At 44.1% G+C, this 72089-nt stretch overlaps 2 protein-coding genes across 4 annotated transcripts; both read left to right on the forward strand.

The window, feature by feature from the left end:
- Nucleotides 1-870: 870 nt before the first annotated feature.
- LOC139387945 (ubiquitin-conjugating enzyme E2 D2) lies at nt 871-9716 on the forward strand. Its single transcript, XM_071134342.1, has 7 exons — nt 871-1304; nt 6147-6210; nt 6509-6540; nt 6629-6706; nt 6916-7021; nt 8165-8258; nt 8354-9716. The coding sequence occupies exons 1-7, from the start codon at nt 1281-1283 to the stop codon at nt 8397-8399; spliced, it is 444 nt and encodes a 147-aa protein (XP_070990443.1). The 5' UTR covers nt 871-1280; the 3' UTR covers nt 8400-9716.
- A 7796-nt stretch (nt 9717-17512) lies between these two features.
- LOC139388291 (CXXC finger protein 5a) lies at nt 17513-41821 on the forward strand. 3 transcript variants are annotated; one of them, XM_071134875.1, is made up of 4 exons: nt 17513-17643; nt 17765-17822; nt 29814-30817; nt 40415-41821. In XM_071134875.1, the coding sequence occupies exons 3-4, from the start codon at nt 30011-30013 to the stop codon at nt 40457-40459; spliced, it is 852 nt and encodes a 283-aa protein (XP_070990976.1). In that variant the 5' UTR covers nt 17513-17643; nt 17765-17822; nt 29814-30010; the 3' UTR covers nt 40460-41821. The 3 variants fall into 3 exon arrangements, with proteins under 3 accessions (XP_070990976.1, XP_070990977.1, XP_070990978.1); XM_071134876.1 differs by lacking the exon at nt 17765-17822 and having other exon boundaries at nt 17588-17643; XM_071134877.1 differs by lacking the exons at nt 17513-17643; nt 17765-17822 and adding an exon at nt 18007-18064.
- The last annotated feature ends 30268 nt before the right edge of the window (nt 41822-72089 follow it).

Raw genomic sequence — 72089 nt, forward strand, 5'->3', positions numbered from 1 at the left:
ATCTTTTTTAGCCGGCCAGGTACCCTATGGTGCGTGGAACCAGCTACCCCATGAAGCTAGGATAACAAAGACCCTGCCCATCTTCCGAAAACCTACCTTTTCGAACAGTATCTTAAATAATCTGCCTCCTTACCTCGACCCCCCCACCCTGAACCAGCAGTTGCACTTGCCCCTTTCTAGCTCTGACTCTACTGTTAGCAACTTTATTGAGGAAAATGTACTTTCTTTGCCTGTGATATGTGGTTGTCCCAACTTACTATTTTAAGATGAATGCACAAACTGTAAGTCGCTCTGGATAAGAGCGACAGCTAAATGACTAAAATGGAAATGCTATCATGAAGTCTACCCGTGTCTTGAATACCTGTCTATTGCATACACACGTTACAATTGACTATGGGTGCGTTCGTAAATTCACTCTGGAGTGCCAGAGAATGCTCAGAGTGTGCTCTGGGCGTTCGTAAATTCAGAGCGTTTCGTTCTCGGAGCGTTCAGAGTGTACACTGGACGCCCTGGCCAGGGAGTAAGGTTGGTCCAAGCGTTCTGACCTCACAATGTCAGTCAAGCGCCCAAGCTAACTGGCTAACGGTGGCTAGCTTACCAGACACCAATACGAGAACACCTCACTGACAATTTTCTCGCCCTAGAGGAGCTGGTTAGACTGTTTTCATGTTACCCAGAGCGTGACTGTAACTGTGCTGCTGGCAAAAATGCAATTACGGTTCTTTTTGCCGACGTTTACTGACACGGGTCATATTCAACAGGTGTTGTGCGTTCGTAAATTCATCAGTTATTTTGCGGTCTGGCACACTCAGACGAGAACGCTCTGAAATCCGAGTAGATAACCAGAGGGAATTTACGAACGCGCTTTTCATTACATGCAGCTATGGTAGACCACAGTGCAGCCTAAACTGTGGCCACACAGTATAGGTTGCTCTGAAACTTCGAGTTTTTATGATTTGCTTCAATTTGGATGCCTTCTTTATTCCCATGTGAGTCAGAAATTATGTCAATTGCATAGCTCTAACCTGTCTCACGGCTTCCAGCGGATGTAGCGTGGGCGGACGTTTGCAATGCATCACAGCTCTTCGGAGAAGTGATGCGGTGCCCAGTTCTCTCAGCTGCTAGTATGAGCCGTAGTGTATTTCAGTTTCGCTAGACTACTCCGCTACCCAGTCGTTGCAGTGTATTGTAGAAGAACAATTTAAAAACGTAGCTAGCAGTAAAATCTTAATTTCACATAGGTAAACCGAGGTTACATTGACAGCCGCACAAGCACAGCAATGGCCCTGAAAAGAATTCACAAGGTAAGGAAGTAACGTTAGCTTGCTTACCTACCTAGCTAGCAGGCTATCAAACGTTAATCGTTAGCCGCTTTTGGCCTTCTCTTTTTCGGCACGCTTTCGAACTACTGGTAGGCTACAGCAAGAAAACTTGCTAGCCCAAATTGCTTAGCTATTTCATACCACTTTCGTCGTCTGCCGCCTGGTCAGTGGCTACCAAAGCCATATATTGGTGATGGCTACTTGTGATCACTGATTAATTTGCTTTTGAATGCTAGCTAGCTGGCTAGTAGCCCAAGTAAAGTTAGCTCACACAGTTTAGCGGCATATGACAACATCGATAACTGGTGAATGTAGCTTGCTAACAAGCTAGTTAACTAGAAATGATTGTCTACTAGCTAAACTTGGTAGCTAGATAACAGTTAGCTAGATTAACACGCTAGTTAGATAAAAATAAAATGCAATTAACGGTAACGTTAGCTACTAGCCTCCTAACTAGCTAGTTACTGATACTGTATGTAGCTAACGTTAGGTAGGCAATATACTAATTAACGTTAGCTCGCTAGTTTGGCTGACTAGTTTTAATCCTAACTTGACAAGTGTAACGTTAGCTGACGTTAGTTTTCAGGGAAGTCCTCAGTCCGTCATAGGCCTGTTATTCCGCGTTCCTTGCTAGTATCGTTACTGTCCTACTTAGCTACTTCCTACTGTAGTAGTAGTAAACAGATGCACATTAGCTGGCATCGTTCACTTTAGTCCAAGGCAATTCACGTTTGGCATAATGTTAGCTAAATTCGTTACAAATCGGTAAGCGCAGACTTTGTTCTACCATTGTCTTCAGTATCAAAAGTAAATTATGCTCTGCTGTTTTCATCTGACACTGACTGATTAATGATCCATGAAAATGATTGATGTTGACAGATTGCTGAAGTATACTTATTTGAATTTAAAATAGAAAAAATATCCATCAATGTCATTCTGAATCCAGTACTTTTCCTGTGTTTCAATTTGGAGAATTCACTGACTTGCTGCAGAAACGATGCTCGCTCAGGTCTAACCTCAATGTTGTTGGTAGACCTTGAGTGACATTAGTTTAATCTTGAAAGATTTGTTGTCAGATGATGTAGGCCCGTTGCCCACTATTAGACCTCGGATTAATTATTTAATTAATAAGACAAGGTCTAAGGGCATTCCATAGCGTCTACATTCGAGAACTCATGGTCCAATGACTGTACCTGCTAACAGCACAGCCTGGTCTCATAGACTAGATGTAACATAGTAAAAGTAAATCAGAGACACTCAAATTTGTATGATACTTTTGTATATTTAGTGTATGTGGACACCCCTTCAAGTTAGTGGATTTGGCTATTTCAGCCACACCCATTGATGACGGGTGTATAAAATCGAGCACACAGACATGCAATCTCAATAGACAAACATTGGCAGTAGAATGGCCTTACTGAAGAGGTCAGTGACTTTTAAAGTGGCACCGTCATAGGATGCCACCTTTCCAACAAGTCTAGCTGCTCCGGTCAACTGTAAGTGCTGTTATTGTGAAGTGGAAATGTCTAGGAGCAACAAGGGCTCAGCCACGAAGTGATAGGCCACAAAAGCTCACAGAACAGGACCACCAAGTGCTGAAGAGCATAACAATAGTCTGTCCTCAGTTGCAACACTCACTTATGAGTTCCAAACTGCCTCTGGAAGCAACGTCAGCACAATAACTGTTTGTCGGGAGCTTCATGAAATGGGTTTCCATGGCCGAGCAGCCGCACACAAGCCTAAGATCACCATGCGCAATGCCAAGTGTCGGCTAGAGTGGTGTAAAGCTCGCAATTGGACTGGAGCAGTGGAAACCCGTTCACTGGAGTGATGAATCACTCTTCACCATCTAGCAGTCCGACTGACTAATCTGGGTTTGGCGGATGCCAGGAGAACGCTACTTGCCCCAATGCATATAGTGCCAAGTGTGGTGGAGGAGGAATAATGGTCTGGGGCTGTTTTTCATGGTTTGGGCCAGGCCGCTTAGCGCCAGTGAAGGGACATCTTAATGCTACAGCATACAATGATATTCTAGACGATTCTGTGCATCCAACTTTGTTGTAACATTTTGGGGAAGGCCCTTTCCTGTTTCAGCATGACAATGCCCCCGCGCACAAATCAAGGTCCATACAGAAATGGTTTGACAAAATCGTTGTGGAAGAACTTGACTGGCCTGCACAGAGCCCTGACCTCAACCCCATCAAATACCTTTGGGATTAATTGGAACTCCAACTGCGAGCCAGGCCTAATCGTCCAACGTTAGTGCCCGACCTCACTTATCCTCTTGTGGCTAAATGGAAGCAAGTCCACCCAGCAATGTTCCAACATCTAGTGGAAAGCCTTCCCAGAAGAGTGGGGTCTTTTATAGCAACAAATGTGGGGGACCAACTGCATATTAATGCCCATGATTTTGGAATGAGATGTTTGACGAGCAGGTGTTAACCTCTCTGGGATATGGGGGACGGTAGCGTCCCACCTTGCCAACAGCCAGTGAAAGTGCAGGGCGCCAAATTCAAAACAACAAAAATCTCAATTAAAAATCCTTAAGCATACAAGTATTTTACACCATTTTAAAGATACAATTCTTGTTAATCCAGCCACAGTGTCTGATTTCAAAAAGGCTTTACAGCGAAAGCACCACAATCAATTGTTAGGTCACCACCAAGTCACAGAAAAACACAGCCATTTTTCCAGCCAAAGAGAGGAGTCACAAAAAGCACAAATATAGAGAAAATTAATCACTAACCTTTGATAATCTTCATCAGATTACACTCATAGGACTTCATGTTACAATACATGTATGTTTTGTTCGCTAAAGTGCATATTTATATAAAAAAAACTAATTTTTCATTGGTGCGTTACGTTCAGTAGTTCTAAAACATGCGGTGATCCACATCAATTTACAGAAATACTCATCATAAATGTTGTGTCATACATGGAATTAGAGATATACTTCTCCTTAATGCAACCGCTGTGTCAGATTTTAAAAAAACTTTATGGAAAAAGCAAACCATTCAATAATCTGATTACAGCGTTCAGACAACAAAGCAGCCAAAATATTGTGTAGTCAACATTAGTCAGAAATAGCATTATAAATATTCACTTACCTTTGATGATCTTAATCAGAATGCACTCCCAGGAATCCCAGTTCCACAAATGTTTGATTTGTTCGATAAAGTTCATAATTTATGTCCAAATAGCTTCTTTTGTTAGGGCATTTGGAAAACAAATACAAACGCGCGATCAGGTCCAGCTGAACGTCTGACAAAAAGTTCAAAAGTTATATTAAAGGTCGTAGAAACATGTCAAACTAAGTATTGAATCAATCTTTAGGATGTTTTTATCAGAAATCTTCAATAATGTTCTTACCGGAGAATTCCATTCTGTAGAAAAGCAATGGAACGAGAGCTAACTCTCTCGTGACCGCGCGTCACGAGCCTGTGGCACTCCTCCAGACACCTGGCTCAATCCCCTCATTCTCTCCCCCCTTCATAGTAGAAGCCTCAAACAAAGTTCTAAAGACTGTTGACATCTAGTGGAAGCCTTAAGAAGTGCAATATGACCCATTTACACTGTATATTGGAATGGCAAAGAGTTGAAAAACTACAAACCTCAGATTTCCCACTTCCTGGTTGGATTTTTGTCAGGTTTTCGCCTGCCATATGAGTTCTGTTATACTCACAGACATCATTCAAACACTTTTAGATACTTGTGTTTTCTATCCAATAGTACTAATAATATGCATATATTAGCATTTGGGACAGAGTAGCAGGCGGTTTACTCTGGGCACCTTATTCATCCAAGCTACTCAATACTGTCCCCCTGTCACCAAGAAGTTAACATACTTTTGGTCTTGTAGTGTAAGTTTTGTTTGGTATGGTTACATAAGACAGATGGTTGTAGGGTGGTTGGTCGGATGAATGGGTGCACTACTTTTTGTTAGCTATTTTGCAACTACTTAGCGTGTTAGCTAACCATTTTAGATAACCTTTCCCCTAGCCCTTTTAGCTAACCCTTCCACCAAACTCCTAACCCCTAGCCTAGCTAAAGTTAGCCAGCTAGCTAGATAGAATTCGTAACATACCATACGTTTTGCAATTTCGTAACATTATACAGACTTTAATTCATAACATATCTTATTGAAATTGGTGATGGACGTCCACAATTATTATTATACCATACGAATTTATGTCCATACTAAATGGAGTGTATCGGATTTACGTATGGAATAATACGAAATGCACTGAGACCAGGTTGAGCAGCATCTGTCCCATGTCTGAAGCGACATCCATTATTGGCTTTTTGCATCGTAAACAAGGAACTATTAAATCTAGTTTAAATGATTTACCCCCCTCCTCCCCCCCCACACACACACCACCAAATCCACTACTTAGCGTGTGACGCTAGAACAAAACATTGAGATCCATATTAGATTTTGATTTTAGGGTATCTAAATGGGATTTCATTTTCTTTTCACTGCCCGGCGACGCAAACGGCGATTCTCCAATCAGAACCAATTTTTATGGATGTATCTTCAAACACGGGACAATTGCTGCTATCAGGTACAGTCATTGGACCATGAGTTATCTTCAATGTAGTCGCTATGGAATGGCCAAAGATACCTCATCTTATTAATTAATGAAATAATAAACTAATATTGGGATAGTCTAGGCCTACAAGCTTAGGTCTACTACTTCCAGCCCACATTCAGCATTAGAGACATGGTATGCAGTTTGGCTGAACTACTGAAACCACTGAAACAATACATAATGATAAAGTATTATACTTTTCTGAGGAAATTAAAGCTCTTGTCTTTGTCCCTAGGAGTTAAATGATTTGGCTCGTGACCCTCCAGCACAGTGCTCCGCAGGACCTGTTGGAGATGACAGTAAGTATCCTCAACCACACAACACCATCACCCGCAGTTTACGTTCACCATCCAAAGCACATCACTTACCACCCATTTCATTCAATATTCTTAATGGATTAAATCTTTGTTTATCATAGAATACAGGATTTGACTCCAAAAGAAAACTGTTGGCAATGAAATCTAGCCTGTAGATACAAGCCAATAAAGATGAATGACCAGTGTTCTTCTGCATCATGGCACGAAAATCTAATTCAAACAATGTACTTTATAAAGGTGCTTATAGTGTATTAAAAGTGTTTTCTCCTCTCTTACCTAGTGTTTCACTGGCAGGCTACCATAATGGGACCAGTAAGTATATCCTCCTGTCCTGTTGTTTGGTGGTTCACAGCTTTGCTCTGGGTCATGTAATAGTAACCATCTATTTTGCTTTTTACAGAATGACAGTCCGTATCAGGGTGGTGTGTTCTTCTTGACCATTCACTTCCCCACGGACTATCCCTTCAAACCACCAAAGGTAAGGGATGTGTCCTGGAACTCAGCTATACGTTAGAAAAGTGGTGACAGATTTATTTTAATGGAGCTATGAAGTAGACCTACATTGATGGGAAATAATAATTCACAACGGTTTGTTTTCAGTACATGAGATGTAACCGACAACCATTTCTGTCCCGTCAGTGTGCTAAAGGAGATGCTGTAAATGCAATACATTTGTGTCCTCTAAAGGTTGCATTCACCACAAGAATCTATCACCCAAACATCAACAGCAATGGCAGCATCTGCTTGGACATCCTGAGGTCGCAGTGGTCGCCAGCACTCACCATCTCCAAAGGTAATTCCGGAATGGGGCTCTTGGTTGATGTTTTGTATGTGGGCTAGATCACTTGTTATGGCTAGTTTTTAACCAGTATGGTTTTGAATTTTTAACTGCAGATTCTGGTAAGTACACTACATAACCAAACGTATGTGGATGCCTGCTCGTTGAACATCTCATTCCAAAATCATGGGCATTAATATGGAGTTGGCCCCCCCTTTACTGCAATAACACTCTTCTGGGAAGGCTTTACATTAGATGTTGGAACATTGCATCTGGGGACTTGCTTCCATTCAGCCATGAGCATTAGTGAGGTCGGTCACCAATGTTGGGCGATTAGGCCTGTCTCGCGATTGGCGTTCCAATTCATCCCCAATGTGTTTGATGGAGGTCAGGGCTCTGCAGGCCAGTCAAGTTCTTCCACACTGATCTCGACAAATAATTTCTGTATGGACCTCGCTTTGTGCACAGGGGTATTGTCCTGCTGAAACAGGAAAGGGTCTTCCCTAAACTGTTGCCACAAAGTTGGAAGCACTATGATTGATGCAGGTACCCAGATTCGTCCGTCAGACTGTCAGATGGTGAAGCATGATTCATCACTCCAGAGAATGCGTTTCCACTACCCCAGAGTCCAGTTCTTGTGCTGACGTTGCTTCCAGAGGCAGTTTGTAACCCGGTAGGTAGTGAGTGTTGTAATGGAGGACATGTTTGCCCTGCTAGAGCTGCCTCTGTCAACTGTAAGTGCTGTTATTGTGAAGTGGAAACTTCTAAGAGCAACAACGGCTCAGCTGTGAAGTGGTAGGCCACACAGAACAGGTCCGCCGAGTGCCGAAGTGCGTAAAAATCGCATGTCCTCGGTTACAACACTCCAAACTGCAGTGGAAGAGCTCAGTGACTTTCAACATGTCAGCGTGATAGGACGCCACCTTTCCAACAAGTCAGTTTGTCAAATTTAATTAGTGCAAATGTTTGTCTATGGAGATTGCATGTCTGTGTTCTCAATTTTATACACCAGTCAGCAACGGGTGTGACTGAGCCGATTCTATTCATTTTAAGGGGTGTCCACATACTTTTGTATATAAAGTGGTCGGAGATTTACATTGATTTTCACAGTAATTTGTCAGAACTGTGTTGACTCTGTTGTTGTCGGTCATCCTACAGTCCTCTTGTCCATCTGCTCACTTCTCTGTGACCCAAACCCAGACGATCCACTAGTGCCTGAGATCGCACGCATCTACAAGACAGACAGGGAAAAGTAGGTCTTACAGTTTCAACATTCCATTTTTTTTTTTGTACAACCTGTCTGCTACAAGGATAGTTATTTATTTATTTATTTTCCTGTCATTCCAGATACAACAGAATAGCCCGGGAATGGACCCAGAAATATGCTATGTAGTCTCAAGGCAATACAGTGGAAAATCTGCCTTTATATTCAAAGGCTTGGGGGAGCTTTGAATGAAAAGAGGAAAAAAGTATTGTTGGTTTCCTTTGGAGTGATTTCTTTGAGCCACACCCTCCCTCTCCCTACGCACTTGACCTCCTTCCCCCTGCCTCACCCCCTTCAACCTGTCCAGCTGCCATGATGTACATATTTGAGACAGCAAATTGTATACTCCACAATGTCCACCAGGACCCATGTAGGACCACTCTTATTTGATTCCAGGAAGCATTCCTTATCATTTTTATGAACCCAAGGTTTGCTTTTTCCAAGATTAAGGGATTTTATGTATGTGCTTTGTTTCTCTGGTTGTTTTTCTCCCTCTGTGCTTCCAGCTGTCCTGTGAGCGGATGGGAGGGGTGGGAAGAGAAGGGGCTTGGAGAATGTTTTTGTCTTCTATTTGGCTATAATAAGAAATAGCCTTCAATCTGTCAATCGTTCTGCAAACCTCGAGGGGACTTTCTCTGTTTGGCAATGGGATGCCCAGGATTCTGCCTCATAGCCCCTCCACAATGTGAATCACTCATTTAAGATCGTAGTTACCCATGGAACCCTCCACACTGTATGACGTGGGACAATAAAGTAATGAGACTGATATCTATATATCTACTGAATATTACATCCAAAATAACTTCTCCCTCACCCTAGTCAAATGAAATACTCTTGTGATGTTGATTTTGCTAAAGGAAAAAATAGTACCCTTTTAGATCGCCCTTTGCGCCTTCATCAAATTATTTTAGTTCTCTCAATTGTGGCAAGTCTTTGTCTTCTGGGTGATGGTCTGATTTTTAAAACGGCCAAAGTTAGTTTGGATCCAAGTTTGGCAGCTAAATTGGGTGGTACTAGTACACTGAAATGGTATTAATCTATCTGGATCTTCTATTTTTATCTACATTCTTTCTCTGGTTTCAAGTCCAGCCTGAAAGGACAACGATTTGGCATTAGTAATAAAGCATGTTGTTCGAAGGCAACGCCGAATGACAAGATCTAAAATCTAATATGATGAACTTAAAGTCTTACCTCAAGTGGGCTAAATGGAAGGAAATCAGTCTGATTGGGGTGTATTTTCATAAAATAGAACAGTGACCTCATTCTGTAATCACACTTTGTATATTTGAGCTGCCATCGTTGACATTGAAGCTCCAACTACTCCCTGTCTGGATCAGAACCCTGGATTTGAGTTCCAGACAAACAAACTTCTGTATATTTAATTACCTGAGAGCTCATTGAGCTTGTGTCTTAATTAAACTGTAATAAACATGATTATTAAAGTTATGAGTTATCACTGTTTTTATTTGCCATTGATGCGCAAATATGCGTGCTTTTGGTATTTATATGAAAGCTTTGTCATTTTGAAAATAAATTAGTATTTTGTACAATTTATTAGTTTTGCATGTGTCCTATTTATGTTAGGTATATTGCTGAGGTTTTGGTAGCAACAAGGACACTTGGTATGAATCAGCTGGAATAATAATACTATCACTTTGTCTCACCTATGTCCCTTTTACAGCGAACTACATTGAAGCTTAGGACTTCACCTGGCTGCTGTTCTTATTTCTGCCAACTCATTTCATTCATTATTACATTATTTGAAGCACAGTTACAGAACCTGCAACTACACTATCCTCGATTATTCTTATTTTTAACTTTATTTAACTAGGCAAGTCAGTTAATTAAGAACAAATTCTTATTTACAATGACGGCCTACCCTGGACAACGCTGGGCCAACTGCGCCGCCCTATGGGAGTCACAATCACGGCCAGATGTGATGCAGACTGAATTCGAACCAGGGACTATGATTTCCAGTCGTATATATTAGTGCTACGCTGCTCTGATAGTTCGCATTATGTCATATTTCAGAAACAACTGTCCTGACTTGTGAGAAAGACTACAACAACAAAGCTGGGCCAGATCAGCATAATATACATGGACCTATTCACCTGCCTCACCATGACACTAAATTATTTCGGGCAGCAAATTCGATTTCTCAATATTTTTGTGCCACTAGATGGGGCTCTATCATTGGGTTTGGCAAACATGTTTGTTTAATTTTTCATAATGTACTGAACTGCTTGTGCCATTCATGAGGGCCACAATCAGCTAGTCACTGGAATTTACAGGATTTGTGGAAGTATAAATTAGGTTAAATGTTATTAGATACCACAAACAGTCATTATATAGATATGACCTATAACCTATATGAACATATTATGGGTAGTTTGTGGCCTATTATCTTCCGAGTGCAGAGAATGAGCATGTGATTGGTTGCTGCCTGAACAGCAAATCCTTGTTTAACATCCCACCAGTGTTGACCACCAGCAGCTTGGAGTGATGAGGCTCAGGTATAGTCTACTCCACTGCATGTTTACATCCTATACTTTGTGGTGAAGAAATGTACCCATATCACCTACATTTTTTTTTCTTCATTCACTTCAGGGCCCAATCCCCTTCTCCAATGTCTGTGTCCTTGAATTCGGCAATGCTGAGGGGACTGATGAGCCAGGAGGAGGAGAGCAGCGTAGAGGGGAGGAAGGGAGATGTGGATCAGGGGTAGCTACAGAGACGGGCCAGCCAGATGAATAGGATGAGCCTCTTGACTAAGACAGGAGGTGTAAAATGGGAAAAACAATAGAGGTGAGGTAGTGATGTGGGGTTAGGCAGGTCAGAGGGGGAGTGGGAAAGGGGGACTGCACTGTTTGGAGAGCTTGCATAGCTTGCAACATTCCTCAGTGTCTGAGAAACCGGACGTTCATCTCTCTCTTTCTCCCTACACTCACTCCACTTTTAGGTTGTTTTTAGGGGCTCTCCTGTGGCGCTGGTCATGTGTGCAGCTGGAGGAGGCCGTGTAACACTAATCCCCCGGCCGGCTCAGGAAAGTACTCTGCCTCGCTTCGCACAGAGAGAAAACAACAAAGAGCTGAGTGTGGCTGCAGCCCCAGGGCTCAGTGCGCCCACCAGAACGTCTCCTGTCACAGCTTGCTGCTCCCTCCTACCCCTCTCTCTCACTCACTCACTTTATGTCCCCTCTCTCTCTGACTGACTCACCACCCACCACGTGAAAAAATGTCATTTTTTTAAACTTTGATGCCTAATATGTGTGTGAGAGAGAGTGCGAAAGATTGACTTCTGAGGGTCAAGAGCAGGAATGTAGACAAGCGTAGAGCGGACAGGAATGTGGTCAGTCTGGGCATTGTAAAAGGAAAAGCCCCGTGCTCTTCAGGATACCAAATTCAAGTGAGGACTGTAGTCTGCATGCTTTCAATCAATTTGAAATGAGTAGGCCTATGTGACCAATTGCAAGATTTGAGTTAAAATAGTGTCACAACACCACCTTTTGGTAACTTGGTAAATATGGACCACTTGCAGTGCAAACGCCAATGAGCTGTTCTTTTACATGTACACCCTACATCAGGCTGCCCCAACTGGCTGCCCCAACTGGCTGCCCGTGTGGTTTTATTTGGCTCCCAAGTTTTCTGAGCAAAAAAATAATAATTTTGTGTGGAATTTTCATTGTTGAACATAAGTCAGTAATAACATCAGGAAATTAGCTCCAAATTATTTTAATTAAATACATTTGTTCCCAAGTATTCCCACGCATAATAGAGAGTCCCTTGATCATATACAAATGTAAGCAAGGTTCAAAATGATTTTGTTTCAGTCAAACGTATCTGTTTGGGCTTCTTGCAGTCAATTTTCAGTCTACAAATGATTTGTAATTATGTGTCATCGTCCCCCCACAATCTGCTCCAGAAAAAATTGTCCAGAATCTAGTTGATGGTCCCTGCATTAGGTCCACACCACTATACACATGCCTCAGAGCTTGGAGTTGGTATGGCTGGTGGTTGGCATTATTAAAGTCATTTCCAAAGGCGCAAATGATGACGAGGGGGTTGGCATCTGCTTAATATGAGATAGGGTGAGACCAGGCATATTGCCAGAGCCATGCTAGACACCAGGGATTACGAAGCAATGTGTGTCCAATTTATGCACGTCGTGGGGGAATGGATGCGACCATTGTGCAATTACCTAGAACGGAAACCTTGCCTGCACGGCCACTCAATAAACAGAATCCTAGAGGTAAAAAACAAAATAATAATCTTAAAACCAAACATAAAAATCGTTATAAGAGATTATCATCCAAACAAACAAATGGAATGGAATGCAGATGACCTTTTATCACATTTTGCTATGGTATTTAAATCAATTATAAAGGTGCTACTGCTACCAACAGCCCACTCAAAACACCAACCTATACGGAGAGAATACGCGCTTGGCTGGGTTACAACAAATGGCATGTTGAGGTAAACAAACAGGGAGATAAGCAGTCACGAGAAACCAAAACCAAGCGACTCACAGGGCTACATGAGGTGGACATCCCAATGCCAAGGCCTACCTGTCGCATGCTCTTCATTAGTGATTTAGCCATTTAACATGAGTTGAATGGCGCTTAATAACCATTCCACTTTGGTTTCAAACACATTACTTAAGTCTATGTTTGGTGCGTCAATGGATGGCTCTTGGGTGTCCAAATAATTCCAATGTTTAAACATTATGCAATGCTTCAACATTGATGATAAAGTTGGTCATTTTAATAGGTCATGTCACGGGATGTCAATTACAAATAGCATTGACCAATTACATTATTTTTTATTTCTTTTTGAGGATGTGAACACAATTCACATAAATGCATTGCTCATTACGCATGAAGTTTCTCTTCGTACACTTCATAGTAAACGCAGCCTTGCTGCATTTGGTGACAGATAAAGGTTTACTATTCACTGTGTGTATATTTGTAAGCGGGTATTTTGTGTGCGGGAGAAGGGTTGGCTGGCGAGTACCAGTGTCAGAACAACCCCTCCCCTCTCCCTCTCTCGAGCTTCCGCGTTATTTTCCAGCTCGGAGCCTCCACCGCACAGCTCGATCGATTCGCATTGATTGTCCCTGACGAGCTGCTCCACTTTCTAGCCAATGTCAGCCCGTCTGCGATCGGGAAGGAGAGAAATGAAGGAAAATCTCTGCCGCCCTGGCGGTGTCATTTCCACACACTTCGGTTGGGCGCCTGCCAGCAGACAGGACATTCGAAAGAGGTGGAGTGGACTCATGGTTTGAGCGAGAAGAGGAGCCGAGCGCACCGGTCATGGGCGAAAACATAGCGAGTTGCAACTGAGCACCGCGTGGCCACTCCTACGTGCACGCACCGCAACGAGTGTGAAAAACAACCCATCGCTTAATTACGCTACATTGACCACTGTGTAATGTAAACCAGCATAAACCATCAGTGACATGTCACATGTACAATTGAACGTGTTATTGTCATAAATTAGAACATTAACATGGTAATGAAAGACAATAATATGTAAATGTATAATATAATTTATCATCTGTTCTGCCATTAAGACCATGAGTTATGTTTTTTGTTGTTGCAAATCAGTCTCCTTGCTCCTGAAGGGCAATTGCAATAGCGCATATTGTCATATTTTGGTGCAATTAAACACATTTCTGAATTAGGTGATAGCCCAGGCCTAGACTTTTTATTTAACTAGGCAAGTAAGTTAAGAACAAATTCTTATTTACAATGACGGCCTACACCGGCCAAACCCAGACGATGCTGGGCCATTTGTGCACCGTCCTATGGGACTCCCAATCACGTCCGGTTGTGATACAGCCTGGAATCAAACCAGGGTCTGTAGGGACGTCTCTTGCACTAAGATGCAGAGCCTTAGACCACTGTGCAACTCTGGAGCCCCCCAAAATGTACAATTTGCATAAATAGGCTACAGCTACTCTATATATAAAATAGTATGTGGACATCCCTTTAAATGAGTGGATTCTGCTATTTCAGCCACACTGTTGCTGACAGGTGTATACAATTGTGCACATAGCCATGCAATCTCCATAGACAAACACTGACAGTAGAATGGCCTTACTGAAGAACTCAGTGAATTTCAACGTGGCACCGTCATAAGATGCCACCTTTCCAACATGTCAGTTCATCAAATATTTGCCCTGCTTTAGCTCCCCTGGTGAAAGTGCTGTTATTGTGAAGTGGAAATGTCTAGTGGTGTAAAGCTGCCCGCCATTGGACTCTAGAGTAGAGGAAACACATTCTCTGGAGTACTGAATCACGCTTTACCATCTGGCAGTCCAATGGACAAATCTGGATTTGGCGGATGCCAGAAAAACGCTACCTGCCCCAATGCATAGTGCCAACTGCAAAGTTTGGTGGAGGAGGAATAATGATCTTGGGCTGTTTTTCATGATTCGGGTTAGGCCCCTTAGTTTCAGTGAATGTAAATCTTAACGCTACAGCATACAATGGTTGGCGCCCCCCCTTGGGTTGTGCCGTGGCAGAGATCTTTGTGGGCTATACTCGGCCTTGTCTCAGGATGGTAAGTTGGTGGTTGAAGATATCCCTCTAGTGGTGTGGGGGCTGTGCTTTGGCAAAGTGGGTGGGGTTATATCCTTCCTGTTTGGCCCTGTCCGGGGGTGTCCTCGGATGGGGCCACAGTGTCTCCTCACCCCTCCTGTCTCAGCCTCCAGTATTTATGCTGCAGTAGTTTATGTGTCGGGGGCTAGGGTCAGTTTGTTATATCTGGAATACTTCTGTCCTATTCGGTGTCCTGTGTGAATTTAAGCGTGCTCTCTCTAATTCTCTCTTTCTCTCTTTCTTTCTCTCTCTCGGAGGACCTGAGCCCTTAGGACCATGCCTCAGGACTACCTGACATGATGACTCCTTGCTGTCCCCAGTCCACCTGGCCGTGCTGCTGCTCCAGTTTCAACTGTTCTGCCTTATTATTATTTGACCATGCTGGTCATTTATGAACATTTTAACATCTTGGCCATGTTCTGTTATAATCTCCACCCGGCACAGCCAGAAAAGGACTGGCCACCCCACATAGCCTGGTTCCTCTCTAGGTTTCTTCCTAGGTTTTGGCCTTTCTAGGGAGTTTTTCCTAGCCACCGTGCTTCTACACCTGCATTGCTTGCTGTTTGGGGTTTTAGGCTGGGTTTCTGTACAGCACTTTGAGATATCAGCTGATGTACGAAGGGCTATATAAATACATTTGATTTTATTTGATTTACAATGTCATTCTGGAGGATTCTGTGCTTCCAACTTTGTGGCAACAATTTGGGGAAGGCCAAATTGAAACGCAGACTGTGAGCCAAGCCTAATCGCCCAACATCAGTGCCCAACCGCACTAATGCTCTTGTGGCTGAATGGAAGCAAGTACCCGCAGCAATGTTCCAGCATCTAGTGGAAAGCAGAAGAGTGGAGGCTGTTATAGCAGCAAAGGATGGACCAACTCCATAATAATGTCCATGATTTTGGAATGAGATCAAATCAAATCAAATGTTATTTGTCACATAAGGCAAATACAACAGATGTACAGCTTACAGTGAAATGCTTACTTACAAGCCCTCAACCAACAATGCAGTTTTAAGAAAATTACCTAAAAAAAGAAGAAGTAAGAAATGATTAAAGACCAACAGTAAAAGAACAATAGCAAGGCTATTTACAGGGGGTGCCGGTACAGAGTCAATGTGCGGGGGGTACCGGTTAGTCAAGGTTTTTGAGGTAATATGTACATGTAGGTAGAATTATTAAAGTGATAATAACAGAGTAGTAAAAGGGGGGGGGGGGGGGGGGGGGGGGTAATGCAAATAGTCTGGGTAGCCATTTGATGACATGTTCAGGAGTCTTATAGCTTGGGGGTAGAAGCTGTTAGAAGCCTCTTGGACCTAGACTTGGCACTCTGGTACCGCTTGCCATGCAGTAGCAGAGAGAACAGTCAATGACTTGGGTTGCTGGAGTCTTTGACTATATTTAGGGCCATCCTCTGATACCGCCTGGTATAGAGGTCCTGGATGGCAGGAAGCTTGGCCCCAGTGATGGACTGGGCCGTACACATTACCCTCTGTAGTGCCTTGCGGTCAGAGGCAGAGCAGTTGCCATGCCAGGAAGTGATGCAACCCGTCAGGATGCTCTCGATGGTGCAGCTGAGGATCTGTTAGTTTGTTGGTGATGTGGACACCAAGGAACATGAAGCTCTCAACCTGCTCCACTACAGCCCCATTCGATGAGAATGGGGGCGTGCTCGGTCCTCCTTTTCCTGTAGTCAACAGTCATCTCCTTTGTCTTGATCCCGTTGAGGGAGAGGTTGTTGTCCTGGCACCACACGGCCAGGTCTCTGACCTCCTCCCTATAGGCTGTCTCGTCGTTGTCGGTAATCAGGCCCACCACCAGGGTTTTTGGGAAAATGGTGTTGATGTGACCCATGACCAGCCTTTCAAAGCATTTCATGGCTACAGACGTGAGTGCTACGGGTCGGTCGTCATTTAGTCACGTTAGTGTTCTTGGGCACAGGGACTGTGGTGGTCTGCTTGAAACGTGTTGGTATTACAGACTCCAACGGGGAGAGGTTTAAAATGTCAGTGAGGACACTTGCCAGTTGGTCAGCCCATGCTCGGAGTACACGTCCTGGTAATCCGTCTGGCCCATCCGTGACAGCTGATGCTCTCATGCATGTTTCAGTGTTACTTGCCTCGAAGCGAGCATGGAAGTAATTTAGATGTTCGACAAACAAGTGTCCACATACTTTTGCTCATGTAGTGTATGTTAGTCACACCAACGTAGGCTTAGTCTATGTTCATCAAAGAAAATCAAATCATAGGTCTACTGTAGCCCTTGAAATAATATTAGCTTTCAACATGTTCAATATTCACATTTGGGTATGTTTCCATATTTTTGTATTGCACCGTTAAAGTTATCAGTAAACATGAATGTGTTGAAGGAAAGTTGAGTCTTAAAGTGGCATGACGAAATAGCAACTTGCGCTCATACAGAGAGAAAATCATCTTGTGCATATGCACTGATTACACAACAACTAGTAAGATGCATCTCAGAGGCATAATCATGTAAAGCTTTAATAACAAACATGTTCTTCATCACGCGACCCTTGAATATTCAAAGTCGAGAACCTAAAAGCGTCGAGGAGAACAATACATCTCTGTATTTTAAAAGGTTTTGGCGATATATTATTAGCCTATCTGTCTCTACGCTGAAAAATCCATTTCGGTTTTTCCGCGAAGCTCCAAAAATCTATGAAATGTGTTTGCATGTTCTTCTCCGCGAGCGGGGATGTAGAGGTGGGATTGCGAGAATCGAAAGGTTGGAGAGCCCACACGCTCAGCTTCCGAGAAAGTACGTTTTACAATAATGTATTATTCAATTTCTCTCTTGTTCTATACAGGCGAGGACTATATTAATTCAGTTTAGTGTAAGGTTGTCTTTCTTTCTTTTTTGACATCAATCTCTACGGTAGGCTTGGAGACGGACCGCTTGGACAGTGGGAGCCCTCCCCTCCTCTTCGTTCTGGTTTGGTAGGTGCGAATAAAAAAGGGCCCGTGTTTGCAAATATGCAGATAGGCTACATAAGAGGGAGGGAGGGGGGATCATACTTTGTCGAAGTCTGCTGAAAGTTGGGATGTCATCTTCCTAACGATCAAGTTAACTAGGGGAATGGGAGAATGGTTATTCTATCTATACCCTCAAACGTGCTGGTGCAGACCATACGCTGACACCGCAGAGACCGTGGTTTCAGATCATTGAGTCTAGACAAAAGGTATTTTTGTGCTTTAATATTAGATACAATTAGGATTCTCGGCTCTCAGACGCATGTGAAATGATGCACACACTGTTATTGGGTTAGAATGGCCATAATGGTCATTTTGCTCTGCCATTCTCATTTGCTAATTTTCCTCGGATAATGTTGTCAATGCAGAAAATGTTTGTAGATATTGTGGAGAGCGGTTCTTTCATTCAAAGATTTTAAGGGGTGAAAATTTAAACTGTGAATCATCTGTTAATGACGTGCGCTCCAAGAAACTTGACGCTCTCCGTTAATATTTGCCATTGAAATTATGGTACTTTGCATTGGATCTTGATTATGTTAATGAATGTTATGCTTTTAATAACAGGTGGCGATGAGGCATCTTTTTACGTGGAGATAAATCGAAACTGAACTTTGTTTTCTGCAGTGTTCTCTTTAATCATCAACAAATGTTTTTGTGAAAATGCATAATGGATGAAAAAGAGCAATATTGTTTAATTTGTTTATGATTTAGTTCGTGCATAGCCAATACTTATCCTAAGAACAGTATGCCAGTTGTTCTCAGAGTGATTTTATTGTACAGGAACATGTTTGTTCTTCATTGTTCCGCATGCGACGACCAGCCAGTCTCTTGCGCGCGATGTCCCCGTGACAAAGCAGTTGCAAGCCGGGATTTATCGCGACCCCCTGGTACTGCCTCAATCCGCCACCGGCAGTGGCGCTCGTATGGGCTTCATGTTCTTGCAAATTAGTCACGATTTAACACACAGTGGCATGCATACAATTTGGACTATTTTAACTCGGGAATGGAAAAGAAACAGAAAGGCGCAGCAGGTTGTGGGATATTTAATTCTGGTCCTTATAAACTTCAATGGGTCTCGTGCACAAATGTGACTGACTGTGTGTGTCTGTGAGTGAGTGAGTGAGTGAGTGTGACGTGAGTGCGTGACTGCTCGTGTGTGAGTCAGAGCAGGGAGGGGGTGGTTGAGAGAGGGGTTAGGAAGATATGTGTGAGTGTCAGCGTGACCGCGGTCTGGAGGGAAGTGTTGCATTTGGCTCTGCATTACCTGAACTAATAAGTAGCCTATAGCCGAGCTGGCAACGTCCCATAAAATATTACACTTTTTGGCTTGTTGTCAGATGTTTTGGTTTCACGATTGATGACAAACATGACTAGGCCTATTTATTTATTAATACATACAGTATTTGAAAAGTGCCATATTGACAGTATTATCTAGCCTACTTTTTAAACTTGCATATATTTATAGTCAGGCTATTTTGTATAGGCCTAATTAATCATTTATGAATACAAAAAATATTTTGAAGAGTATTATGCTATGTTCTAAACATCTAAATTAGTCTTAGGCCTATATCATAACTTGAGTGTGACTTTTTTAAAACTTGAATATGCCAAAGATGTTTGAGTTATTTTAGTGGGTATGTCCATTTTGCTTATAGATTCCATACAGTACCCCTTCTCGTTGGCCTTGGGGAGTATGTATGGTCAGACTGTTCGGGATGGTTATTCAGCCGAGAGGGGCCAATTACCGCCGTGCTCTGAGCTCCAGGGAGGAAGCACGAGCCATGTCTCCAGCAGCTCCCACTGACGTAATCAATGTAGAGTAGACCTATATAAGGGGGGAGAGTGGGTGCTTTGGTGAAAGCATAGTGGGAAAGTGTTATTATGTTTGATAGTGGCAGTCATTTTTGTGATGCTACCAGGAGAAGTAGACTAGTTGGGTGATACAAAAGGAGCTGTGGTAGAAGTCATAACTGCAGAAAGTATAGATAGCCTTTACAGATCCTTAGGCTGCTACTGGCATGATGGTAATGACGTCATTGAGGAAGATGTAAACAACAACAATGTCTACACAAACAACACTGTATTTTTTTAATATGTAAGACATTGGCACATTTATTTTTCTCATATAACAATGGATACACATAACCTTTTCCCAGTAATATAACCAACCTGTTCCTCATTATGCAATCATTTTTTCCCTTCTAATCATCACCACCATCATCATCATTATCATCATCATCTTAGCAGTAGCAGAATTTGGTATATTTCTATTCAGAGATAATACACTGATTGGTTACAGAAACTGGGGGACTGTTGAGTGACAGAGAAGAGAGTCTGTAAGGTCTACAGGTTTGGAATATATTTTAATTAAAAAAAATGTAACCTTTATTTAACTAGGCAAGTCAGTTAAGAACAAATTCTTATTTTACAATGACGGCTAAACCCTCCCCTAACCCGGACGATGTTTGGCCAATTGGGACTCCCGGTCCCTATGGGACTCCCGATCACGGCCGGTTGGGATACAGCCCGGGATCGAACCAGGGTCTGTAGTGATGCCTCTAACACTGAGATGCAGTGCGTTAGACCACTGGCATTTAAATGCATAGGGAGCGTGTGAATGACATGGAGGAGGAACAGAGTGAGAGTGAAATTAAGAGAGGGTGAAAACATGAAGGGAGAGACTGTGAATGACATGGAGGAGGGACGTAGGCTGTTATAGAGTCATTGACATTGGAAGAGGAATGGTAGACTGTGAAAGAGGGACTGAGATGGTGGGAAAAGATAGACTATGAATGACATGTTCATGTTTGATGGAGATGGAGAGAGTGTGAGGGATATGGGTCAGACAGAGAGACACTCTGAGTTTGATGGAGCGAGACTAGGACACCAGGAAGAAAGAGACACACAGACATACTGTATATGACAGTGTAGCAGGCGGGTGGCCCTGCAGCAGTGTGAGAGAGATAGAGCAGAGCCCTGGTCAGACTCGAAGCAGGAGAGTGAGGAGCTGAGGGGCTGAGGGGCTGGCTCAGGGGTCCGTGGCGCCACGGACCCCTGAGCTGGTGAGAATGCGGGGGCTGTGCTCCTGCCTTTGAAGCTTTACCTCCCACTAATTCTGGCCTTCCAATTTCCACATGCTGCACCCCCCAATGCTCTCCCCCACCCCTTCCCTTTGTTTCCCTTATAAGGACTGGCCCGGCCATTTCTTCAGCTTTTCTCAGGGATGTGCCTGTTTGTGAGTGGGGACAGGTCAGTGGAATAGTAGGATAGTGTCTCTTCATAGGAGGCTGGCCATTGGGATGTTTCAGTTTATTCAGTACACACTCTGAATAAAGCATTGGAGTCAAATTCATTTCAGTCCATTTTAATTTATGAATGGAAAAAATACTCACCCAATAAGTGTGTTATTTTTCAATTGGATTGTGGACATTAAATGGGCTCATAGTGAATAACAGGATATTTCCCCAGAGGGACTGTCAAGGAACATTTTAAAGAGCCAACCAACACTACAGTAAGTGCTGATATCAAGTTGAATTGACAGACGTGATCAATTATGTTTAGTCACATTTACATTTTAGTCATTTAGCAGATGCTCTTATCTAGAGCGGCTTAAGGTAGTGAGTGCATACATTTTTTCTACTTTTCTTCTATACTGGCCCCCAACAGGAAATGAACGCACAAGCTCCATCTACCATTTGAGATGCACGGAGTCTAGATGAGTGAACTTCTGGCAACAAATCTTCAAGGAAGGAGACATGAATATACAGCGCTGTGAAAAAGTATTTGCCCCCTTTCTAATTTTCTCTACTTTTGCATATTTGTTACCGACCGGCTCGATTCGGTCTTATAAAAATCTAAACTTAGAGCTAGAGAAACTTAGAGAAAGTGGTATATCACACACTACAGTTGAGGAAGTTGGGAAAGTAAATCTGCTTTGAAAGTTGATAAACTTGTAACACCACTTTTGAAAAAATGTCCCTTGAATTTTTTGGTGCATCTATTGGAGAGCTCTTTTTTGGCTACACCCATTCACCATCGTTCACACCCTCTTCAGCCGTAGCCCCACCCATCTCTTTAAGTAATCACATTTGAGGCCATGTGTTAAACAGAGTGGGTACGGTAGGATACCAAACAACCAAAGATTAAGACTAAAGGCTGGTTTATTCTACGTCAATCGACATGTTGTGTACAGTTGTCTCAGTGACATCATGAACATTCTATTGTGGTCTGACATCAAAGTTGTCATTGTCGTTATTCAAAAGTATAGACACAAAAATGACAGGCTGCATGACATCAGCAGCATGGTGGTCCAAAATAGCATAACTGGTGTATTTTAACACCAACAAACCCATCCGTTTAAAAGTGAATTTAGTATATGTGAATATAGCAAACTAGGCAACTAAAAGCAACTTTCTAAACAATGTTTTGGTTAGTTTCTAGATGGTTAGCTAGCTAGCTAATGTTAAGTTAGCTGGCTAGCCAGTTCAAGTAATGACCATATCATATAGCTGACATCGTCTTCACTTTAGCTAATTTGTTTTCATTATTACAGGAAAATAAACTCACAAGAAGATCATTATATACAAGTTAATGGCAAGCTAATTACAGAAAGTAGGTTACGGTTGTGAGTGTGATGAAATAAAAGCAGGGCATTCTACCAGAGAATTTTGTAACTTGGACACTGTCTCATTGGCCTAACGTTATATTGTAATTTGACTTTGGTGCAGGTCATGTTGTCCTTCACATTACCGTCTCTGGTAAATACACACTATATCAAATAAAATCTAGTTTTTTTGTCACGTGCACAGGATACAGTAGGTCTTTTGTTTAGACATGTAGCTAGAAAACTAGCTAAACAATGAACCATAATCACAACTCATAACGTTACTACCCTTCATGAATATACAGGTAGCTAAAGCTAATCAACTAGGTTCATTGTTAGTTAGCTAGCTAACATTAGGCTATAACTAGCAATACAAATGGATCTGAGATACGAATAATATTTCTACACAGATCATACACGTAACGTTAGCTAGCGAGCCAGCCAGCCAGCTAACATTAGCTAGCTAGCTAACAGTACACTTTAAGTTACAATAAAAATCACTTTTTGAATAAATCAGAAACGTATAATATCTGAAAATGTCGCTCGCTAACTTGTTTTTCAACCATTCCACAAATTTCTTGTTAACAAACTATAGTTTTGGCAAGTCGGTTAGGACGTCTACTTTGTGTATGAAACAAGTCATTTTTCCAACAATTGTTTACAGACAAATTATGTCACTTGTATCACAAATCCAGTGGGTCAGAAGTTTACATACACTGAGTTGACTGTGCCTTTTAACAACTTGGAAAATTCCAGAAAATTATGTCATGGCTTTAGACACTTCTGATAGGCTAATTGACAACATTTGAGTCTATTGGAGGTGTGCCTGTGGATGTATTTCAAGACCTAGCTTCAAACTCAGTGCCTCTTTGCTTGACATCATGGGAAATCAAAAGAAATCAGCCAAGACCTCAGAAAAAAGTTGTAGACCTCCACAAGTCTGGTTCATACTAGGGAGCAATTTCCAAATGCCTGTAGGTACCACCTTCATCTGTACAAACCATAGTACGCAAGTTTAAACACCATGGGAACACGCAGCCGTCATACCGCTCAGGAAGGAGACGCGTTCTATCTCCTAGAGATGATCGTACTTTGGTGCGAAAAGTGCAAATCAATCCCAGAATAACAGCAAAGGACCTTGTGAAGATGCTGGAGGAAACAGGTACAAAATTATCTATATCCACAGTTAAACGAGTCCTACAGTATATCGACATAACCTGAAAGGCCGCTCAGCAAGGAAGAAGCCACTGCTCCAAAACCGCCATAAAAAAGCCAGACTACGGTTTGCAACTGCACATGGGGACAAAGATTGTACTTTTTAAAATAAATATCCTCTGGTCTGATGAAACAAAAATAAAACTGTTAGACCATAATGGCCATTGTTATGTTTGGAGGAAAAAGGGGGAGGCTTGCAAGCCGAAGAACACCATCCCAACCGTGAAGCATGGTGGTGACAGCATCATGTTGTGGGGGTGCTTTGCTGCAGGAGGGACTGGTGCACTTCAGAAAATAGATGGAATCATAAAGCAAGAAAATTACATGGATATATTGAAGCAACATCTCTAGACATATGTCAGGAAGTTTAAGCTTGGTTGAAATTGTGTATTCCAAATGGACAATGACCCCAAGCATACTTCCAAAGTTGTGGCAAAATGGCTTAAGGACAACAAAGTAAAGGTACTGGAGTGGCCATCACAAAGCCCTGACCTCAATCTTATAGAAAATTTGTTCTGTGGGCAGAACTCAAAAAACGAGTGCGAGCAAGGAGGCCTACAAACCTGACTCAGTTACACCAGCTCTGTCAGGAGGAATGGTCCAAAATTCACCCAACTTATAGTGGGAAGCTTGTGGAAGGCTACCTGAAATGTTTGACCCAAGTTAAACAATTTAAAGGCAATGCTACCAAATACTAATTGAGTGTATGTAAACTTCTCATCCACTGGGAATGTGATGAAAGAAATAAAAGCTGAAATAAATCATTCTCTCTACTATTATTCTGACATTTCACATTCTTAAAATAAAGTGGTGATCCTAACTGACATAAGACAGGGAATTTTTACTGATCAAATGTCAGGAATTGTGAAAAACTGAGTTTAAATGTATTTGGCTAAGGTGTATGTAAGCTTCCGACTTCAACTGTATATATTTTTTTTATTATTTGAAAACTCAGGTTCCCTTTATCTAATATTAGGTTTTGGTTGAAGATCTGATAACATTCACTGAAAAAAATATATGCAAAAATAGAGAAAATCAGAAAGGGGGCATACTTTTCACTATGAAATATCAACCAATCATACCTTCTATGACACTCTTCAACTGCTCTACATTCAAATGTGTGGATTCGGTTATTTTAGCCACACCCGTTCCTGACAGGTGTATAAAATCAAGCACACAGCCGTGCAATCTCCATAGACAAATATTGGCAGTAGAATGGCCCATACTGAAGAGCTCAGTGAGTTCCATACTGCCTCTGGAAGCAACTTCAGCACTAACTTTTCGTCGGGAACATCATGAAATGGATTTCGATTGCGGAGCAGCCGCACACGAGCTTAAGATCACCATGCAAAATGCCAAGCTTTGGCTGGAGTGGTGTAAACCTCGTAATTTGACTCTGGAGCAGTGGAAACACGTTCTTTGGAGTGATTAATCATGCTTCACCATCTGGCAGTCCGACGGACAAATCTGGGTTTGGTGGATGCCAGGAGAATGCTACCTGCCCAAATTCATAGTGCCAATTGTAAAGGAATAATGGTCTGGGGTTGTTTTTCATGGTTCGGTCCCTTAGTTCCAGTGAAGGGAAATCTTAACGCTACACCATAGAATTACATTCTAGACAATTCAATGATTTGTCGAGATTGGTGTGGAAGAACTTGATTGGCCTGCACAGAGCCCTGACCTCCACCCCACCAAACGCCTTTGGGATGAATTGGAACACAGACTGCGAGCGAGGCCTAATCGCCCAAGATCATTGCCCGATCTCACTTTTGATCTTGTGGAAACAAGTCCCTGCAGCAATGTTCCAACATCTAGTGAAAAGCTTTCCTAGAAGAGTGGAGGCTGTTATAGCTCATGATTTTGGCATGAGATGTTCAACGAGCAGGTGTCCACATACTTCTGGCCATGTAGTGTATCTGAGCATATTTTCTTTTTGAGTACAACATTATTGATTATCATAGGCTATGCCATTGATATGGGCATCCACAAGGCATAATGACGATGAGTTATATAAATACTACATTACAATCTTCTCTATATGTTTTGTGGTTGGAGGGTTGATGATGTCATCAAGAATGATAACCAACGTACTTACTGTGTTGTAAGTGGGCAACCTGTTTGTTAAAAAAAAAAAATATATATCTTTGTGTATAGCTGTTTGTGTGTTTTTTCTTCAAATATCTGATGCATACAAGATAATATATTATGCAAATTAGGTCAACGCCTAATCAGTTAAATAAATGTTTAACATTTACTTTTATATTTGTGTGTATTGTTGTGAATTGTTAGATACTATTGCACTGTTGGAGCTAGGAACACAAGCATTTCAACTCCCCCCGCAATAACATCTGCTTAATATGATTTGATTTGAGTTCCGTATATCTGTCACGCCCTGACCATAGTTTACTTTGTATTTTCTATGTTTTGATTGGTCAGGGTGTGATCTGAGTGGGTATTCTATGTTTCATGTCTTGTTTGTCTATTTCTATGTTCAGCCTGATATGGTTCTCAGTCAGAGGCAGGTGTTCGTCATTGTCTCTGATTGGGAACCATATTTAGGTAGCCTGGGTTTCACTGTGTGTTGGTTGGGTGATTGTTCCTGTCCTATGTGTCCCTGTGTTCACACTATATAGGCTGTTAGGGTTTCGTTACGTTTTGTTTTGTAGTATTGTATTGGAGATTCGTGTTTCGTATTATTAATAAACATGGATCGTAAACCACACGCTGCATTTTGGTCCGACTCTCCTTCGTATGAAGACGAAACTCGTTACAGAATCACCCACCACAAAAGGACCAAGCAGCGTGTCAACAGGCAGGAGCAGCGCGAGGAGACGCGCAATAAGGATTTCTGGACATGGGAGGAAATCCTCGACGGGAGAGGACCCTGGGCTAAACCAGGGGAGTGTAGCCGCCCAAAGGTGCAGCAGGAGAAGAGGCAACAGGAGCAGCCCAAAGAGGAGGTATGGACATGGGAGGACGAATTAGAAGGAAGAGGACCCTGGGCTCAGCCAGGAGAATATCGCCGCCCCAAAGAAGAACTGGAGGCGGCGAAAGCTGAGAGGCGCAGATATGAGGAGGCAGCACGACGTAGCGGATGGAAGCCTGAGAGGCAGCCCCAAAAATTTCTTGGGGGGGGGGCTAACAGGGAGTATGGCTACGCCAGGTAGGAGACCTGGGCAGACTCCCTGTGCTTACCGGGGGGCTAGAGAGACCGGACAGGCACCGTGTTATGCAGTGGTGCGCACGGTGTCTCCAGTGCGGGTGCATAGCCCGGTGCGGTATATTCCAGCTCCGCGTGTCTGCCGGGCTAGATTGAGCGTCGAGCCTAATGCCATGAAGCCGGCTCTACGCAGCTGGTCCCCAGTGCGTCTCCTTGGGCCGGCTTACATGGCACCAGCCTTGCGCTCGGTGTCTCCGGTTCGCCTGCATAGCCCAGTGCGGGCTATTCCACCTCGCCGCACTGGCAGGGCGACCGTGAGCATTCAACCAGGTAAGGTTGGGCAGGCTCGGTGCTCAAGAGCTCCAGTGCGCCTGCACGGTCCGGTTTTTCCAGTACCACCTCCACACCCCAGCCCTCCGGTAGCAGCTCCCCGCACCAGGCTTCCTGTGCGTGTCCTTGGCCCAGTACCACCAGTGCCAGTACCACGCATCAGGCCTACAGTGCGCCTCGCCTGTCCAGCGCTGTCGGAGCCCTCCTCCTCTCCAGCGCTGTCGGAGTCTCCCGCCTGTTTAGCGCTGTCAGAGCTTTCCGCCTCTACAGCGCTGCCGGAGTCTCCCGCCTGTTCAGAACTGCCAGTTAGCATAGAGCTGCCAGTTAGCATGGAGCTGCCAGTCTGCATAGAGCTGCCAGTCTGCATGGAGCTGCCAGTCTGCAAGGAGCCGCCAGAGCTGCCTGTCTGCAGGATGCCGCCAAAGCTGCCAGTCTGCAAGGAGCCGCCAGAGCTGCCAGTCTGCAAGGAGCCGCCAGAGCTGCCAGTTAGCATGGAGCAGCCAGGGCCGCCAGTCAGCATGGAGCAGCCAGGGCCGCCAGTCAGCATGGAGCAGCCAGTCAGCATGGAGCAGCCAGAGCAGCCAGTCAGCATGGAGCAGCCAGAGCAGCCAGTCAGCATGGAGCAGCCAGAGCTGCCAGTCAGCATGGAGCAGCCAGTCAGCATGGAGCAGCCAGAGCTGCCAGTCAGCATGGAGCAGCCAGTCAGCATGGAGCAGACAGAGCTGTCAGTCGACCAGACTCTTCCAGATCTGCCAGTCGTCCAGACTCTTCCAGATCTGCCAGTCGTCCAGACTCTTCCAGATCTGCCAGTCGTCCAGACTCTTCCAGATCTGCCAGTCGACCAGACTCTTCCAGATCTGCCAGTCGACCAGACTCTTCCAGATCTGCCAGTCGACCAGACTCTTCCAGATCTGCCAGTCGTCCAGACTCTTCCAGATCTGCCAGTCGTCCAGACTCTCTCAGATCTGCCAGTCGTCCAGATTCTCCCAGATCTGCCAGTCGACCAGATTCTCCCAGATCCGCCAGTCGACCAGATTCTCCCAGATCCGCCAGTCGACCAGATTCTCCCAGATCCGCCAGTCGACCAGATTCTCCCAGATCCGCCAGTCGACCAGATTCTCCCAGATCCGCCAGTCGACCAGATTCTCCCAGATCCGCCAGTCGACCAGATTCTCCCAGATCCGCCAGTCGACCAGATTCTCCCAGATCCGCCAGTCGACCAGATTCTCCCAGATCTGCTAGTCGACCAGGATCTGCTGAAACCGCCAGCCAGCCAGGTTCTGGTAGTTTCTACTACCTGCCTGGGCTTCCTCTCAGTGCTGAGCTTCTTCTCAGTGCTGAGCTTCCTCTCAGTGCTGAGCTACCTATCTGTCCCGAGTTACCTCTGTCCCGAGCTGTCCCTCTGTCCCATGTTATCATTGTGGTGGGTAACCTATTTAGGGACGTTTAGGAGGGGGATTAAAACTGTCATGGAGTGGGGTCCACGTCCAGCGCCAGAGCCGCCACCGCGGACAGATGCCCACCCAGACCCTCCCCTATAGGTTCAGGTTTTGCGGCCGGAGTCCGCACCTTGGGGGGGGGGTACTGTCACGCCCTGACCATAGTTTACTTTGTATTTTCTATGTTTTGATTGGTCAGGGTGTGATCTGAGTGGGTATTCTATGTTTCATGTCTTGTTTGTCTATTTCTATGTTCAGCCTGATATGGTTCTCAGTCAGAGGCAGGTGTTCGTCATTGTCTCTGATTGGGAACCATATTTAGGTAGCCTGGGTTTCACTGTGTGTTGGTTGGGTGATTGTTCCTGTCCTATGTGTCCCTGTGTTCACACTATATAGGCTGTTAGGGTTTCGTTACGTTTTGTTTTGTAGTATTGTATTGGAGATTCGTGTTTCGTATTATTAATAAACATGGATCGTAAACCACACGCTGCATTTTGGTCCGACTCTCCTTCGTATGAAGACGAAACTCGTTACAATATCCTTTAAAACCAAGAGGTGCGACCCTTACCAGCAGATTCACCACCAATAAGACTAAGACAAAGTTTCTGTTATTAGGAGAAAGTGATGTCAAAATGGGAATTGTTCATGGTCTGAAGTCTTAATTCATGTGAAATTGATTTTAATTTTGTCAGTGTGTAGCGTGTGGGAATGATTGTTTCAAATCCCTTTGATGCAAAGTGTGACCATCCACAGGCCAGCGTCTCTTGGTTTTCTTCTGGGAAACACTATGGCTACATTCAACCTAGCCCTATAGGGTGGGATTTAGGTTGTACATCGGTCAAATTGGGAGTAGAATACATAGAAGTGCATTTTCTCTCCTGTCACTGTCATTTAGTATTTTCATGTTTTGCTATGTTCTGAATATTCTTATTTGTCTTATTGTGTATTGTAGCTGGGGGGCTTGATGAACTTTAAGTTGTGTAAGTGGACTCATCTTTCCTGGCTATTAGTGGTTATGGGATGTTTGGGATACATACTATCTAACGGAGCTGCCTCATTGGCTTTTTAGCTGTGTTCAATCTAATAAACGGGTAACATAACTGAATGGCAGAGTAGCTGTCTTATGTAATGGAGTCTGTTGTTTACTAAGATGCTGTCTAGGTCCAACACTGAGCCTGTTATTGAAGGACCCTTCTCTCTCCCTGTGCCAGTTTGTAGGTTGACAGTGGAAGGATGTGGATGAGGGCTGAAGTTTAGACAGAGCACAAGGGCTCTAAGGCCTGCCTGTGATTGGCTGTCCGATTGGTCCACAGCGGGGAGGCGCCACCTCACCTGGGCTCAGAACAGACTGTGAGAACTTCTCGGCTCCCCCTCCCGCCCGCCCCCCCAGCCCTGCACGTACTGGAACATGTCTAGCGGACGGTCGGAGGGAAGCCGAGACCGGACAGCCGAGGCCCTAGAGCGAAGCAGCTGCAGTGAGGATGTCCCTGTCATCGAGCGCAGGAACCGCAGTGGCATCATCAGTGAGCCTCTGAGTAAGAGCCTTAAGAGGTCCCGCACCCTCTCCCAGTACACAGCCGCCTGCCCCACCAACACTAATGGACACGCACATCACAATGGAGAGACCAAGAGCCACCCGGCCAAGCCCCAGCCGCCCCCACAGCCCCAGCCCACTGTCTCAGCGCTGGCGGCAGCCAAGCTGGACCGGACCCTGGAGCAGGTCCTGGAAGGACAGAACGGCCTGCTGCACTTTGCCCAGGCTGCAGTGCTGTTAAAGAGGGCTGGGATGGAGCACATGCTGCTGCCGGGGGGGATGGGGATGGGGATGGGGGGTAGCGATTCAATCTCAGGGGCAAACGACTTGGAGGGTGCGTCTGCTGCGGACTCCATTGGCGGTATTGCGGACTTCCCGTACGGTGTGGGAGGCGGCTTCCCGTTCAATCCCGGACTGTTTATCATGACACCAGCCGGCGTGTTCCTGGCCGACAGCGCTCTGCACATGGCTGGCCTGGCCGAGTACCCGGCGCAGAGCGAGCTGGCCTCCGCCATCAACTCCGGCAAAAAGAAGCGGAAACGCTGCGGCATGTGCCAGCCCTGCCGTCGGCGAATTAACTGCGAGACGTGCAGCAGCTGCCGGAACCGCAAAACGGGCCACCAGATCTGCAAGTTCCGCAAATGTGATGAGCTGAAAAAGAAACCGTCTGCCACTCTGGAGGTAAGAGTTCAGTGAGGAGACAGAGCTGGAGATGTCATAAAGGGTCACAGAGGGCCACAGAGAATCACAGAGAGTCACAGAGGAACATAGAGCGACACAGAGGGACACAGGGTGACAGAGGGTCACAGAGGGCCACAGAGGGTCACAGAGAGTCACAGAGAGTCACAGAGGAACATAGAGGGACACAGAGGGACACAGGGTGACAGAGGGTCACAGAGGGCCACAGAGAATCACAGAGAGTCACAGAGGAACATAGAGGGACACAGAGGGACACAGGGTGACAGAGGGTCACAGAGGGCCACAGAGAGTCACAGAGAGTCACAGAGGTACACAGAGGGTCACAGAGGGTCACAGAAGGTCACATAGGGACACAGAGGGTCACAGAGGGACACAGAAGGACGCATAAGTTCACAGAGGGATACAGAGGGTCACAGAGGGACAAAGAAGGACAGAAGGTCACAGAGAGACACAGAGGGATTCAGAGTGTCACAGAGGGACAAAGAAGGACAGAAGGTCACAGAGGGTCACAGAGGGATACATAGGGTCACAGAGGGATACAGAAGGTCTCAGAGAGACAAAGAAGGACAGAAGGTCACAGAGGGACACAGAGTGTCACAGAGGGATACAGAGGGTCACAGAGGGTCACAGAGGGATACAGAGGGGTCAGGCAGGATGGGGCATAGGGATGGAAAGAGTGTTTGGAATGTACATTAACCAAACACATAACTAAACTTTATATGTGTATGTATGGAGTGAGGCACTGTTCTGATTTCTTTGCACAGTGTGGATATAGCTCCAAAGTGAAGGGTTCCGTAGAGGGGTGTGGAGGGGCTTTTTGGTAGGGCAGGGCTTTGAGTTGGGCAAGGGAATGACAGGTGGTGGGGAGGGGCTTTTTGGTAGGGCAGGGCTTTGAGCTGGGTAAGGGAATGACAGATGGTGTGGTGGGGCTTTTTGGTAGGGCAGGGCTTTGAGCTGGGTAAGGGAATGACAGGTGGTGTGGAGGGGCTTTTTGGTAGGGCAGGGCTTTGAGTTGGGCAAGGGAATGACAGGTGGTGTGGAGGGGCTTTTTGGTAGGGCAGGGCTTTGAGTTGGGTAAGGGAATGACAGGTGGTGGGGAGGGGCTTTTTGGTAGGGCAGGGCTTTGAGTTGGGTAAGGGAATGACAGGTGGTGGGGAGGGGGAGGAGTAGAATTGCACCGTGGGGTCTCTTTAGTCGGTCCTCCGCAGTGCAGCGCATGCCCTGAATGAACATCCCCCTGTCCATACCCATGATACACAGCTCTCATTTTACCCCCTCACAAAACAGATGGAAGGACTTTTTTAATTGGGGGTCATTGCGTGTTTAGCAGTTCACACAAATGTGTGTGTGTGTGATTGTGTGCATATGTTGCAAAATTAGTATTGCCTTGTGGGTATGCGTGAGTAGGAACGAGGAGATAGGAAGAGAGAGAGATGTGACAGAGAGAATGTCTGATGGGCTGTTTAGGATTTTGAGAGTTTGTGTGTTTGTAGGTGTGTGTTTGACAGTGTATGTTTGACAGAGTGTGGCAGTGCGTGATACTGTTTGTGTGTATATGTTTTTCATGGGTAGAATGTGTGTGGTAGAACATACACTACATGACCAATAGTATGTGGACACCTGTTCGTCATGAGCATTAATATACAGCTGGTCCCCCCTTTGCTGCTATAACAGCCTCCACTCCACTGGGGAGGTTTCCACTATATGTTGGAACATTGCTGCTATAACAGCCTCCACTCCTCTGGGGAGGTTTCCACTAGATGTTGGAACATTGCTGCGGGGACTTTCTTCCATTCAGAGGGTAAGAGCATTATAGAGGTCGGGCACTAATGTTGGGCGATTAGGCCTGACTCGCAGTTGGTGTTCCAATTCATCCCAAAGATGTTTGATGGGTTGAGGTGAGGGCTCTGTGCAGGCCAATCAAGTTCTTCCACACTAATCTCAACAAACCATTTCTGTATGGACCTCACTTTGTGCACAGGGGCATTATCATGCTGAAACAGGAAAAGGCCTTCCCCAAACGCATTAAGATTCCCCTTCACTGGAACTAAGGGGCCTAGCCCAAACCATGAAAAACAGCCCCCGACCACTATTCCTCCTCCACCAAACTTTACAGTTGGCACTATGCATTGGGGCAGGTAGTGTTCTCCTGGCATCTGCCAAACCCAGATTTGTCCGTCGGAGTGCCAGATGGTGAAGCTTGATTTATCACTCCAGAGAACACGTTTCCACTGCTCAAGAGTCCAATGGTGGCGAGCTTTACACCACTCCAGCCGACGCTTGGCGTTGTGCATGGTGATCTTAGGCTTCTGTGCGTCTGCTTGGCCATGGAAACAGTTATTGTGCTGACGTTGCTTCCAGAGGCAGTTTGGAAGTCGTAGTGAGTAATGGAACTGAGGACAGATGATTTTTACACACTACGCTCTTCAGCACTCGGCGGCCCTGTTCTGTGAGCTTGTGTGGCCTACCACTTCACGGCTGAGCCGTTGTTGCTCCTAGACGTTTCCACTTCACAATAACAACACTTACAGTTGACCGGGGCAGCTCGAGCAGGGCAGAAATTTGACGGACTTACTTGTTGGAAAGGTGGCATCTGAGCTCTTCACTAAGGCTATTCTACTGCTAATGTTTGTCTATAGAGATTGCATGGCTGTGTGCTCGATTTTATACACCGGTCAGCAACGGGTGTGGCTGAAATAGCCGAATCCACTAATTTGAAGGGGTGTCCACATACATTTGTAAAGTGTAATAGTGTAATAGTGTAATTGTGTGTGCTTGTGGGTATTTGATGGCTGTGGCAGAATGTGTGTGTGTATGTGTGTGGCATGGTCCATCTGGCCATGGGGCTGTCATCTGCAACACCAGGTGTCATTGTGGCACAGGCGCCCCCCTCTCTCCCTCTCTCTTTCTCCTGTGGCACGCCCGTTTGGCTAAATGGCCTCCAAACTTGTCTTCTGGGTCACCTCAGTAGCACAGGACTCTTTTCCTCTGTAAGGTTCATGTAGCATATTACATTCTGTTTTTAAACCACTTCATTTGACAATTAAAGCCAGTACTGTATAAAGATGTGATAAACACGCTATGACAAAATGACATAACATCCATGACAATATTTTGGTATATTGCCATGGCATGATAGATGTTATCAGGTGATTTATATGAGCCTCAATTGTCATGATGACTTTATGCAATAATGAATTACCGTTAATAAGATGAGTGATGCAATTGATCTCCATTAATTATACAAAGGACGCGACCGTCACATCAAAAATGGTCAGATTCATGTATTGTTGCTTTTTAAGATGTAAATACAAGGTTGATATGATTAGGCTCTGCCATCTTCTGTCTTTCAGCATCCTGCTCTTCCTGTAAGGATGCAGACGTACATTATATGAGCTATGCTAGTAGACAATGCTGTCCAGATCATGACATGTGTGCTCTCTAACAATGTCCGCATGTTCACAAATTAATTATCACACATTTCAAATTCTTTCTTGTGATTATGACTATTTTGGCCAAAATACAGTTTGTAGAATACATCCTGAATATCCCCTATGGCTGTATGTACTATGCAATGCTACAACACTCACGTTCATGAGACAGAGGGTGATCAGTTTGTGTAATCTGGTCATAAAGAGTTGCGCTGCAAGCAGACATGCAACAACAGATTAATCAAGGCTTGATCCACATGTTATCTGGTTGTGACTTTTGTAACCAAGACAGGATTCCATTTTTAGATGTCAACTCATGGTTTCACTGTCAACATTCCTACTTTACTTTAAATCAGATTGTTTGTTGTTGTTATGTTTTGTCACACACTAACATTATGGCCACGCGGGACTTGATGTAATAATCATCTGTTTAGCATTTACGTTTTGGAATAGTTTATCTTCAAATGAACTGTTGACTTCTCCTTCAGATTGGGTAAATGGTGTGCCTCATCTGCACTAGCAGACCAATGCTGTCTAGAACTGTTCTGTGTTAGGGTCAGCCTTGAGCAACAGGTCAAGAGGTCAGAGGAGAGTCTTGCAGAGTCAGTCAGTCAGTCAGAGTGATGTCATAACACCATGTCAAAGGTGAGAATAATGACAGAAGACATATTGTGTACAATAACACATCTGATATATGCCCATGTATCCTACATTGATCTTACAGATTTGTGTGTTCACATTTATAATTTATTGGCGCTTGTCTGAGAGGACTGCCATCCATATTGCCGATGGAGGGTGTTCTTTCAGGCTCTACAGAAAACAACATTGCTTGTACTATGAATCCATATTTCCCTATCAAGTATTACCACACTGTAAACAGAACAGATAGCATTATCTACGTTACTCTGTTTTATATTCTGTTAACTGGGGCATTATGAAATGGTTAAACATATTGCCCAACCCCCTTCAGCCCTCTTGGTCACTGAGGTTAGGACATGTTCAGGGGCACCTGGGCAGCACCTGGGACAAAATGGAGGATCATGGTCATCCGATCCGGCTCGTAAGCAGCATACCACAGTCTGTCATCTGCTGTTAGCTTGAGCTGGGGTCTAGAAACAGCCCCAGAGAGTCACATCTCACGTGGACGCAGTCCACTGTCTAACAGGGATGCTAATGGATGGAGATCACTTAGCCATAGTGCTTATAGTGTGTGTTGTGTTGTAAAGATGTGTCATGTGATTCAATAAGTATTTTGATGCTTGGTTTGTTTTAACCTTTTCAGATGCCCAAAATCAGAGAAAAAACTGGTTGTTTTTAATCAATGCTTCTGATAACATATTTATGATTCCTTTATGACACATTTGTAATTTTTAGTCTGTTTATTGTTAGTGTATATTGTTAGTGTATATTGTTAGTGTACATTATTTGAAGTTGATGCGGTCCGATGTGGTGTGTGTATGTGAGAATAGAAAGAGAGGCCGGCGGCTCTGTGCTTTGATGATGGTTTCCATGGAAACCTCATGGCAGCCTAAAGATGGCCGTAAAAATAGAGTAAAGGGAGGTGGCGTGTCGAGGCCTTAGACTGCCGAGGCCTTAGTGTGCCGAGGCCTTAGCGTGCCGAGGCGTTAGAGTGCCGAGGCCTTAGTGTGCCGAGGCGTTAGAGTGCAGAGGCCTTAGCGTGCCGAGGCTTTAGCGTGCCGAGGCCATAGCGTGCCGAGGCCTTAGAGTGCAGAGGCGTTAGAGTGCCGAGGCCTTAGCGTGCCGAGGCCTTAGCGTGCCGAGACCTTAGCGTGACGGGGTCTTAGCGTGTCGAGACATTAGCGTGATGGGGTCTTAGCCTGCCGAGACCTTAGCGTGACGGGGTCTTAGCGTGTCGAGACCTTAGCGTGATGGGGTCTTAGTGACGGGGTCTTAGCGTGTCGAGACCTTAGCGTGATGGGGTCTTAGCGTGTTGAGACCTTAGCGTGACGGGGTCTTAGCGTGTCGAGACCTTAGCGTGACGGGGTCTTAGCCTGCCGAGACATTAGTGTGCCGAGGCCTTAGCGTGACGGGGTCTTAGTGTGCTGAGGCCTTAGCGTGACGGGGTCTTAGCCTGCCGAGACATTAGTGTGCCGAGGCCTTAGCGTGACGGGGTCTTAGCCTGTCGAGACCTTAGCGTGACGAGACCTTAGCGTGCCGAGGCCTTAGCGTGACGGGGTCTTAGTGTGCTGAGGCCTTAGCGTGACGGGGTCTTAGCCTGCCGAGACATTAGTGTGCCGAGGCCTTAGCGTGACGGGGTCTTAGCCTGCCGAGACATTAGTGTGCCGAGGCCTTAGCGTGACGGGGTCTTAGCGTGCCGAGGCCTTAGCGTGACGGGGTCTTAGTGTGCTGAGGCCTTAGCGTGCCGAGGCCTTAGCGTGACGGGGTCTTAGCGTGCCAAGACCTTAGTGTGCCGAGGCCTTAGTGTGCTGAGGCCTTAACGTGCCGAGGCCTTAGCGTGACGGGGTCTTAGCGTGCCGAGACCTTAGCGTGCCGAGGCTTTAGTGTGCTGAGGCCTTAGCGTGCCGAGGCCTTTGTGTGCTGAGGCCTTAGCGTGCCGAGGCCTTTGTGTGCTGAGACCTTAGCGTGCCGAGGCCTTAGCGTGACGGGGTCTTAGTGTGCTGAGGCCTTAGCGTGACGGGGTCTTAGCCTGCCGAGACATTAGTGTGCCGAGGCCTTAGCGTGACGGGGTCTTAGCCTGTTGAGACCTTAGCGTGACGAGACCTTAGCGTGCCGAGGCCTTAGCGTGACGGGGTCTTAGTGTGCTGAGGCCTTAGCATGACGGGGTCTTAGCCTGCCGAGACATTAGTGTGCCGAGGCCTTAGCGTGACGGGGTCTTAGCCTGCCGAGACATTAGTGTGCCGAGGCCTTAGCGTGACGGGGTCTTAGCGTGCCGAGGCCTTAGCGTGACGGGGTCTTAGTGTGCTGAAGCCTTAGCGTGCCGAGGCCTTAGCGTGACGGGGTCTTAGCGTGCCAAGACCTTAGCGTGCCGAGGCCTTAGTGTGCTGAGGCCTTAACGTGCCGAGGCCTTAGCGCGACGGGGTCTTATTGTGCCGAGACCTTTGTGTGCCGAGGCCTTAGCGTGACGGGGTCTTAGCGTGCCGAGACCTTAGCGTGCCGAGACCTTAGCGTGCCGAGGCTTTAGTGTGCTGAGGCCTTAGCGTGCCGAGGCCTTTGTGTGCTGAGGCCTTAGCGTGCCAAGGCCTTTGTGTGCTGAGACCTTAGCGTGCCGAGGCCTTAGCGTGACGGGGTCTTAGCGCGCCAAGACCTTAGCGTGCCGAGGCCTTAGTGTGCTGAGGCCTTAGCGTGTCGAGGCCTTTGCCACTTCACACCTCGCTGGCTGGAGATGTCTGGATTTATTTTTGGAACGCTACGTTTGAAGGGAAATAAATAAAGCCCATGAGATACACTTCCTTTCTGCTGCATGTCTGAGTTTTCACCACTAGTCTCAGTCTCATGGTTGGTGTTTGCTCTGTGGGTGAGAGAGAGAAGTATATGTTTTATGTCAACATGAGTTTATATTTGTTTGATTATGTGTTTATTTTAATGCAAGTGTGTTTCTGTACTCTGGTCTGCTGATTGGATTTCTTTGTGGGCCTTTGTTTGGTTTTGTGGATATGTGTTAGTTTATTTGTTAAAACCTGTTCTGTCTGTTCTGTCTGTTCTGTCTGTCTGTCTGTCTGTCTTGTCTGTCTTGTCTGTCTGTCTGTCTGTCTGTCTGTCTGTCTGTCTGTCTGTGTTGAGGCATCATGGTCAGAGGACAGATCCAGCCGACCCACTACAGGTATTACTACAGGTATTGTGTGGTGACATGACACGGCCAGTTTGAGGCATGCAGACACTGAGCCAGAGAGCTTTCACTGAGTGTTGTTACCCCCTCACACAGACATGCAGACTGACAGAGACACACACAGGCATGCAGACTGACACAGACACACACAGGCATGCAGACTGACACAGACACACACAGGCATGCAGACTGACACAGAGACATACTGATCAGTAGGCATGTTGCCAGGCAGACACAGAAACTAGTAGGAGTAGGACAGACAAGCACAGTCAGACAAACATACAGAAATACAGACACAGACATACAGACACAGACAGACAGCAGTGGAGTTATTATCTTAACCAACCTGAGATGGGAGGGGAGAGTTGACATCACAGTCACAGGTGAAAGGGTTCTTGTTACCAGTGGACCTGGGGCTGTCCAATGGGAAGTGATTGATGGGAGTATTTAGCCTAATGCTCTGCTCTAAAGAGAATGTTCCCCTATGGGCTGGTCCTGGATCAGCTGTCCCTAACAGAGTCACACTATGTCAGAACAAATAAGATAGCAAATTAGATACTGGAGCCACATTTCAGAGTATGAAATGTTCTGCTAACCGTGCTAGAGCAAGGCTAGCAGGCCCCTGGGTTGGGGACGTGTAAGGCTAAATGCAGCGTCCATTGAGGAACGTAACAGGAACATATTCATAGTAAAATCAATAAACGGAGATTGAGATGCTGGACATTGAAATGGACGCCTGGAAATGATCGTGACCTTGGGAGCCCCTTCCCCCTTAGCCAGACCTGACAAACAATCATGTTTATGCAGAATGGAGGTCGCAGGTGTTGGCTCAGATTGTTTTTCCTTTAATAAGTCACCGGTGAGTTCACAATGAAAAAGGTATTGAGCTTAGCGTCTAGGTGCCTGAGTGTCATAGGTGAAAGGTCATTAGTGAGGTGCTTATGGCCCTTGCACCACCTTGACCTTGCTTTTTTAGTGTTGTGAATATTCCAAAGTGAAAATGATATGACAGAAGAGAAAAGTTGATTATGTTAAATACTATTTTATTTCTATCCTCGTCCTCCCCTTCGCTCTTTTTGTCTTCCTCCTCTCTCTTTCTCTCCTCCCCCTCTCTCTTTCTCACATCTCTCTTTCTCTCCTCCCCCTTTCTCTTTCTCGCTTCCTCCTCACCCTCTCTCTTTCTATACCCTGATGAAGACAGCTTGAGTGTCGAAATGTAGGTTATAAAATGATTGTATCTGAGGTCCTAGAGTGTGTGACTCTCCTTTTCTTTTACAAATACTATTTTCCCCGTATTCTGAATTGTTTTGTGTAGTCTGTGATTTATTTTAAGTTACTACATTGACATCGACTGATAAAACACAAAGCTAGCTGTAGCATCAGCTTTGTGGTTTATCAAGGTGATAAGTATATTGTTCTTGTGCTATTTTATGTATTCCCGTGTATGTAGGTGTGTGTGTAAGTGTGTGTGAGGAAGTGAGTGTGTTTGTGTGTGTGTGTGAGTGTTTTTTCCAGGCAGTGCTAGCTAACATGTGAGATTCTGTGCCGCAGTAGAGTTGTGCTTCTCAGAACGCCAGCCGTGCTGCAGCTCCGAGGGCTGAGCCGAGCTTGAGCCCCAGCGGTCCTCTATCTTATGACTGGCAGGCGACCACTCAACCCCTGCAGCTGCATTGCTTTGGTGCCTGCCCTGCCTAGTGCAATGCAATCAGAGCTAGAGATCCCACTCTGAGAGAAGAGTGAGGGAGGAACAGAGAGAGCAGTGTCACCAGTGAGAGCGCTGTGGTGTCATGGGAGATGGACGTGACTGCGTGGTGACTAAATAATAAATGTGCCATATCAGGTTTCGCATGGAGCCAGGGCCATGGCTGTTGACGGCCATAGCGAGGTGAGGGAGGAGGGGAGGGTACGAGATATGTCTGTGTGGGATGCAGTGATTTCCATGATAGAGCTTGCCTGGCCTGGCCTGGCCTGGGGGGGGGGGGGGAGACAGAGAGAGACAGTGGAGCAGAAGAGAGGAGGAGTGGGCAGGGAGCGAGGGTGATGGTGTCTGTTAATGTGTTTGATGTGGAGATTTGATGAGCATGTTGTTGTCTGAATCTATTCAATAATTAGACTGGGGTAGAAGAATGTCCAGAGAGAGAGAGAGCGAGAGAGAGAGAGAGAGAGAGAGAGAGAGAGAGAGAGAGAGAGAGGGGGAGAGAGAGAGAGGAGACAGAGAGAGAGACAAACTGCAGATGTTGCAGTTTAGAATGAGTCTAGGGATGTGTTATCTTCTCCAAGCTGCGTCCACTAACCCTCTCCTTCTCTCTTCTCTCTCTTTGTCTTTTTTTTCCCTCTAAGAAGGTGATGCTTCCTACAGGAGCAGCATTTCGGTGGTTCCAGTAAGACTCTGACCCTCTTCCACTCTAACCCCTACCTACACAAACCCAAAGCTCTGCGATCAAGTGCAATGCCAACTCTCGCTTCGATTGTATCGGGCATGGACACTGGCTGACAAGAAAACAAACAAACAACAAATAAAAAGATGTTAAAAAAAAAATACGAAACAGGAATGATACAAAATAATCAACTGAGTAATGGATGCACCTAATTATTCCTTGAACCAAAAATTAAATATAAAGAAAATAATCTATGGCAACTTTCATTCATTCCCTTTTCTATGTTCCCATTTTGGTACATTTTGTCCTGTTTCCAGCAGGACTTTTCTGTCGCTCAGACATGGAACTGTTCATTGCCTAACAGAAATGATGGACTGAGTGTGGACAATCAACACATGTCTGTGTTTGGTGTTAATGTTGTTCACGTGTGGAAAGATACAGTACTTGTGTAGAGAATGTACATTTATGGCTATATTTTAAAATTAGTGGCTAATGGCAGGCACTATTGTAATTTAGCACCATTGTTCTTATCTAAACCCTTGTCTATTTTATGATTTATATTGTTGCAAGAATATAGTTTGAAACGGATCAATGGTTGTCTTTTAAAAGAAAAAGGAAATGTTTCAAAATGTAAAAATCCAGATTTCTGATTCAAATTAAAAATCAACTCTCACCCTTTGGGGCAGAAGTCTAGGGGACTCTTTAGCAGGATAATGCTAACCTCCAGAGAACTCACTGGAATCTCCCCAACCAACCAACCAACCAACCGTGTTTTTCTGGCCTGTATTTCCAAGCGTTTTATTTAGTGAAACTGGCAGCCTTACATTCCTGTGGCCCTAGCGACTGTGTCTGGCATGAGGAGGACAGAGGGCGACATCACTAGGAGGCACTTGATCTGAGTCTACCCATTTCAACGCACTGAAACATGAATTTATCTTTATTTTTTATTTGTAATTTTTTTTAAATTATGTTGCTGATAGCTACATCTTTTAAAAACAACAGCGATGTTTGTATTCATTTAGAAAATTGGACTGGTTTTGTGAATAAAAACGAATGCATGTATTTGTGTAAACATTTACAGTTCTGATGTTTGTCTACTTGTCTCTGCATGTTTTTTTCCCCTAAAACAGCGGGTGAAGTATGAAAATGTCCGGTAAATCTTTCAAATCTGTTCCCTTTTCATATCATTGGATGCTATAATTTAAAAAAAAATATTGGGCGAGAAATACAAATCATTAAAGCAGAAGGAGGAAATGGTGTATTTCATTCAGATGTTTCCTGTTGCTCTAGCAACCAATACAAACAACACTGGTAGTGACAGGGTAGGAACCAAAGTTTTGGTGAGTTTTTCCCAGGGGGCCCTAATTAGTGTTCCTCATGCAAGAGTGTTGTACATGAAGGTTCTATGTAGAGATAGTGTGGAGTTGTTGCAATGGTTAGGTTGATGTACAGGTAACTGCCAAAATAAAGGATACACCAACATAAAGTGTCTTAATTGGGCGTTGGGCCAGAACAGCTTCAGTGCACCTTGGCATAGTAGAGTCTACAAGTGTCTGGAACTGTGTTGGATGCAACACCATTCTTCCATGAGAAATTCCATAATTTGGTGTTTTGTTGATGGTGGTGGAAAACACTGTCTCAGGTGCTGCTCCAGAATCTCCCATAAGTGTTCAATTGGGTTGACTGATACAATCGTGCACAGTGGATGGGGGCATTGTCATTCTATGGGGCTATCGCCATGGTAGACAAAATAATGGCCAGCCCAGAATTTGTTTACATGACCCTAAGCATGATGGGATGTTAATAGCTTAATTAACTCGGGAACCACACCTGTGTGGAATCACCTGCTTTCAATAAACTTTGTATTCCTCATTTACTCAAGTATTTCCATTATTTTGGCAGATACCTGTGGCAATGTAATGTTAAAGTGAAACCAAACCAACATCTAAATGGAGAATATGGGAAAGGAATCTATCTGGAATGTGTTGTATATCCTCCGAGTCACTTCCTCCACCCTCCTCAAATGTCCTGCTCCCCATGTAAAAACAAAACACAATTAGAAAGCTATGAATAATGAATATTTCCTCAATATTGCTGAATTACAGTGTTGTCCTCAAAGCCACAAAGTAGAGGGCTGTTTAAGAGTAAAGGGAAGCTTTTTGGAGGTCAGGAGTCAGGCCCCCACTCTGGTGACACACATGGTCCTGTGACATTTATCTAAGGCAAGCTCTTTATGAGACCTGGTCCGCTAAAAGAACTGGTCAAAATGAAAATGAAATCAAATTGTATCTTTCACGTGCCAAATACAACAGACCATAAAGTGAAATGCTTACTTACAAGCACGTAACCAATACAGTTTTAAGAAAAATACCTAAAAAATAAAAAATAGTAACAAATTATTAAAGAGCAGCAGTAAAAGAGAGCAGCAGTAAAATAACAATAGCAAGGCTATATACAGGGGGTATCGGTATAGATTCAATGTGCGGGGGGTACCGGTTAGTAATTCTGGCGAAGTAATTGAGGTAATATGTAGATGTAGGTAGAGTTATTACAGTGATAATAACAGAGTAGCATCAGTGTAAAAGGGGGGGGGGGGGGGGGGGTGTAATGCAAATAGTCTGGGTAGCCATTTGATTACATGTTCGGGAGTCTTATGGCTTGGGGGTAGAATCTGTTCAGAAGCCTCTTGAACCTAGACTTGGCGCTCCGGTACCGCTTGCCATGCGGTAGCAGAGAGAATAGTCTATGGCTAGGGTGGCTGGAGTCTTTGACCATTTTTAGGGCCTTCCTCAGACACCGCCTGGTATAGAGGTCCTGGATGGCAGGAAGCTTGGCCCCCAAAAATGATGTACTGGGCCGTACGCACTACCCTCTGTTGTGCCTTGCGGTCAGGACCGAGCAGTTGCCATACCAGGTAGTGATGCAACCTGTCAGGATGCTCTCGATGGTACAGCTGTAGAACCTTTTGAGGATCTGAGGACCCATGCCAAATATTTCCAGTCTCCTGAGGGGGAATAGGTTTTGTCATGCCCTCTTCACGACTGTCTTGGTGTGCTTGGACCATGTTAGTTTGTTGGTGATGTGGACGCCAAGGAACTTAAAGCTCTCAACCTGCTCCACTACAGCTCTGTCAATGAGAATGGGGTGTGCTCGGTCCTCCTTTTCCTGTAGTCCTACAATCATCTCCTTTGTCTTGATCCCGTTGAGGGATAGGTTGTTGTCCTTGCACCACACGGTCAGGTCTCTGACCTCCTCCCTATAGGCTGTCACTGTTGTGTCATTGGCAAACTTAATGATGGTGTTGGAGTCGTGCCTGGCCATGCAGTCATGAGTGAACAGGGAGTACAGGAGAGGACTGAACACGCACCCCTGAGGGGCCACCGCGTGAGAATCAGCGAGTCCAGGATCCAGTTGCAGAGGGAGGTGTTTAGTCCCAGGGTCCTTAGCTTAGTGATGATCTTTGAGGGCACTATCGTGTTGAATGCTGAACTGTAGTCAGTGAATCACATAGCTGTTCCTTTTGTCCAAGTGTGAAAGGGCAGCGTGGAGTGAACTAGAGATTGCATCATCTGTGGCTCTGTTGGGGCGGTAAGCAAATTGGAGTGGGTGTAGGGTTTCTGGGATAATAGTGTTGATGTGAGCCATGACCAGCCTTTCAAAGCACTTCATGGCTACGGACGTGAGTGCTACGGGTCGGTAGTCATTTAGGTAGGTTACCTTATGGGCACAGGGACTATGGTGGTCTGCTTGAAACATGTTGGTATTACAGACTCAGTCAGTGAAATCACTTGCCAGTTGGTCATGCTCGGAGTACACGTCCTGGGAATCCGTCTGGCCCTGCGGCCTTGTGAATGTTGACCTGTTTAAAGGTCTTACTCACACTGGCTGCAGAGAGCATGATCACACAGTCGTCCAGAACAGCTGATGCTCTCATGCATGTTGCAGTACTACTTGGCTCGAAGCGAGCATAGAAGTAATTTAGCTAATCTGGTAGGCTTGAGTCACTGGGCAGCTCTCAGCTGTGCTTCCCTTTAGAGTCTGTAATAGTTTGCAAGCCCTGCCACATCTGACAAGCGTCAGTGCCAGTGTAGTATGATTCGGATTTCTTATAAGCTTCCGGGTTAGAGTCCCGCTCCTTGAAAGCGGCAGCACTACCCTTTAGCTCAGTGAGGATGTTGCCTGTAATCCATGGCTTCTTGTTGGGGTATGTACGTATAGTCACTGTGGGGACGACGTCATCGACGTCACTGGTGCTTCCTGCTTTCATTTTTGCGTATGAGCAGGAATCAGGAGGATAGAATTATGGTCAGATTTGCCAAATGGAAGGCGTGGGAGAGCTTTGTACACGTCTCTGTGTGCGAAGTAAAGGTGGTCTAGAGTTTTTTCCCTCTTGTTGCACATTTAACATGCTGGTAGAAATGAGGTAAGACGGATTTAAGTTTCCCTGCATTTAAAGTCCCCGGCCACTAGGAGCGCCGCCTCTGGATGAGCATTTTCCTGTTTGCTTATGGGCGTATAAAGCTCATTGAGTGCAGTCTTAGTGCTAGCATCTGTTTGTGGTGGTAAATAGACAGCTACGAAGAATTGTGATGAAAACTCTCTAGGTAGATATTGTGGTCTACAGCTTATCATCTACCTCAGGCGAGCATAACCTCAAGACTTCCTTAGATATCGTGCACCAGCTGTTGTTTACAAATATATTTAGACCGCCACACCTTGTCTTACCAGAGGCTGCTGGTAGCCATCCCCTCCAGCGCCATATTTTTAAAAATGGTTTTGATTAATATTATTATTAATTTGGAGGTAGTGACTATAACAGGTAAGATATGACTTCGGTTGCACTGAGAATGTCATTGTCCTCTCTTTCTTTATCTTAGTAGGACTATGAGGCTTTTTCAGAACAGTTCTCAGGTCCAAAGGGCATGAAGGTTTCCAATTCCTGCAAAATAATGAAAATGTCAGATAGTTCCAAACCCTGGCTACATACAGTTAGCAGTGTGGATGTAGATACAGGTTTCTACCATGATTATAATGGTGAGTTTTTTTAATTAGTGAGTATCCACGACGGAGGCCCAGAGTGGTGGGCTGGTGTATGTGTGTGTGCGTGCGTGTGTTTGAGAGAGCTGGTGAGCAGCTTGGCTGTGCGAGGGTTGGAGAGTGCGTATTCCCAGCTCCCCCCTGGTGACAGTGCTGGGCTGGTGCCATCGCCGTGGCGCTGGGGGGGAAGCTGAGGCCCTACATTATTAATGTGCGCCGCGGCGTCCTCCTCGCCTCCTCTGCTCCTCGCCGCCCGCACTGCTCCGTTCAGCATAGCACAGCTCACTGCCCAACCTGCCATCTGTAGGAGGATCCGAGCTAGAGTGGACTCACTGTTTAATTATTATACTTCTATTTGATGCTTGCTGCTGAGCAAAAACACAATTTTTCTAGGTTTAAATCAGGGTAGGAATATAAACCACCAATGGTCAGATATTAGTCCCCTTCCCAAAACAAATAGAGTATCCAACAGTGGAGGCTGCTGTGGGGAGGACGGCTAATGATAATGGCTGGAACGGAGCGAATGGAATGACATCAAACCATGTGTTTGATGTATTTGATACCGTTCCACTGATTCCACTCCAGCCATTACCACAAGCCCGTCCTCTCCAATTAAGGTGCCACCAACCTCCTGTGGTTTCCAAAACCACTAGGTGTGGTGAGAGTTGAACGAGGTTGGTGATGATAGTGAGGTGGTGTAGATGTAGTTGAGGGTCAGGTGATGGTGGTACGGTGTGTTTCTACAGAGTTAGGGTGGGTAAGCAGGCCTGTCACAGTGGGAGAGTCCTGGAATCTTATCACCGCCTCGCAGACACTGAGCTGCACTGATCTGCTCACCCTCTTGGCCGGTGTGCCCTTCCCCCATCCAAATGCCCCTGCACAAGCAGACCCCTTCCCTTCTCTCTCCACTCCGCTCGCCTCCTTCCTCGTACAGAAAAGATGGTAGGATCTGATGCAGTCCTTTATTTCTTAAAGGTCCCGCACAGTCATCTTATTTCCCAAGTCAAAATAAAGCTTTTGAATGACCAAAACATCACCCATAATATTTTAAGCTATTAAAATGCTCAGAAATTAATACATTGTACCTTTTCTCTCATCTCTAAGTACCAGGAAGCCTGAAAGAACAGGCTGAGTAGGTGTGGAGCTTATATTCATGAGCTCAACTTGACTGACAGCTCTTTGAAACGCCCTTGTGGTCATTGCCAGGTAACAAAGTAGACCATGTGCCACATGTCTTTGATGACAAGGTAAACAATGGGCCACATGTCATTCGGAGTCTAAATAGACCCAGTGGGTATTAGATATTATAAACTGTGTGGTTTGAGTCCTGAATGCTGATTGGCTGACAGTCGTGGTATATCAGATTGTATACCAGGGTATGACAAAACATGTATGTTTACTGCTCTAATTACGTTGGTAAGTAGTTTATAATAGTAATAAGGAACCTGGGGGGTTTGTGGTATAAGGCCAATATACCACGGCTGTAACCAGGCACTCCGCATGGTGTCGTGGAAGAGAAAAGCCCTTAGCCGTGGTATATTGGCCATATACCACACCCCCTCGGGCCTTATTGCTTAATTATACCATGGCATTGTTGAATACCCATTTCTGATTAGCGTAAAGGGCATTCTAGAGCATGCATTATTTCCCTATAACACACGGTATATCAGCAAGGCAGAATTCAATGGCTATAGTTCATTCTTACATGTTCAATTGAGCTGCTTTTGAAAGCAAAAGTCGAATTGAAAACATTATTGGCATTGTTTGCATTATTGGCATTTTCATAATAGCAAGCTAGGACTCATTGTTTGGTTAGCTAAACTTGCAAGTCTGTTTGTTTGGTTACCACGGCAACTACTGTAGCTATCTAGTAAACTTGCAGCGGATGTTGAACACATTTCTATCTGCAAACGAACACACTGCTAGCGGCAAAGGTGTTCAATTATAGCCATGGTATAAAAGGATAATCAACTCGGGGTTCTATGCGTTCTCTGGAAAATAATGCAACTCTGTGGAAGGTCAGTCCACTCCACTAGCACGTCGTGGAAAATACCTTATGAACGTTGCAACTCTGCCCGTGTTGTCTGCTTGATTTAGGCAATTACAAAACTAGATTTAATCTAAAGATTACTTTTCAACATTGCCTGCTCCCTAGCGTTCTCACTACTTAGAAAAACGTAATCTTGTAGGTCTTCCCTCATGAGTGAGTGCTAGCAAGCTACCTACTAGAACATTAAGCTAGCAAGACCAACAACACAAACGGACTATACAGCTACAAGTAGTGAGTGAAGTTTCAAATGGACTGTACTAAACAAGTTAACCTTTTACTGCAGTTGGCTAAATCAGGGTCACATATAGTGTTTCTTGGTAGTCTTAAACAAATATATTTGGAAACAAAAGTATTAGCCTCACACACATGGTTATGGGCTTAAAAAAAAGAAGACGACACCTGTACCATGTCAGATATAGAGTTGAAATGTATGACATTTTGAGGTTGCATCACAATAGACATAGCAACACAGGATCTTCAGCTTAAAAAAACAAAAAGTTAATTCATTATGAAATATATGACTAACATTCCAACCATTAGGGCACTAGAGTGTGATTTGGTAATTTGACTGCAGGAAAGGGTTACCTGTCTTACCTGTGATGAAATGTTTTCCACACAAAGCTACGTGTATCAAACTTGGGCACCGTCTCCACACATTTCCCACTCTCCCACACAGAATAGCCTGAAGCCACAGGGCTCTTCTCACAGGTTATATTTCCCTATGTGGGAGCATTGCGAACCGTAGATCTGGATTTTTGACCTGGCTACATGTACTGTACATTGAACTACACCGCAGCTTTTCGGCATGTTTTGTTATTTCTGTATAACAAAATATCAATGAAGAAGTTACCTCTTTTACAATAGGGGTCAATAGGATTTTGGGGTGTTTTCACAAATTTAGTGGTCTAGGGGAATTCCTTATTGTTACGTGAATACCGACTGGGTTCCAAAGGGTTCTTCGGCTTTCCCAATAGGATAACCTTTTTTGGTTCCAGGTAGAACTATTTTATGTTCCAGCTAGAACCATTTTGTGAAAAGGGTTCTACATGTTTTTTTTTCAAAGGGTTCTCCTACAGCCGAAGAACTGCTGTCATGGTCAACAAACAGCAGTAATGCACAATTTAATTTCTATCGATTTGTACATAATTACAGAATACAGTTCACTGATAGCCTACACTTCTTCACAATAATTAGTAAAGCCTGAGTCACCTTAGAAGCTTAGACATAAGGGAATGTACGTGAAAACAGCATACAATAAGTGTACTGGATAATTTATTGATGCCTCTGCATTAGTATGTTCAGAATGGTATGTATTGATCAGACAATGCTTCATAAAGCCTTCATAATGCCATCATAAGTACTACATAAATGTGTCATAAAGTATCTATAACCATATGTCATGCTTTAAAAAGGGTTCATAAATGTGGCATAACTGTGAGATAATCACCAATGTCAAATGTGACATAACCATTATGTCAAATATGGTATATTTATGTGCTTTATAAAGAGTGACATATTGTGCTGAACGACGGCATATGCTCTAAAGTGATGTCATGCTAGTCACATCACACCTAATCTCGTTCCCAGATACTTCCGCCCAAATGCGTGGAAGGTTTGGTAGACCAATGCATCAAACTTGTCCTTCATTAGTTAGGGATAGGTTTAAAATAACATTTTAAGAATTTCCATTTTGGAAATGGGCAGGGTTTAGCAATAATCATTACGTTTTGACTGTGTTAAGTAGTGACAATGACAATTACTTTACTCAGTAAGGTCCCTCCTATAGAATTCTATGGTCACTCCCACTAAGGTCAACTTTGAATGGTTGATATCCCAGGTTCATATGTGCTGTGTGTGCGCCAAGATAGCGTAGCAGTGCAGACGTGTTTGTCATTGTCCTTGGTAAATGTTGTTTTTTCTCGTCTTTTTTTGTATATACAGTGCCTTGCGAAAGTATTCGGCCCCCTTGAACTTTGCGACCTTTTGCCACATTTCAGGCTTCAAACATAAAGATATAAAACTGTATTTTTTTGTGAAGAATCAACAACAAGTGGGACACAATCATGAAGTGGAACGACATTTATTGGATATTTCAAACTTTTTTAACAAATCAAAAACTGAAAAATTGGGCGTGCAAAATTATTCAGCCCCTTTACTTTCAGTGCAGCAAACTCTCTCCAGAAGTTCAGTGAGGATCTCTGAATGATCCAATGTTGACCTAAATGACTAATGATGATAAATACAATCCACCTGTGTGTAATCAAGTCTCTGTATAAATGCACCTGCACTGTGATAGTCTCAGAGGTCCGTCAAAAGCGCAGAGAGCATCATGAAGAACAAGGAACACACCAGGCAGGTCCAAGATACTGTTGTGAAGAAGTTTAAAGCCGGATTTGGATACAAAAATATTTCCCAAGCTTTAAACATCCCAAGGAGCACTGTGCAAGCGATAATATTGAAATGGAAGGAGTATCAGACCACTGCAAATCTACCAAGACCTGGCCGTCCCTCTAAACTTTCAGCTCTTACAAGGAGAAGACTGATCAGAGATGCAGCCAAGAGGCCCATGATCACTCTGGATGAACTGCAGAGATCTACAGCTGAGGTGGGAGACTCTGTCCATAGGACAACAATCAGTCGTATATTGCACAAATCTGGCCTTTATGGAAGAGTGGCAAGAAGAAAGCCATTTCTTAAAGATATCCATAAAAAGTGTTGTTTAAAGTTTGCCACAAGCCACCTGGGAGACACACCAAACATGTGGAAGAAGGTGCTCTGGTTAGATGAAACCAAAAGTGAACTTTTTGGCAACAATGCAAAACGTTATGTTTGGCGTAAAAGCAACATAGCTCATCACCCTGAACACACCATCCCCACTGTCAAACATGGTGGTGGCAGCATCATGGTTTGGGCCTGCTTTTCTTCAGCAGGGACAGGGAAGATGGTTAAAATTGATGGGAAGATGGATGGAGCCAAATACAGGACCATTCTGAAAGAAAACCTGATGGAGTCTGCAAAAGACCTGAGACTGGACGGAGATTTGTCTTCCAACAAGACAATGATCCAAAACATAAAGCAAAATCTACAATGGAATGGTTCAAAAAATAAACATATCCAGGTGTTAGAATGGCCAAGTCAAAGTCCAGACCTGAATCCAATCGAGAATCTGTGGAAAGAACTGAAAACTGCTGTTCACAAATGCTCTCCATCCAACCTCACTGAGCTCGAGCTGTTTTGCAAGGAGGAATGGGAAAAAAAATTCAGTCTCTCGATGTGCAAAACTGATAGAGACATACCCCAAGCGACTTACAGCTGTAATCGCAGCAAAAGGTGGCGCTACAAAGTATTAACTTAAGGGGGCTGAATAATTTTGCACGGCCAATTTTTCAGTTTTTTATTTGTTAAAAAAGTTTGAAATATCCAATAAATGTCGTTCCACTTCATGATTGTGTCCCACTTGTTGTTGATTCTTCACAAAAAAATACAGTTTTATATCTTTATGTTTGAAGCCTGAAATGTGGCAAAAGGTCGCAAAGTTCAAGGGGGCCGAATACTTTCGCAAGGCACTGTATCTCAATCTCTTTTTCCATTTTTAAATGAAATATACCTTCCGACAACCCGCCTCACCCAATGTGATACGGATCTGCTATTTTCTTTTTTCTATTCTAGAACCTCCATCAGCAGCTACTCATCAGATGCTAGAAAATAAAAGAGAGCCGCACACTCTAGGAGCTCAGATGCAAAAATGTAATAGCAACGTTTCGACAGCCAAGCTGTCTTCATCAGGGTATAATCACAAACACTGTGGGATGACTCGTTTATATAGTGTCAAAAGACACAGGTGTCTGTAATCATGGCCAAGAGTGGCCTAATACCATTGGTTAATAATCAAATATTAAAATGTCATACAAAGAACAGCATACAAACAAATGGATAGCATACGATCATAGATTAATTTAACTACACAAGTTTACAAACAATTACAATGGTAAAGTCACAATAATCACAAGAATGGCTTCAGATCAAAGTCTACGTTGAGACCGAAGGGCGCAAGGGTCTTTAAATTAAAGATCCAGGCAGCCTCTCGTTTTAACAATAAATTATCAAGGTCTCATCAGATGCTAACCAGCTAATTAGCTGCTAGCTATTTAGTCATTGTTAGCCACTGCTAGCGGCCTTTACCTTTATCTCAGACACGCTTTTAGCCTGGATAATACCCGCCAGTCTGCACAGCTCGATATCAACCCTGATTATACCAGACTGCTTTTCTCCACTACATCACCAGATTCCTGCCGTAAGCTCTGGACCATTTCTCCATATCATCACAGCTAGCTAGCTGCTATGAGTGGCCCAGCCTGAAGCTAGCCTTGAGCCAGGCCTGCTCAGTGGACCCTATGATCACTCAGCTACACTACATCACCGGATTCTTGCCGTAAGCTCTGGACCTTTGCATCGGATCATCGCAGCTAGATAGCTGCTACCGAGTGGCTATAGTGGCTAACGCCCTTGTCCCAAAGCTAGCACCAGTTAGCCTCGAGCCATGCTATCTCCCGGCTAGCAAACAAAATTACTCCAGCTACAATACCTCTTTTGCCAATTGGCCTGGACCCTTTGTCGATCCATCACATCTGGTCTGCCGACGTAATTCTGTCCGTTGTGCCCTCACCAGCTTATGCCTGCTGGACTGTACATTAATCACGGTACTCCATTTAGTTTATTTTGTTTATCTGTCGGCCCCAGCCTCAAACACAGGCCCTGTGTGTAGTTAACTAACCCTCGCTGCCCATTCATTGCCATTTTACCTGTTGTTGTTGTCTTAGCTGATTAGCTGTTGTTGTCTTACCTGTTGTTGTCTTAGCGAGCTCTCCCAGTCAACACCTGTTATTTCTTTATGCCTCGCTTTATGTCTCTCTCTAATGTCAATATGCCTTGTATACTGTTGTTTGGGATAGTTATCATTGTTTTATTTTACTGCGGAGCCGCTAGCCCTACTCAACATGCCTCAGATACCTCTTTTGTCCCACCTCCCACACATGCGGTGGGTGACCTCACCTAGCATAACTAGTGCCTCCAGAGATGCCTCTCATTGTCACTCAATGACTGGGTTTACCTCTGTACCCGCACCCTACCATACCCCTGTCTGTACATTATGCCTTGAATGTATTCTACCACGCCCAGAAATATGCTCATTTTATTCTCTGTCCCCAACACACTATACCACCAGTTTTGATAGCCTTTAGCCATACCCTCATCCTACTCCTCCTCTGTTCCTCGGGTGATGTAGAGGTTAACCCAGGCCCTGTATGACCACAGGCTCTCTCATTTGTTGACTTCTGTAGCCGTAAAAGCCTTGGTTTCATGCATGTTAACATCAGAAGCCTCCTGCCTAAGTTTGTTTTACTCACTGCTTTAGCACACTCCGCCAACCCTGATGTCCTTGCCATGTCTGAATCCTGGCTTAGGAAGGCCACCAAAATTCTGAATTTTCCATCCCCAACATTTTCCGTCAAGATAGAACTGCCAAAGGGAGTGGAGTTGCAATCTACTGCAGAGATAGCCTGCAAACTTCTGTCATACTTCCCAGGTCTAAGCCCAAACAGTTTGAGCTTCTAATTTTTAAAAATTAATCTCTCCAGAAATAAGTCTCTCATTGTTGCCGCCTGTTATAGCGGCAACAGTTGCCGACCAACCAGTGCTCCAGTTTGGCTAACCGGGCTATCTGCATTGTGTCCCACCACCCGCCAACCTTCTTTTTATGCTGTTGTCCAGACCTCTGGCAGTCTCTATGGGGGTACCACAGGGTTCAATTCTCAGGGCGACCCTTTTCTCTGTATATATCAATGATGTCGCTCTTGCTGCGGGTGATTCCTTGATCCACCTCTAAGCAGACAACACCATTCTCTATACATCTGGCACTTCTTTAGACACTGTGTTAACAAACCTCCAAGCGAGCTTCAATGCCATACAACACTTCTTCCGTGGCCTCCAACTGCTCTTAAACGCTAGTAAAACTAAATGCATGCTCTTCAACTGACCACTGCCACTGACCGCTAGCATCACTACTCTGTACGGTTCTGACTTAGAATATGTGGACAACTACAAATACCTAGGTGTCTGGCTAGACTGTAAACTCTTCTTCCAGACTCTAAGCATATTAAGCATCTCCAATCCAAAATTAAATCTAGAATCGGCTTCCTATTTCGCAACAAAGCCTCCTTCACTCACGCTGCCAAACATAACCTCTTAAAACAAAATAGCCTCCAACACTCTACTCAGCAAACTGGATGCAGTCTATCAAAGTGCCATCCGTTTTGTCACCAAAGCCCCATATACCACCAGCCACTGCGACCTGTATGCTCTCGTCGGCTGGTCCTCGCTACATATTCGTCGCCAGACCCACTGGCTCCAGGTTATCTCAGCTCACTGGTCACCATAACAACACCCACCCATAGCACGTGCTCCAGCAGGTATATCTCACTGGTCATCCCCAACCCAACACCTCCTTTGGCCGCCTTTCCTTCTAGTTCTCTGCTGCCAATGACTGGAACGATTTTAAAAAATCGCTGAAGTTGGAGACTTATATCTCCCTCACTAACTTTAAGCATCAGCTATCTGAGCAGCTCACCGATCTCTGCAGCTGTACACAGCCCATCTCTAAATAGCCCATCCAACTACTTACCTCATCCCCATATTGTTTTTATTTACTTTTTTTGCTCTTTTGCACACCAGTATTTCTACTTACACATCATCATCTGCACATCTATCACTCCAGTGTTAATTTGCTAAATTGTAATCACTTCGCTACTATGGCCTATTTATTGTCTTACCTCCTTACTCCATTTGCACACACTGTATATAGTTGTTTCTATTGTTATTGACTGTACTTTTGTTTATGTGTAACTCTGTGTTGTTGTTTTTGTCGCACTGCTTTGCTTTATCTTGGCCAGGTCGCAGTTGTAAATGAGAACTTGTTCTCAACTGGCCCACCTGGTTAAATAAAGGTGAATTAAATTTCTTTAAAAAATGTAGTTAGCCTGGTGAATGTTATACCAAGAAACACCTTGACAAAAGCTCCCAACCTGAAGACATTGAAGTGTCTTTCTTCTGGAACCAAGTTACATGTTCCTCAGTACAAAAACACAACAATATAATGAGCCATACAGTGTGGTACTGGACCCAGTCGGTCTTTGATACATTCACCCACTCCCCTGCTGAAAGATCAGCCACAAAAATGTTGGCACCATTGTAACAGGTTGTATTCAAGCCCTGGTCTCCAGCATGGGAACAGAAGAGGAATACCTGATGTGGTAGTCTCAGATTGGACTACTCCAAATCATCATGGATTTGACACACATACACACACACTCTCTCTCTCTCTCTCTCTCTCTCTCTCTCTCTCTCTCTCTCTCACACACACACACACACACACACACACACACACACACATACACACACACACACACACACTCTCTCTCTCTCTCTCTCTCTCTCTCTCTCTCTCTCTCTCTCTCACACACACACACAAATGCAAGCTTTGCAGGTTCATCAACCCATTTAAATACCTCTCACACCCTACAGTAGTAACCTGTGGATCATGAGAGAACCTTCATAAATCAGCAGAACTTTAATAACCTATTTATTGACACTTTATGTAGTGTCCTGTAATTCGTATTTGATGTGAGACAACTTCGGTCATTCATAACACATTCATAAAAAGCCCTAAATCGCATGACGCTGTACTTAATTTAAAGTCAGACCCCTTTGGTAATTTTTAACACATACATAAATGCCTTACATCATATGACGCTGTACTTACTATGAAGTCAGACACCTTTGGTCATTCATAACACACACATAAATGCCTTATATCATATGATGCTGTACTTACTATGAAGTCAGACACCTTTGGTCAGTCATAACACACACATAAATGCCTTATATCATATGATGCTGTACTTACTATGAAGTCAGACACCTTTGGTCAGTCATAACATACATTATGGCATAATGATGTGAACACAAATGTATTAACACTTAGGGAATTATCACTAACAGCTAAAACAAATAAACATTAAAGACATGTTTGAACCATACATGTTTTTAAATTTGTACATTTCTAAAACAATACAAATACATGGAGTTTAAAAAGTCCAATAATGCAATTACATTGTACATTACACAGGGCTGTGAATAGTGTAGCTTGTCCCTGAGCTGGCAGACAAATAGTTCTTGCATCTCTTCCGTGCTTCTACACCTGCATTGCTTGCTGTTTGGGGTTTTAGGCTGGGTTTCTGTACAGCACTTTGACATATAAAAGTCCCCCACATAATAGTAGAAAAGTGTCAATAATCGTTAATGATATGAAAAATAATTGTCTTAACATTTTTTTTCTTCATATTTCTTCATATTTAAGTGACATTTGCATTACATTTTGGTTTTAATTTAAATGCCCCCAATACAAATCACTATATATGAAATACATATTGGCTTAAAGCAAGAACTATTCTGGGTGCTGCAGTAAAAGTATTGTAGGGGAAACTATTGTAGGGGATACTTGTAGGGGATACTTGTAGGGGATACTTGTAGGGGATACTCGGAGTATTGCTGGCCTTTTACTACACCCATTCCATTTGTGGGCGAGTCACATCACGTGTGCTTACTGCTCTACAGAAAACCTGCTAACCAGCAGCTAACAAAAAAGTCTATGTTTCTTAGATTTTTCCCAGACCTCAAAAGTCATCCCCTGGTATGGTTTAAGCGTTGTTGTGAACACAGAAAATCCATGTTTGCTCTTTTTCTATTTAAAAAGTGTGAAAAAATGGGGGAAACCAGAAAAAAAATGGGAAATCCGAAACCTGGAAAAACTAAACCAATAAAATGGAATTTGGGGAAAAAACTAGTTAGGCAAAAAATACATATAGGCAAGTGGTTCAGGAGCTCCAAGTCTAGGTCCATCCTAGCGATGCAATGCTCTACCAAGATGCATGACAGGGTTATACATGCCTTTTAAAGCCTACATTTAATGACTTATTAGTGCTCATGCCACCCTTGGCACAGGTTTATGTTATATTTTACATATTGGTTTATGTCACATCTGACATTGGTGGTTATGTCAAACAATTATGCCACATTTATGAACCCTTTATAAAGCATGACATACGGTTATAGATGATTTGTAACACATTTATGTAGTGTTTTTTAAAGGCTTTATAAATGCTTTATGAAGTGTTTATAAGCTGCATGACATTTAAAGCGAGAACACAATGGGTCCCATAAGCCTAATATAGGCACCCGGCTTTATATTGTGCCGGAGCCATTGATTCGTACAATTTGTAACACACATCACCCATTAGAATGCTTGAAAAAAACAATACAAGGTAACAAAATGTGATATCAGCTTACCCCCCTTCTTTGCCTTGGGAAAGCTGATTTTGTATCACAGCATTCCTGCTGTGGTGGTTGCCTGGGAAGCTGTGCAGACAGAGTAGATGTTGAATTTTCTAAAATGTCTCTTTACCGTCCTAATATTGAGTTACACCCCCCCCGCCCTTTTGCTGCACCAGGACAACTCACAGTTGAGCTCAGCTCAACGCTGATTGACCAATGAATTTATTATTTTTTTTATCAAAGGAGGCTAAATGTTGATGGCATCAATCAATCAAATTCTACAGTGGCAATAAGTTATCCTCTTTTGGTCCAGACTGCATCAGATACATGGGCTACACATCAATGGAGGCTCCTCAGGGGAGGACCAAAAAAATAAAGGGAACACTAAAATAACACATCCTAGATCTGAATGAATGAAATATTCTTATTAAATACCTTTTTCTTTACATAGTTGAATGGGGCGGCAGGGTAGCCTAGTGGTTAAAGGTGTTAGGTGAACAATAGGTAAGTCAAGAAATAAAACCACAGTAAAAAGACAGGCTATATACAGTAGCGAGACTATATACAGTAGCGAGGCTACATACAGACACTGGTCAGTCTGGCTGATTGAGGTAGTATGTAGATATGGTTAAAGTGACTATGCATATATGATGAACAGAGAGTAGCAGTAGCGTAAAAGAGGAGTTGGCAGGTGGTGGGTGGTGGGACACAGTACAGGTAGCCCGGTTAGCCAATGTGCGGGAGCACTGGTTGGTCGGCCCAATTGAGGTAGTATGTACATGAATGTATAGTTAAAGTGACTATGCACATATGATAAACAGAGAGTAGCAGCAGCGTAAAAAGAGGGGTTGGTGGGGGGGGCACACAATGCAAATAGTCCGGGTAGCCATTGATTACCTGTTCAGGAGTCTTATGGCTTGGGGGTAAAAACTGTTGAGAAGTCTTTTTGTCCTAGACTTGGCACTCCGGTACCACTTGCCATGCGGTAGTAGAGAGAACAGTCTATGACTGGGGTTGCTGGGGTCTTGGGTCACCCTACTTTGAACTGGTTTCATCCAAATATCATCCAATTTGATAAAAAAACATTATTTTTACTGTGTGGGACCTTGCACTTAAAAGAAAAAGGAGGATGTATGTTTCTAGAATGGGTATGAGGACACATTTAGGAATTTACAATGACCATTTGATGGAATGAAATGACTGACCACTGTGAATATAGCCGTCTGATTGGAGAGCTACTTTGCATCAATCTAAAAGCTGATTTCAATGTGACTGCTCAGTATTGGAGATGCTTGAGGAGTACCTCCATCTGGCTTAGGTTAGGTAATGCAGGCAGTGAGAACTCAGTCACGTGCTGATTGATTAACAGTGACGACCGTTTCCTCAGCAGTCGTGTATCTTTGTTTCTGCTGTGGCTTTGAGGTTCACACTTTTGACCAGTAGCACTGCTCCCTTTAATTTTCATGTGCTAACAGCGTCCGTCTCCAGACTCAGAATGTATCCGTTATGCTGACTAGCTTCCAGCAGCTGACTTTGACCAATTATTCACACTGTGTGTGGGTCTGGGAGCTGAGGGGTATGCCTCATCTCTGGTGCTGGTCATACACACCTCCCCCACTACCACTACCCAGGGGTCCTGTGTTTATGTGTTTATGTGTATGAGTTGTGGGGCCAGCAGTGTTGAAACTGCTTCAGGATGGTAGGATGGTACTAAGGCATAATGCCTCAGTGACATACTCAGGCTATTCCTGTGTCCTGTTAGTTAGACCACAGCAAAAGTCATATTGACAAGCCTGACTCATGTAACAAGATGACATTCACAGGCCAAGAATCAAACAATACTAAATACACAATAATATCAGTCACAGGGTTTGGGAATTGATTGTAGAAAAGACAGCACTATCTTCACTACTTGTTCTGTCTCACGTCAGATAACGCAGTGATTCCACCTGCACTGAAGGACAAGTGGCATGTAGGAGCGACGCCACCTGTCGGAAGACAATACATAGACATTTTTTTTCCTTCCTTCATTTAACTAGGCAAGTCAGATAATAAGAACAAATTCTGATTTTCAGTGACAGACTAGGAACAGTGGGTTAACTGCCTTGTTCAGGGGCACAACAACAGATTTTTACCTTGTCAGCTCAGGGATTTGAGCTTGCAATCTTTCAGTTACAAGTCCAGCATGCTAACCAATAGGCTACCTGCCGCCCCCCATAGACATAGACATAGACAATACATAGACATAGACATAGACAATACACAGACATAGATATAGACATAGACATAGACAATACACAGACATAGACATAGTTATAGACATAGACAATACATAGACATAGACAATACATAGACATAGACATAGACAATACATAGACATAGACAATACACAGATATAGACATAGACAATACATAGACATAGACAATACATAGACATAGATATAGACATAGACATAGACAATAAACAGACAGACATCGATGTAGACATAGATAAAGACATAGACATAGACAATACACAGACAGACATAGATGTAGACATAGATATAGACATAGACATAGACAATACATAGACATAGACATCCCCCATAGATCATCGATGATAGATGAGACAAAAGGCAGCCTACCTAATGAATACATTGGTCATCCAAAAGCCAATCACTACATTACTTAGGTCTGTAGTTGTGTCAGACACAGCTACAGTTCATCTTGTTGTTATTTGAGGATCTCTTCTAAAGACAATGCTATAAAGTCCAAAATTATGGGCGGAGTTAGAATGTTGGTTGTATTACAATGTAAATGTACTTTTAATCCCTCTGCATATTTCCAGACATGGCATATGAGAGTGCAATGAGATACCAGATGGGTTGGACAATACTTTTCTTGTCAATCATCTTCAAAAAACGTTTACCTAAAAACTGGAAATGAACCAATCCTCCATCGTTTACACAATGGAAAGGTCTAATTCTTTAACTGAATGTTGAAAGTGCGTGGGTGATAGAGAGAAACAAAATGGTGCAGTTTGAAGCCATGTGGCAGAGAGTGATGCTGGAGGTGGGGGTGTGAACAGGTGTTGTCTGGGCAGGGGTGATGTTGTGGATATTTGTGTGTGTCTGTATGTTGTAGTTTGTGTGTGGATGTTTTGTATTGTAAAAAACATAAAAGGAAAGACAATAACATATTAGTTCACCATGAGAATTTCATGATATGTTGGCAAGAGACTCTAGTATTGATGTCAAATATTTTTTTAAATAAATGTATATAGTCAATATTGGTAAGCAACAACAACCTAAGCAGATACAAATACTGTATTCCAAACATACTGAGCTTGTGGATGTTATATTTTTTTCAACATAGATAACAGTGGAGGTTTGCAGGACGAGAAAACAGAATTAGGTACATATAGAAATGTGAAAACAATGCAGAATGGGCCCAAATTAACGTGGACAAACACACACACACACACACACACACACACACACACACACACACACACACACACACACACACGCTCACATGCAAGGACACAGAAACAGATTAATCCCAAATCAGGCTGTGGCTCGAATTTCACCCGGGGTTCTCGTTAAGGCCTGACGCAGGCGGCTGAGGCTCAGGGGAAGTGTTATTACCAGGGTGATGGTTGATAAGGCGCTCGTTCCTCCACGGTGCGTCCCGCGGGACAGATGCATCGCGCAGCCATGGTAACCGTAAGGCTAGGTGTTATGCTATAATTGGGCCAGCGCTTTTAACAGCACAGCCGCACAGCCAGGTACGCCAGCGTCTTCAAATGAGAAATGATGGTGCAGCGAGGGGAGAGAGAAAACCTTGGACCTTCACCTCCTTTCCTGTTCCTGGGTAATTTGTTATGTTCACTAACATACAGACAGACAGGTGTAGTATATCTGGAGGATTCTACTGAACAATATCAGAAATGTACTTTACACGTTAAAAGGTGAAAGGTTAAAGTCTACCTGCTTCAAAATATGATACAGAGAGATAACAGTCATACATATCTGTATTTTAATAATAACATCTGTGAACATACATGAGTAATAGTCATTAAAACAGTAATAATACAAACACAATCTTAAAGAACTCACACACCTTTCCACATCACAAGGTTTCTCCATTGTTTACATTTCCTTTCAAATCTAAAGAAACATACATCCAGTGCACTCTTAGAAAAAAAGGTGCTATCTAGAACCTAAGAGTTTGTTGCCTGTCCCCACCGGTGAACACCTTGAAGAACCCCTTTTGGTTCTAGGTAGAACCATGTTGGGTTCCAAATAGAACCCTTTCTACAGAGAGTTCTACATGGAACCCAAAATGGTTCTACGTGGTACCAAAAGGGGTTCTCCCAGGAAACAAAAGGGTTCTCTTATATGAGGACAGCTGAAGAACCCTTTTGGAACCCTTTTTTCTAAGAGTGTATGGAGAGACTGGCCTGACGTCATGACGTCATGACGTTGGCCTGGGGATAGGTTTATGACAGTCATAAATACCTCTTCCCCCCTTTTTCCTCTCTCTACCTTACTGATGTTACATTTCAAACCCCTTGGTTAACATAGAGATTCTGGGAACATCAGAAGGTGGGGGGAAATGAACTATATTCTGGTAATCCGACCAATTGAACATATGCGGTGGTACTTAATGAATATGATGTCAGTTCGGTTGTCATCTGAGACATTCTCATCAATGATAAGATGACATAAACTCTACAGTGGAAAGTCTACACATCAGAGTTATCGGTTTCACATGGAATTGTTGTTCAATTTAAATGTTTGAATATAAAATTATTCGTGATGAGATGAAAGGTGATTTTAGCTTCTAAAATGTGAGATTTGGGTTTTCATAAGGTTAGGGCTCTGCTCAATCAGTGGCCCGCCCCTGTGAAGAGTCATGGGTTATAAAACTTTTCAGACACACCCTTCTCGCTCCACTATATAAAGCCTTGACGGCAATGTAACCTCCTGTTCCGAGGATGTGAGGACGACGGTCCGATGTCAGAATGGTTCAGATAATAACTACAGAACGAAGCCAACATCAGGGTGAGCTTTGGTTGCGAATGGTATGAACTTTGAACTCTTATTCACTACAGAAGTGATACCTCCTAGCCGTTGAGTTAGCAACAGCAGCTGCAAACGCAGGTTAGGAAAGAACAGACAGAGTATCCCGTCTACCACACAACGACGTTACTACAACGTATCCAATTTACCAGCAGAGACATTCTTCAAAGGACAAAGGACTCGGTTGGGCAACACGGCCTTCCATCTACCACCAACCTACCGAAGCGCAGCTCAGAGTAAATATTTATTGCATTTTCCTTTTCCATATGGGCAGTAATTTAGAATGCATAAGATACTGTATTTACAATAGCACAGCTTTGCCCTTTGTTCATCAGTCTTCCCGCTCTTTCACTAAAACCCAGAACCCTTTTCTTTTGTGTAACAAGCTGTCATATCTGTTCCGCCCACTAGGGATGTTTTCCTTTATGACGTAATTTGTAATCAAGTTATGATTAATTATGTGTATGTGTAATTCTGTGTGATTAGTTAGGTATTTAGTAAATAAATAATTAAACCACATTTTGTATTGCTGATTCAACTTGTTAGCCAGTGTTTGTGAAGATAACCAAGAATTTACAACTGAATTAAGGTGACGATTAATATTGACTGCTATTGATGTAAAATATTACTAGGTCTTTAAGAGTTTATTCGGAAGATAACAGCTCTATAAATCTTCTTTCGTGGTGCCCCGACTCTCTAGTTAATTACATTTACATGATTAGCTCAATCAGGTAATATTAATTACGCAGAAATTATTTTATAGAATAGCATGTCATATCACTTAATCCGGCATAGCCAAAGACACGACAAGATGGAGGAGGCGAGAAGGAGAGGAGGAGAGGAGGGGATTGAGAGTCGGTGACTGTGCTATGCTCACTCTCTGCAACTCGCTTGATTACGATCAATTTCCCTGGTATTGACTGCCTCCCTGGCCGTGAGCTAAACTCCCTCCTGCATTTTCCATGGTACGTGCTTTGTGTACCATGACATATCTCCCAGACCATCCACCACCACCAATCCCTCACCAGCCAGGCAGCCCTCAGCTCTCCCCGTGGGACCCCACCTGCAGTCCAGTCCCCATTCACTTTCTGGTCTGTGGAAAACAACATGGAGGAACCTGGATGACTCACCAACAAGGTGCTCTTCTAATATACAGAGTGAGAGTTTGACTGGCCTTGCTCAGCTGCTCTCCTCTAGTTTATACATGTTTTCTAATATACTTTGATACAGTATGTTTGGTAGAACAGTTTCCCCCCCCCCTAATATAGCTTTGGATACATTTCAGTGGTGTTGGTGTAGTGGTGTTGATGTAAGTTTCTCTATGTGTTTGTGTGTGTGTGTGTGTTTACTGTGCAGAGAGGCTTCTCTCCTAGGACTGCTGTGTGTAGATCAAATGTATTGAGCTTGCTCTGCTCTGCTCCTCAGACACTGGGAGACTGGGGGAGATGCAGGCCTGGAATTAGAGAGAGGGGGAGAAAGAGAGAGAGGCGTTTGTGATGTCGTGAACCAGAGGAGATGGGGAGTCTGGTTCTGTGTCTGTGAGACCATACTCCCTCCTGCATGTGTGAGGGTGCACCCCACATCCCTCTATCTCTGCACTCTTGGCAGGCTCTATCCGAATTAATTGCATCTCAGAGAGGGACTGAGGGAGAGGAAAAGAGAGAGATGACTGAGAGAAAGAGCTAGATAGAGAGGGAAAGGGGTAGAGAGAGGGAGAAAGAAAGAAAGAGAGAGTGTGGGGAGAGAGAAAGAGAGAGAGCGAGAGAGATAGGTTTAGTCCAACTGCTGGGCTGAGTTGGTCTTGCTACGGGGGGAATCATTTAAAATTCTGCCTCCCATGTGGTTCCTGGTTTCCAGTTTAATGACCCCTCTCCTCTCCTCTCCTCTCCTCTCCTCTCCTCTCCTCTCCTCTCCTCTCCTCTCCTCTCCTCTCCTCTCCTCTCCTCTCCTCTCCTCTCCTCTCCTCTCCTCTCCTCTTCTCTCCTCTCCTCTTCTCTCCTCTCCTCTTCTTTCCCCTCCTCTCCTATCCTCTCCTGTTCTTGGAGCTCAGAGCTCAATTTCCTTGTTCTCTTGTCCCCATATCTCCATTCTCTTCACAATAGCCCTGAAACACACACACACACACACCACACACACACACACACACACACCACCACCACCAGCGCTACAACTCTCTGCTGCAGTTCCACTGTTGAAAAAGCTCCTCTGTAATTCCACTAATGATTAATTCTGATAATAATAGTAATAATAATTATAATAACGGTATGCTCGCCAATCATAGTAGTTTCAACATCTCCCCCGGGAACACGCTGCTGCCACAAGGCTTGCTGAACAAACTAAAACCTGTTACAGGGCCAGACACTGATATGGGTCATGAAGTATTTGTCAACACTAGATATGAATAAAAAAAACTATGGTCTGTCTTTGGTTTATTGTTTTTTCTACATTGAGTGTACAAAACATTAGGAACACCTGACAAACAACCAGGAGGATATGTTGCATTATGACACACACTGACCAGGTGAATCCAGGTGAAAGCTATGATCCCTTGTTGATGTCACTTGTTAAATCCACTTCAATCAGTGTAGTTGAAGGGGAGGAGACAGGTTAAAGAATGATTTTTAAGCCTTGAGACATTTGAGACATGGATTGTGTATGTGTGCCATTCAGAGGGTGAGACAAAATAATTAAATGCCATTGAACGGGTATGGCAGTAGGTGCCAGGCGCACCGGTTTGACAGTGTCAAGATATGCAAAGCTGCTGGGTTTTTCCCGCTCAACAGTTTCCCAGGTGTATAAATGATCCACCACCTAAAGGACATCCAGCCAACTTGACACATCTGTGGGAGGCACTGGAGTCAACATGGGCCAGCATCCCTGTGGAGTCCATGCCCCAACGAATTGAGGCTGTTCTGAGGGCAAAAGGGGTGCAGCTCAATATTAGTAAGGTGTTCTTAATGTTTTGTACACTCAGTGTATGTCTTTCTGTTTCTTTACTCCATGGAAGGGAATACTAAGGGACTTGCTGCCTCATGACTCACATTATCCAGGGGGTTTAATGATCGAGTGCAGTGAGAGGGAGGGAGAGAGAGAGAGACACAGAAAGAGAAAGGAAAGAGAGAAATAGAGGTCCCTTACCCTGGGCTTGAGCTGGCCCACCTTGACAGTGTGAGGGGTCTGGGACCATCTGGTCTGTGTGTGTTTGCCCGGTCCATGCCAGTTCTCCTGTCACCTGCACCATTGGACCTGGGATCAGGCTGAGCGGACAGACAGGAAGCTGAGTATTCCCCTCGCTATGCTCTCTACCGTCCACGCCAAGCTGAGAGGGGGAAGGAGGAGGAGTTTTTAGATATGTTGTCTTTGGTAAACACAGTCTCTGACCTGTATTGGCAGTCATGAGATGTTTTAGTAATTAGTTTTGTGTCTTAGCCTGAGGGCACAAGAAACAGTTGAGGCAGCACACAGCTCTGTGTTGAGAGCACTGCTGCAGTTCTAGTTATGACCTGTAAAACTGTCTGTAGTTGTGTAGAGGAGACAGGGCAGGGAGCCTCTCACCAGTGCATGATGGGATATGCCCTCGGAAACCTGCGAGGGAGCCGAGCCCTCCCGCCAGCCCTCTGTAGGACACACACACACACACACACACACACACACACACACACACACACACACACACACACACACACACACACACACACACACACACACACACACATACACTCTGAGAGAACAATTGTAGGACAGCAACTGTCCACAAGGTCAGAGTAGGCAGCAATATATACGGTTGCTTTTCTCTCAGTGTCTCTCTCTTTCTCACTATCTCTCAGTGGGGTGGTTGGACGCAGTGTGTTTCCTGCCTCCCCAGGTCTCTCCATATCTGGTCAATAGGAGACTCAGCTTCTGACCATCAATGTGGGGTCAATACCTCTCAGACGCCTGCCTCTTTGTATTCTCACAGATTTAGCTACCTCCAACCAATGCCTCTTTAACCCCAGCCCTCTTTTTTTCACGTTTTTTTCTATTCTCTCCTTTTTATGACCCGCGCTCTTAAATACGTCAGCCCCCTGAAATTAGAGACTCAGTAGTAAATCTGGGACGCAGTGCGCACACTCTTTTCGCCAAACGCCATAAACCCCCTACATCCCCTCATCAGGGAAGCACACAGCTGTAATTCCGCTGTCTCTGCTGAAATGAACCCCCCCCCCCACACACACACACAGCCACACACACACACAGCCACACACACACGCGCGTACCCACACACCCACACACACACACACACACACACACACACACACACACACACACACACACACACACACACACACACACACACACACACACACACACACACACACACACACTCATAGGTAGTTGTGTAAACATGGTCCTGTTGTGAATGACTCTGCTCATTATTATCCCTTGGTACTTCCTCAGGAAGGAACCATTAATCACACTTCTACATGAATCAATGACAGGTAAAAACATCCAGTGATTTTCTGGTCATTGCCTATGACGATAGAGACTGATGTTTTGGCTCTCACTTCCTTCACCTGTAGGTGGGGCTAGATTAAGGGTCTAAGTCCAAGCCACAGATATACACTGAGTGTACAAAACATTAAGGATAGCCTCCTAATATTGAGTTGCACTTAAACATGTTGTCTTGCCCAATCACACTCTGAATGGCACACATACACAGTCCATGTCTCAATTGTCTCAAGGCTTAAAAATCCTTCATTAATCTGTCTCCTCCTCTTCATCTACACTGATTGAAGTGGATTTAACAAGTGACATCAATAAGGGATCATAGCTTTCACCTGGATTCACCTGGTCAGTTTATGTTGTATCCACTCAGTGTATGTAGGCCTATTGCTGCTCAGCTGCATAATGCTATATATCCTCCTGGTTGTTTGTCAGGCTTCATTGATGAATTGCAGGCAACATAAAAAAGGTGATGAATTAAAAATACTCAGATACATGTATCCACTCCCAGACAGACAAAGGAGAGGTTACAAAGAGACTCATATCATCATGTAATTACTGCTTTGTATTAATTAATTCAAGTTGCTGGGGGTGTATTGAAGGGAGGCTTTTATATTGATTGATATTATATTTTGTAAGAGTAAGTGGCCAGAGGTTTTGTTTAGGCCGTTGTATTGTTCAGATTCTAGGGACATGTGGACATGTCAGATCCAGAAGGTCTGGGTTAGATGATTGAGGGCATGCTAGCACGTTAACAGGTTAGGTATCAGAGTATTAGGGACTTATTGGGTATGGACGTATTGGGTTCTAAAGATATTGATTGAAGAGGGATGGGATGCAATTTTGGAGAGCGTCTTGGTAAGCTTAGCAGCCCTGGGTTTCCTTTACTTAACCAGTCCTGTACAGTGGCATAGTCAGCGACAGCTCCGGTCCCAGTCCGACTCATAACCAAACCAAAATGACAAGTCGTTGCTCCTCATCTCCAGCGCGGCGTCTGACAAATGTCCCCTCTCCCCCAAAGTGACATGTGATTGAGAGGCCCCTGTGGAGCCCAGTGACATTATGATAATTGTCATTACCGGGGCTGGAGTGCGTGTGTGACTGACGCCATTAGAGCGAGTGCAATTACAGTAGGCTTTGGCGACCTTGCTGACTGGAGGAGGTCAGGGCTTCTCATTAGAGTGTGGTTGAAGGCAGCCTAGTGTCTCCACTGTGCCAATCAATAAGAGCGCAGCTCGACCCGCACTAATCACGGCTGCCGTCACGATGCAGCCCAGCAGCCCGCCCCATCACCACCTCTCACCGCCCCCACCACCCTCACTCTACACCCCTAGCCCCCATCACTACCCATTCCCACCCTCTCCCTCACACACACACACCTCCTCTGACTCACCGTTCCCACATTCAAATACATGTATATTTGATTATTTTATATTTAAATACTTATTTTCTGTGTATTTTTGTATTTTCTAAAGATGTGACCAGAATCAACTACTTCTATTGGAAGTATTTGAAAATATTTTCAAATACTTTTCTATTAGTTGCCAGCCTACTACAACTGTAGGATCTTAATTTGATCACTCTTTTGATGATGAGATTTTCCTCCACAGTAGGAAATGGAATCTCGTAGTGTATTTAAGGTTTAAAAATGCATCTAGGGCCTCCCGGGTGGCGCAGTGGCAGCGCCAGCTGGGTTCGCGCCCAGGCTCTGTCGTAACCGGCCGCGGCGGGAAGGTCCGTTGGGCGACGCACAATTGGCCTAGCGTTGTCCGGGTTAGGGAGGGTTTGGCAGGTAGGGAAATCCTTGTCTCATCGCGCATCAGCGACTCCTGTGGAGGGCCGGGCGCAGTGCGCGCTAACCAAGGTTGCCAGGTGCACGGTGTTTCCTCCGACACATTGGTGCGGCTGGCTTCCGGGTTGGATGGCGCTGTGTTAAGAAGCAGTGCGGCTTGGTTGGGTTGTGTATCGGAGGACGCATGACTTTCAACCTTCATCTCTCTCGAGCCCGTATGGGAGTTGTAGCGATGAGACAAGATAGTAGCTACTAAACAATTGGATACCACAAAAATTGGGGAGAAAAAGGGGATAAAAATTCACAAAAAAAACAAACAAAAAAAATACTTCTAAAGTCTGTAATTTCCACTTTAAAGAGATTCTCCGGTACTTTTGCATACTTTTTAGCCAGTAGTTCTGAAAGTGGTCCCTGAAAATTGCGTACTATTACTTATATGTGCACCATGTCATTGCTCTCTCTTTCTCTCTCTGCTGTGTCCACTAAGCATTAAGCCCACCCTGCAACCTCATTGGATAGCGCTGGGCAGGCCTCTTGCTAGCTGTCACTCAAATGTGAGGGGCTGAAGCTCATATGCTAGAACTCAAATTACTAGGGGGCTGGCCCATGTGGAGGGAAATGTATAGGGAAAATGGTGCGGCACAGCTTCAAGAAAACAATAGTTTCAAACCAGGGATTTCGTGGCAAATTGAATATAACAGTAATTCTGCTCATTGATTATGCATGTATGAACTACACATTGACATATCTAGCCCAAACGAGAGGTAAAAAAAATATATACTTTCTAAGTCGCCAAAGTACCGAAACATGTCTTTAACATTTCAGAATTGATTTTCCCTAACTTAAAATGTATCAACCCCTAGAAAAAAATGTCCATTAATTATAATCCACACAATATTTCGCATTTCCTGTTGTTGCAAACTGGCTCAAATTAAGATCCTAAAATATTTTCAAATACTTGTTTCCTTATACATTATTTAAAATACCAAGCAGACCTGGCTCTAATGTATGGGAGTATTTCAATATTTGTATAAGTATTGTGTATTTAAGCATTTTCAAATACATGCTAATACTTTCTAAATGTAATTCCAGTGTATTTCCAGTGTATTTCCTGTGTATTTCCATTGTATTTCCTGTGTATTTCCATTGTATTTCCTGTGTATTTCCATTGTATTTCCAGTGTATTTCCATTCTATTTCCAGTGTATTTCCATTGTATTTCTATTGTATTTCCAGTGAATTTTCATTGTAATTCCAGTGTATTTCCAATCTATTCCCAGTGTATTTCCATTGTATTTCCATTGTATTTCCAGTGTATTTCCATTCTATTTCCAGTGTATTTCCATTGTATTTCCAGTGTATTTCCAGTGTATTTCCATTCTATTTCCAGTGTATTTCCATTGTATTTCCAGTGTATTTCTATTGTATTTCCTGTGTATTTCCATTGTATTTCCAGTGTATTTCCATTCTATTTCCAGTGTATTTCCATTGTATTTCCTGTGTATTTCCATTGTATTTCCTGTGTATTTCCATTGTATTTCCAGTGTATTTCCATTCTATTTCCAGTGTATTTCCATTGTATTTCCAGTGTATTTCCATTGTATTTCCAGTGTATTTCCATTCTATTTCCAGTGTATTTCCATTGTATTTCCATTGTATTACCTGTGTATTTCCATTGTATTTCCTGTGTATTTCCATTGTATTTCCTGTGTATTTCCATTGTATTTCCAGTGTATTTCCATTCTATTTCCAGTGTATTTCCATTGTATTTCCATAATTTTCACCTTCTCCTCCCTCCTTAATTCTCCAGCCCTCCCCCTTCCTCATCCCTCGCTATAGACAACTTTGTCAACCTCTTTGAAAAGAAGGTTGATGACATCCATTCACTCAAGCCTATTGAGTCTACTGGTCCCAGTCACGAAGAACAATGCTACACCTTGACCTTTTTCTCCCTGGACAACACTCTATCATTCTCTGCAAACATCAAAGCAGTGACTCGCTTCTGCAGGTTCATGCTCAACAACATCTGCAGAGTACGACCCTACCTCACACAAGAAGTGGCGCAGGTCCTAATCCAGGCACTTGTCATCTCCCATCTGGAATACTGCAACTCACTGTTGAGTGGGCTCCCCGCTTGTGCCATCAAACCCCTGCAACTGATCCAGACTGCCTTGTGTTCAACCTTCTCCCATGTCACCCCGCTCCTCTGCACACTCTACTGGCTTCCGGTCGAATATTGCATCCATTACAAGACCATGGTACTTGCCTAGGGAGCAGCAAGAGGAACTGCCTCTCCCTACCATCAGGTTATGCTCAAACCCTACATCCAACCCAAGTACTCTGTTCTGCCAACTCTGGTCTTGGCCCTCCCACCAGTACGGGAGGGCAACTCCCGCTCAGCCCAATCAAAGCTTTTCTCTGTCCTGGCACCCCAATTATGGAACCAGCTTCCCCCTGAAGCTAGGACAGCAGAGTCCCTGTCCTTCTTCCCCAATCATCTGAAACCCTACTTCTTCAAATATACTGAACAAAAATATGAACGCAACATATAAAGTGTTGGTCCCATTTTTCATGAGCTGAAATAAAAGATCCCAGAAATGTTCCATGTGCACAAAAAGCTTATGTCTCTCAAATGTTGTGCACAATTTTGATTACATCCCTATTAGTGAGCATTTATGCTTTGCCAAGATAATCCATCCACCTAACAGGTGTAGCATATCAATAATCTGATTAAACAGCATGATAATTACACAGGTGCACCTTGTGCTGGGGACATTAAAAGGCCACTCTAAAATGTGCAGTATTGTCACACAACACAATGCCACAGATGTTGAGGGACCGTGCAATTGGCATGCTGACTGCAGGAATGTCCACCAGATCTGTTGCCAGAGAATTGAATGTTAATTTATCATAAGCCACCTCCAATGTTGTTTTAGAGAATTTGTTACTTCATCTAACCTGCCTCACAACTGCAGATCATGTCTAACCACACCAGCCAAGGACCCCCACATCTGGCTTCTTCACCTGCAGGATCGTCTGAGACCAGCCAGCGGATGTGGGTTTGCACAACCAAAGAATATTTGCACAAACTGTCAGAAACCGTCTCAGGGAAGCTCATCTGCGTGCTCATCATCCTCACCAGGGTCTTGACCTGACTGCAGTTCGGCATCGTAACTGACTTCAGTGCGAAAATGTTCACCTTCGATAGCCACTGGCACACTGGAGAAATGTGCTCTTCATGGATGAATCCTGGTTTCAACTGTACCAGGCAGATGGCATTCTATGGGCGAGCGGTTTGCTGATGTCAACGTTGTGAACAGAGTGCCCCATGGTGGCGGTTTTGGTTATTGTATGGGCAAGCTACGGACAATGAACACAAATGTATTTTATTAATGACAATTTGAATGCACAGAGATACCGTGACCAGATCCAGAGGCCCATTGTTGTGCCATTCATCCACCGCCATCACTTCAAATCAAATCAAATCAAATACAATTGCATTGGTCACATACACATGGTTAGCAGATATTAATGTGAGTATATCGAAGTGCTTGTGCTTCTACTTCTAGTAATATCTAACAAGTAATCTAACAATTTCACAACAACTACCTTATACACACAAATCTAAAGGGTTGAATAAGAATATGTACATGTAAGTATATGGATGAGCGATGGCAGAGTGGCATAGGCAAGGTGCAGTAGATGGTATAGAATACAGTATATACATGTGCGATGAGTAATGTAGGATATGTAAACAAGTGGCATTATTTAAAGTGACTAGTGATACCTTTATTAAGTCAATTTATTAAAGTGGCCAGAGATTTGAG

Source organism: Oncorhynchus clarkii, chromosome 29, assembly GCF_045791955.1.
Source record: "Oncorhynchus clarkii lewisi isolate Uvic-CL-2024 chromosome 29, UVic_Ocla_1.0, whole genome shotgun sequence".
NCBI classification, from domain to species: Eukaryota; Metazoa; Chordata; class Actinopteri; order Salmoniformes; family Salmonidae; genus Oncorhynchus; species Oncorhynchus clarkii.

What these genes read in the sequence shown, in the direction of transcription:
- LOC139387945 (XM_071134342.1), top strand. Translation starts at nt 1,281, where the DNA reads ATGGCCCTGAAAAGAATTCACAAG. An exon ending in CCCTGAAAAGAATTCACAAG is followed by an intron (nt 1,305 to 6,146) that starts GTAAGGAAGTAA and finishes CTTTGTCCCTAG; the next exon opens with GAGTTAAATGATTTGGCTCG. An exon ending in AGGCTACCATAATGGGACCA is followed by an intron (nt 6,541 to 6,628) that starts GTAAGTATATCC and finishes TGCTTTTTACAG; the next exon opens with AATGACAGTCCGTATCAGGG.
- LOC139388291 (XM_071134875.1), top strand. Translation starts at nt 30,011, where the DNA reads ATGTCTAGCGGACGGTCGGAGGGAAGCCGAGACCGGACAGCCGAGGCC. An exon ending in AACCGTCTGCCACTCTGGAG is followed by an intron (nt 30,818 to 40,414) that starts GTAAGAGTTCAG and finishes TTTCCCTCTAAG; the next exon opens with AAGGTGATGCTTCCTACAGG.